This window comes from Solanum pennellii, chromosome 4, assembly GCF_001406875.1.
Source record: "Solanum pennellii chromosome 4, SPENNV200".
NCBI classification, from domain to species: Eukaryota; Viridiplantae; Streptophyta; class Magnoliopsida; order Solanales; family Solanaceae; genus Solanum; species Solanum pennellii.
Genome location: NC_028640.1, coordinates 4,433,452 through 4,505,540, shown reverse-complemented (window position 1 = coordinate 4,505,540; position 72,089 = coordinate 4,433,452). Strand labels below are relative to the sequence as shown.

Below are 72,089 nucleotides of genomic sequence, written 5' to 3'. Positions count from 1 at the left end.
AGAAGACAGCGTCAACGAGGATTTGTTTATCTGTTGCGCGGAGAGCAATGTGGATTCCTGGGTCATGGATTCTGGTGCTTCTTTTCACGCTACCCACAGCAGTGAAGCATTGCAGAATCTGGTTATTGGAGACTTTGGAAAGGTAAGGCTTGCAGACGATAGAGCTCTTGATGTTACGGGCATGGGTGACATGGTGCTGAAGACGCCAGTCGGTTTCTGGACCTTGAAGGATGTCAGAGTTGTTCCAAGCTTGACGAAAAGTTTGATTTCTGTTAGGCAGTTGGATGAACAGGGACATCATGTGAAGTTCGGAAATGGGCAGTGGAAGGTCGTGAGGGGCAATCTTGTCATGGCTCGTGGAACAAAAAGAGGATCGTTGTATATTGTCGGATTACCGTCTGAGGGAGTGACCGTCCCAGTTCAGAAGAAAAACAAAGTCCGGTTCACAGAATCTCGTGGGCAGAAGAAGGTTGTCTTTGCAAGAAAGAAACCCAGAGCTACAGGTGTTTTATCGAAAAAGTCGATTTCGAAAAGAGTTTGTTTTATTTTAAGACATTTTCGACTTTTTAGGAGTCGCCACTTAATTTTTAAGAAAAATCAAGAAAACTTTGTTTCTAAACAACCTAAACAGAAAAAATTGTTTTGAAAACATTTTTTAGGGTTCGGGATTCTTATTAGCGTCTTAGGAAGGTGTTTAAGGCACCTAAGACACTCCGCTTAATACGGTTTTCCGACGATTAACTTATTTGACTATTTTGTTTTAAAGACTTGCGAAATTTTTATTATTGAACTTGTTAGAAAATTACTTAGGCGAATTTACAAGTTTTAAAATATTTATTGTTTATCTTGCAATTTTGCGAATCAGTTTCGACGTTAAAATTTTCTTAAGGTTCTTATCTAAACAACTTTACGAATTCGAAGCATTATCGTTTTAAGGCTTAGTTTTAGCTTGATAAAATAGAAAGGCGCTTCGAAGGGGGTTTGGAGTTTTCTGATCCTAAGCTAACGGCATTCAAAATAAAACGTAAACAAGTAGCAAAGAGAGATAGAGGGAGAGGGAGAGAGAGAGAGAGATTTGGGTCCAAGTTTTCGGGTTCTGTTCGCCTTGACCGAAACTTGGACCCACCTGCTTTTGGGTTTTTAACCCATTTTCCACCTGTCCTAGTCTAAACATACAAAATAAAATATAAAGAAATGGAAACGACGAGGGCTTATGCCCATTACAAATGGAAATATAAAGAAAATAAACATGAGGAAAAGTCTTCTAAGTTCGCCTTTGGGTTTCTTCAATCTTCAGTCCTTGGAATTTCGAATCTATACTCCGGATTTGGGTGGGAGGCTCGATGAAAGGAAAATGTGAGTCTTTGCGACTCTCTCGAAATGCGAGGAGGGAGAGTTCATAGAGAACTCGAGCAGATTTTACTTCTTTGGAGCAGCGGAACAGGGACGATACGAGCGAGGGAGGGTGCTTCCACCGTGAACTTAGTGTCTCAAACGCAAGCTTGAAGGGACTGGTGTCACCGGAACGAGAAGACGATATTGTGATCGAAATTTTGACTCCGAGACTCTCAAAAAAACGGGAACGTTAGTGACCCTTTAGTAGTTTCACTCTCTTTTACATTCCTATCTCTCTTTTCTTCTCGTCTTCTGAAACAAACAGAAGAGAACCAAAGGCTCCTCCCAACCAAATTTTCCAACCTAAAATTTGCTAACCCAACTGAAAATTTTCAACCCAGAAATTGCCAACCCCTGAATTTCCTTCTGTTCTTCTACAACAGACAGAAAAAACCAGAATGCTATTTCTTCTTGAAAATTTTTTTTTCAACCAAAAAAAATCCAACCCCTTTTCTGAAGAAGAAAGGGGTTTATATAGGAGTAAAAAAGCTAGGGTTTTCGGATTAGGAGGGCGGGGGGATTTCAGCCCATTTCAAATTTGAAATTCGAAATCTTATCCAAATGTTGAAGAATATGCTCCGAGGATGCTCCGAATTGTCGCATCCCAACAGATTGAGGGCGTGGTGGATGGCCGAGATCAATCTCTCGTCCTTGGCAAACGACGTGGCTCGATCCTACGTTGCCAAGGACGAGCTCGTGTCGCCTAGTGCGTTGCAGGGCTGGCCTAGTGCGTTGCAGGGCTGTGCGAGCTAAGGCTGCAGGGATCCGTTGCGTTGTCTCGTTCACGCGCAATGGAGAGAGAGGGGGAGAGAGAGGAGGAGAGCGTGGGGGTAGAGACGCGGGTTCGCGTCTGGATGCTGATTTCTGGGAATTTCGCGTGAGGGAGGTTCTGAAATTTTCTTTTTCTTTTTCGCGTCTGGGAATTTTGTGGGTTTCTGTTGGGGGTTACGCGCTTGGGGAAGAAGAAGGGAGAGGGGAAACGGGTCGGGGCCGGGTCGACTGAAGGGAAAAAGGGGATGGGCTGGATTTAGGAAAGAAGTGGGCTGGGATTAAAGGTGTTGGGTTGGAATGGGAGAATTGGGCCTCAGAATTGGGTTGGTTTCGAATATACACAGGATATACCGGCTATATACACAACTATGTAAACATTATATCGTTATATTTTCGCAAAATTATAAAACTAATTAATTTAAATTATTTGGAAAATTTAGGAAGCTCGATAATTAATTTATACCGACGTGGGTCAAAATTGGGTGTCAACAACTGTCCCTCATTTTACTTGAGTTGAAGCAAGCAGCTCGAGGAAAATGAAATTGACCAGACCAATTTTGACCGACTCCATTCATTTTAAAGGAAGGATTCGACAAAGGGTCTAGGAATTATGGCCGAACCCCTGCGAACTGGTTTCCTACATATCTCAGGCTATATGAGAATTCAGGCCACTTGTAGTTCGATAAGCTTGATTTATCGCACGATTTTGAAAAAATCAAAAGCCATCTCGATACCGAATTATGAAGGTATCGAAATGCTCGAGAATAGAATTCGCGAGCGAATGTTGGAATACAGCCGAGTTTTCAACATCAAAATCCGCCTACATATCCTTAAACCTTCGGAATCAGGCTGTGTGTAGATCGACTCAATCGGTGGAAAAGGAAATCTATTACGCTAGATAACCTTTGGTTTTGGACAAGTGACAAATTAACGAGTATGAAAAGAGGCTTGTAACCTCTTAGCCATGAATGTGGCGCGCTTCACACCCATAATTAAGAACTTACACGGACATAACTTCCAAAGCTCTTGACGCATTGTCACTCAGATTGGAAACTTGCTTCCGATAAAACTAAACTTTCGGATGCGAGACAGAAACTGACGGAACTAAGGAAAAACCCGCGTGCTTCGAGAGGGGTGGTTCGATGGTGGTGGAAGTCGCTCCTCTGCTCGCGTCCTAAGAGTTTGACATTCCTCTTTAGACTGTGTCCCAGTTCGCTGCTAAGAAAAAGTTCCACGTTGTGCTGCATCCTTTTTGATGTCGTCCGCACCTGTGGTTTTTTGGGAGAATTCATCCTTTTGGATGCTCTCGACAAAGACTGAGATAAAACTCGTCAGCTTAAAAAATGCAATTAGGATGGGAGACAGTGTCTTTTACCATGTTGACACTTCATTGTTCTCCTCCATATTTGATGTCGACTCAATCGGTCTGGCGTCCAGCAAATAAAGCTTATGCCTGGCATTCGCAATATAATCTTCAATGTACTCTTCATTTGATGTTAAAATAAATAAATAAATGTTGATGCGATATTGATGTCTCTTTTGTCGTTATCTTCGATGCTCTTCTTGATGTTTGCTTTTATCAAAAATAAAAGAATGCAGTTGAGGCCGATGGATAAATATTGCTCTCGGGATGCACGATTTTCCTTTCTTTATCCAGGTATGTCCTCTTGCGGGGCATGAATATCTTCCCGTGATACATAAATTCCTGCGAGGTATGAAATCTTCTCGCAATGCATAACTTTCACGAGGCATGGAGTCTTCTCGCGATGTGCAAATCTCAACGAGGCATGGATTCTTCTCGTGATGCATAAATTTCTGCGAGGTATGAAGTCTTCTCGCGATGTATAAATTTCTGCGAGGTATGAAGTCTTCTTGCGATGTATAAATTTCAGCGAGGTATAAATTCTTCTCGCGATGCATAAATTCAAACGAGGTATAAAGCCTTCTCGCGATATATAAATTTGACGAGGCATGAAGTCTTCTCGTCGAGCAACGTTGGAGCAGGAATCAGGTCAAACGTAGTTCGTTACAAGAAATGTGCGATACATTTTCAAAAAAAAAGGTAACAAAACTTCATATGCACAATTTGGCCAATGTTGGGCATTCTTCTTCTCGAACTTTGATGATGAATATCTTCAAATGACTCAGTTCAGAAATGTCTTGTACTCACTCTTGAGCGTCCAATATGTTATCCATTCAGGTGGTTTCCTCAATATTGATCAAGTTGTTGTTGATCATGTTTTGTATCTTGTGCTTCAGAGTTGAACAATTCTCTGTGTCGTGTCCAACGGCTCCTGAATGATAAGCACATCTGTGGTCAGCTCTGTAAAATTTCCCCAAAGGATTGGCTGGTCTTCCTTCTATAGGATAGAGCATACCCATTGCGTTCAACCTTTCATAAAGTTGAGTTTGGGATTCCCTTAATGGTGTAAATACTTTAGGAGCCTTCCTAAATTTTGGGCGAGGAAATTTTTCCTGATTGACATTATGGTTTTGATATTTCCTTCGAGAAGCTGACCTCATATGAGTAGCCGTGATCATACTTACCTCCTCCACTTTTCCTTTCGATTTATCCATATCACTGATTCTAGCAGATTTTCCATTAGATCGCAATGCGGTAAGTTTGGTGAGCTTTCCAGTCTTGAAACCATCTTCCAAAGCTTCTCCCACTTTGACAATCTCGACAAACTTCTGTCCCATCATACACAACATTCTTTCATAGTACTCAGGCTCTTGAGTACGAATGAACATTTCAGTGATCTCACGTTCTGACAGGGGAGGCTGAACCCTTGCGGCCTCTTTTCTCCAACGAAGAGCGTACTCTCGATAATTTTCTGTAGACTTCTGTTTGATCTTCTCCAAGTAGTAGCGATCTGGGGCATCTTCTATGTTATGTCCAAATCTTTCCGTGAAATCCTTTGCGAGTGCATTCCAACTTTTCCCTTGTTTCAGCTCTTGTGATGTAAGCCACTCCAAAGCTTCTCCACTTAGACTTTGACTGAAGAGACGCATCAATAATGCTTCATTTTTGCCAACTCCCACGAGTTGATCACAATAAACTTTCAGATGTGCTAGAGGATTTCCCGTTCCATTAAAGGTGACAAACTTTGGCACTTTGAACCCTTCCGGGAGGTCGAGATTCGGATGGATGCATAAATCCTTATAGCTCAATCCATCGACTTCGGAAATGCAGTGCAACTCCTTCATGGCTTTCCTGATCTCTTTTTTCATATTTACCTTGACTACCTCTTCTTTTGACCTCCACTCTCTCTCCTGTTCCTTATAGTGATCAAGCTCGGAACAGTTGGCATAAGGTTCATTTGAAGTTGGGATTTGGAAAGTAGTCTTTTGAGGTATAGGTGGAACAATGGAGGGACTCTGGGTATTTTGAATGGCTTGATAATTTTGGGGGAAAGTTTAAGGATCGGCATTTTGGTTTTGAAGATGGAGGAAGGTTTGAGCATTGTTCGTATTTTGGTTTTGAGGGAGATGGAGGATTTGAAGGTTAGTATTTTGAGGACGTTGTGGTGCTTGACACGATGTGGCGTGACGGGGATTGGGGGTAGTTAAGTCAATGGTTGGAGGATTTTGAGTGGAGTTAGAGAGAAAGTTCTGAACCTGTTCCGTTCTTGGTGGAGGAAAGTGGAGTGGAGGTCTTCCATCTCTTGGAGGGTTGAAGGATGAAATTGGATTAGGCAAATCTTGCATTCTTTGCATTTCGACCCTCATTTCGGCAATATGTTGCATCAACTTTGTGAAATACAGATGATCAACTAACTTATCAACACAGATCAGTTCAAAATACCTGAGAAGTAAAACAACTCAAAGGCAAATTTGTTAGTGCATATTCGGAGTACAAAATACATAATATCGCACAGAAAGCAGATAAACACATAAGTCGCTTCGTTTGAGGATATTTTAACCCACGAATGAGGACGGAAATATATTTTGAACAAACAGGAATTTGTTTGTTTAACGCTATCTCGGGAAGGATGAATCACGTTGAGCTATGGTCTTCTTGCAGCTGCTTTTCGATGCCCGTTGATCTTATCTTCATATCTTCATATCGCGGAGGACAATGAATATTTTCAGCTATAGGGGCCGAGCCGGGAAAGGCTGCCTACGTATCTCACGAGGAGAATTTAGGCCCAACGTAGTTCGGATTTAGGATGAAATATTTTCATTCATTATTTCATTGCGATTACAAGGGAATTGAAAAACAACATTGAAATTCCGAGAAGACAACATTTCGGTGATTTCTCGTCTTGTGGCCGCGTCATTCTTTTCCTTTCAAACAGTCGGAGACGGAGGTTTGTAGATGATTTCCTCCTCATCGTCCTCCTCGGTCAATTCGTTGTCGTGGCCACTGTCGTCTGCACCCTGTTCACAGGCGAGGCATTTCCTGCCCTTCAAGTTGCCACGGGTCGTCAATTCCTTATTGAGCGACGCACTTTTAGCCAACAGTACGGCAGTCTCAATATCCATCTTCGCCTCTCTTGCCTTTCCTTCGTGCACCTTTAAATGGAGCAAGTTCAACCTTCTCCTCAAGCTTTCGGTTTCTATCTCAACCTCCTTTCTTTTATCTGCGACGCCAGATCCTCATCCAGTGTCACGGCTGCGGCTTTGTAGATTGCCGTGGTCATGTCTACTTTGAGTCCTTCCTCCTTAACCTTCTGAATTTCTCGAGTGACTCGCTCGATTTTTCTTCGCAATTCCTCTTCAGTGAGCTCGGTCTGGACGTTCTTGCCTTCGTCCATAGCGGTGATTCACCTTTCTGAGACGATAGAGCGATATTTAGGATTTGTGGTATGGGAGATGGGTCTTTGAGTGAGAAACTTGAGACTCGGGAATTTTGGTCGGACATTTGTAATAGTGGCTTCCGTATATTTTGGAATTTCTGGCTAGGAGTGGGTTTACGACATCCTCATTCAAAGCAACCTCACACGTAAGCATTTAAACATATATATATCGCGTCCTAAAACATACATGGGGACCCTTTTGTGCCAAGGGTAGGCCTAGCGCATTCGAATGATGTACGTGTGAATTTAAACCAAATAAACGATTCCCCCCAAGTTGGTTTTCACACATACATTTATTCGAATGTCAAACAACATGATGCGTCGTGAGGTCGAAGACCTTAGATGCGTTTTGGTGGTTTTCTACTAAAATGGACTTAATACGCCTTGGGTATTAAGTCGTCCTAGGCTGATGCCTAATTTCGGTTTTGGTTTCGCTCTATCTTAGGCTTTCTAGAGTTGTTTTCAAATAGACGGTTACCCGAGTCGGACAAACATCGGGGTGGAGCTATCGAATAACGCCGGATGACCGCATTCCGACTATTTATTCGATACTCCCAAATGAGTTCTTGGGGTATTTCTGAGAGAAGTCGCGGTAAGCCGCGTAACTTCCGTTTCCTAATGCAACTAGTTGCCGTTTGGCGGAGTTTATGCCATGAAAATGCAGTTTCTAGAAAATTAGAACTTAAACAAATAAATAGTAAATACAAATAGTCAAATAAGGTTAGTCTTTAAGGTTAGAATCCTCCAATTCCCCAGCGGAGTCGCCATTTCTGTTTTATCGAAAAAATCGATTTCGAAAAGAGTTTGTTTTATTTTAAGACATTTTCGACTTTTTAGGAGTCGCCACTTAATTTTTAAGAAAAATCAAGAAAACTTTGTTTCTAAACAACCTAAACAGAAAAAATTGTTTTGAAAACATTTTTTAGGGTTCGGGATTCTTATTAGCGTCTTAGGAAGGTGTTTAAGGCACCTAAAACACTCCGCTTAATACGGTTTTCCGACGATTAACTTATTTGACTATTTTGTTTTAAAGACTTGCGAAATTTTTATTATTGAACTTGTTAGAAAATTACTTAGGCGAATTTACAAGTTTTAAAATATTTATTGTTTATCTTGCAATTTTGCGAATCAGTTTCGACGTTAAAATTTTCTTAAGGTTCTTATCTAAACAACTTTACGAATTCGAAACATTATCGTTTTAAGGCTTAGTTTTAGCTTGATAAAATAGAAAGGCGCTTCGAAGGGGGTTTGGAGTTTTCTGATCCTAAGCTAACGGCATTCAAAATAAAACGTAAACAAGTAGCAAAGAGAGATAGAGGGAGAGGGAGAGAGAGAGAGAGATTTGGGTCCAAGTTTTCGGGTTCTGTTCGCCTTGACCGAAACTTGGACCCACCTGCTTTTGGGTTTTTAACCCATTTTCCACCTGTCCTAGTCTAAACATACAAAATAAAATATAAAGAAATGGAAACGACGAGGGCTTATGCCCATTACAAATGGAAATATAAAGAAAATAAACATGAGGAAAAGTCTTCTAAGTTCGCCTTTGGGTTTCTTCAATCTTCAGTCCTTGGAATTTCGAATCTATACTCCGGATTTGGGTGGGAGGCTCGATGAAAGGAAAATGTGAGTCTTTGCGACTCTCTCGAAATGCGAGGAGGGAGAGTTCATAGAGAACTCGAGCAGATTTTACTTCTTTGGAGCAGCGGAACAGGGACGATACGAGCGAGGGAGGGTGCTTCCACCGTGAACTTAGTGTCTCAAACGCAAGCTTGAAGGGACTGGTGTCACCGGAACGAGAAGACGATATTGTGATCGAAATTTTGACTCCGAGACTCTCAAAAAAACGGGAACGTTAGTGACCCTTTAGTAGTTTCACTCTCTTTTACATTCCTATCTCTCTTTTCTTCTCGTCTTCTGAAACAAACAGAAGAGAACCAAAGGCTCCTCCCAACCAAATTTTCCAACCTAAAATTTGCTAACCCAACTGAAAATTTTCAACCCAGAAATTGCCAACCCCTGAATTTCCTTCTGTTCTTCTACAACAGACAGAAAAAACCAGAATGCTATTTCTTCTTGAAAATTTTTTTTTCAACCAAAAAAAATCCAACCCCTTTTCTGAAGAAGAAAGGGGTTTATATAGGAGTAAAAAAGCTAGGGTTTTCGGATTAGGAGGGCGGGGGGATTTCAGCCCATTTCAAATTTGAAATTCGAAATCTTATCCAAATGTTGAAGAATATGCTCCGAGGATGCTCCGAATTGTCGCATCCCAACAGATTGAGGGCGTGGTGGATGGCCGAGATCAATCTCTCGTCCTTGGCAAACGACGTGGCTCGATCCTACGTTGCCAAGGACGAGCTCGTGTCGCCTAGTGCGTTGCAGGGCTGGCCTAGTGCGTTGCAGGGCTGTGCGAGCTAAGGCTGCAGGGATCCGTTGCGTTGTCTCGTTCACGCGCAATGGAGAGAGAGGGGGAGAGAGAGGAGGAGAGCGTGGGGGTAGAGACGCGGGTTCGCGTCTGGATGCTGATTTCTGGGAATTTCGCGTGAGGGAGGTTCTGAATTTTTCTTTTTCTTTTTCGCGTCTGGGAATTTTGTGGGTTTCTGTTGGGGGTTACGCGCTTGGGGAAGAAGAAGGGAGAGGGGAAACGGGTCGGGGCCGGGTCGACTGAAGGGAAAAAGGGGATGGGCTGGATTTAGGAAAGAAGTGGGCTGGGATTAAAGGTGTTGGGTTGGAATGGGAGAATTGGGCCTCATAATTGGGTTGGTTTCGAATATACACAGGATATACCGGCTATATACACAACTATGTAAACATTATATCGTTATATTTTCGCAAAATTATAAAACTAATTAATTTAAATTATTTGGAAAATTTAGGAAGCTCGATAATTAATTTATACCGACGTGGGTCGAAATTGGGTGTCAACAACAGGTCAGATTCAGGATGAACGAGCAAGGAAAGGTTCAGGAAGACCAGTCAGAGGCGTTTGTGGCAGTGGGAGCACCGGCCGTGCTTCAGCCAAGGCTCCTAGAAGACAGTGGGTCAAGAGAACCAGTATTCCAGCTGTTGATACGTCTCCAGAAAATTTCTTGCTGAGTATGGAGAGTGTTTGTTCTCAGGGAGTTCTAGGATCCGGCAGTTCGTGTCTCAAGTGGGAGCCGGTAGAGACCGAGGACGAGTCAAGGGCAGTTTCAGCCGTGACTGATGTGTTGAAGCTTCGGGGAGCTTCAACGGGCCTTTCAGTTGACTGATGAGAAGGCCGCTGTAGCAGGAGAGAGTTGAAAAAGATTACTAGACATACAAGTGTTCTAAGTGGATGACAGTTGAAATTCTTCAAGCCTCCAAGTGGGAGATTGTTGGGCTTTGTGGAGGCTTGTGAGCCGGCCCGACCCATTACTGAAACCCTAGGTTAACCATTTGGCTTTCCTATAAATATGATCCTTGTATTTGTAATTCTAGAGTAGCACAAGTGAAATAAAATCCTCCTGTTACAGTCGTGGAGTAGGGAAACCGAACCACGTTAAATTCTTGTGTGTCCCGTTTGTGTTCCGTTTCTCTTTTCTCTAGATTATTTGTGTGTGTTGTGTGTTTAATTCCCAACAGTTTGTCCCAATATATATGTTATGCTCTACATGAAACATGGCATTAAAGTTAGGATTAAGAGGAGGTGAAAATAGTAATTTATATGTGGAAGTATGTAGTCCACTCCATCTGTTTTATTTGTTCATCTTAGTTTCATTTTTAGTACGTTATACAAAAAGTGTCTCTTTCCTTTTTTTGATAACTCACATTGCCAAGCGTTAAGTAAAGTTATAACCTTAATAAATTCAAACTTCAAATATATTTTACTTTTTTTTTGTTATAGGTAAAATATAGGCAAGATATATTGTATAGTCAATATATAACTTTCTATGACTTTTGGCAAGCTATATTGTATAATTAGTGTATAGCTAGCTAATGTAGGTGTTTTTTTTTTTTTAATGATTTTCTTAGCTATTTTTTATATAATAAATATAACTATATTTATAATAAACTAATTACCTTATTGCATATATTTAAACTTAGTGGTTTGTAAAAGTAAATGCCAATCTTGTCCTCAATTATCATGGCAAACTATTTGTGTCCCTTACGCAACGGCGTCATGAGATAACAAGTGGCCAATTAAACTATTTCGATAGCTTAGCCATTTAACAAAGGCAAATGCGAAGACTTTTTAATGACGACTAATGGATAATATCGTGTTCAACTTATCTGATATAACTAGTAATAAAAAAAATAATATATAAACCAAATATGAGTACTATATTGTTACTTTAACTTTAATTTTGTTGAAATAATTACAACTTCTGTAATCTTAAAAATAAGAACATGCTAGCTAGCTATAATCCATTATACAAATACAATAGTGAAGAGTGTATATATGAACTTTAACTCACATATAATTAATTATAGGTAATCTTGTGATACAAATATTTTTACATTATCGGTATGTATAACTTAAAGCTTCAATCATATTCCCATCATGACTCTATAAAATATTAGAGAGTTTATCCATAAAGAATGAAGTAAATCCCCAAAGTAGAGTAAACATTGAAATGGCTTTCAATTTTCTAGTATTAGCCTCAATAGGTTATATTGAAATATTTGTAGCAATTTTTTTCTTTTTTGTGTTGGCTTTTGGAGGAAAAGGTGATTTTGGGTGGAAATGGCCATTTTTTGGAGAGTTCCCAAGCCTTTTTTACCATATAAACACAATCCACCAAAGCCTTACAATATTATTTTCAAGAATTGGAGCTACTGCCTTTGTAAAAGGTCCATGTTTTGCAAATATGGACATTTTAGGGACAGTGGATCCTAAAAATGTACATTATATTATGAGTGCAAATTTTCAAAATTTTCAAAAAGGGCCAGAATTTAAGAAGATTTTTGATGTTTTAGGTGATGGAATTTTCAATGCTGACTTTGATTTGTGGAAGGATCAAAGGAAAATTGCTAAAACATTGATCACACATCATACATTTCACAAATTTTTAGTGAAAACTAGTTGTGACATGGTGAAAAATGGACTTGTCCCGGTCCTCGAATTCATGGCTAAAGAAGGTATAGTTTTCGATTTACAAGATGTTTTTCAAAGATTCACGTTTGATACGACTTGTATATTAGTGACAGGGTTCGATCCTGGCTCCCTCTCTGTCGATCTTAACAACATTGCTTTCATGAAAGCAATGAATGACGTGGGAGAGGTCATGGTCATACGTAATTTGTTGCCACAATGTGTTTGGAAGTTGCAAAGATGGCTTGGAATTGGGCCTGAAAAGAAATTACGGGATGCTAGGGAAGTCATTGACCGAGTTATAGGTAAGTATATAACAATGAAACGCGATGAATTGAGAGCTAAAGGAGAAAAATTGAACGAAAATGAAGAGGAGGAGGGTGTTGATTTATTAGCATCATACATAGCTAATGATGATGGAGAAACAAAAACAGGGCTAATGTTTGATGACAAATTCTTGAGGGATACCATATTGAACTTTATGATCGCGGGGCGTGACACAACTAGCTCAGGGCTTACATGGTTCATCTGGTTAGTTGTGACACACCCCGAGATTGAGAAGAAAATAAGGGAAGAACTCAAGTCAATCATCTCATTGGGAGAAGAAGGCGAAAAACAAAGACTTTTTAAGGGGGGCGAATTCAAAAATGCAATATATTTGCACGCGGCATTGTGTGAGTCGTTAAGGCTATATCCCCCCGTTCCGTTTCAACTAAAGACTCCACAAGAACCCGATGTTCTCCCGAGTGGACACTGTGTACATCCCAAGATGAGAGTGATGGTTATCTTGTACGCGATGGGGAGGATGGAATCGGTATGGGGAAAAGATGCATTGGAGTTCAAGCCAGAGAGATGGATTTCAGAACGAGGAACGGTGAAACATGAGCCATCTTACAAGTTCTTTTCTTTCAATGCAGGGCCAAGGGTTTGTTTAGGGAAAGAAGTGGCTTTCACACAAATGAAAGCTGTGGCTGCTTCTATTATACATAATTATCATGTTGAAATGGTGAAAGGCCATGAGGTTTGTCCTAATGTATCTATTATCCTCTACATGAAAAATGGATTTAAAGTTAGGATTAGGAATAGGTGGACATAAACATTTATGTTTCTCCCTCTTTTCATTTTCTTTTGAACGGACGGTCAAAAAGGCATCTAAAGTATTTTATTTTTTTGAGTTTCATATCTGAACTTTTATCAAATATTTATCAAATTACACCAATTATTAATTGTTCACTTTTCCTACTTGAACGATTATGTTAGTTCAGGTAGGAAAAGAGAGCAACGGATAGTTAAGGTGTGTTTTGATGTTATGTTAAATTATATAACTATTTCACTATAACAAAATAGAGTGGAGAAATCTTGAATAATTTCACCACCATTTATTTCAATCTGAATTAACTTTTTTAGTTGGAGCTATATAAGAGTTTTTTTATTTGGGAAAATGCATAAGTACCCTCAATCTATAATCGAAATTTTAGAGACACTTATACTATACTAAGGTCCTATTACTCCCAAACTTATTTTATAAATAATTTATAACCCCTTTTCGGCCTACGTGGCACTATCTTATGGGCCTCGTGCGTGTTGACAATTTTTTCAATGACAGTGTCACGTAGGCCGAAAAGGGGTAGAAATAAAATAAATTCAGGGGTAATAAATAGGGGTGGGCATAAACACCGAAAAACCGAAATAAATTCGGTATTTCGGTTTTCGGTTCGGTATTCGATTTAATTTTTTGTATTTTCGGTATTTCGGTTCGGTTTTGGTACATATTAATTTGGAATTCGGTATTTCGGTTTAAACTGAAATATTATATTATAATTTATTAATTATATTATATTTAATAATTATTAATATTAAATAAATTTTTTAAAAAAAATAAGAAACCCTAATACAAGAAGTTCAAAATACATTGTTTGTTGCTTATTATTGTTTATTATGAGTTCATGAAAGACTTTATTGTTACTTGTTAGATTGTTATTATGTTGTATTGTGAAGACATTAACTACAAATCTACAATGCAACTTTTGTTTTAGTGTCATTGTGAATTTCAAATTGTGTGTTTTAGTGATATTGTGAATTTAAAATTTGCGGTGTTAATGCCTAATGACATATTGAAGATTTGAATAATTGATATATTGAAATTTGGTAGTAAATTAGTAATGCACTTCATTGATTTATTGTCTATTTTACTTTTTAGCCCATTAAGTTGAAAAATCAAACAAAAAATTGAAAAAATTATAAAGTTTAAAATTTTAAAAAGCCCACTAAACAGGCCCATTAAAAAACCGAATTAAAAAACCGAACCGAATTAATAAAAACCGAACCGAATTAACAAAAATCAAACCGAACCGAAATATTTCGGTTCGGTATTCGGTACGCAATTTACAAAAATCGAAAACCGAAAAAACCGAAAAAAAAACTGAACCGAACCGAAATACCCCCTAGTAATAAAACCTTAGTAAAGTATAAGTGACTCTGAAATTTCGGGCATCTATTTGGAGGATACTTGTGCATTTTTTCTTTTTTTTTTCTTACATAAAAAATAAAAATCAGTCTATTAGTTTCCTTATATCTTCGCATTCCCCATCCAAGAGAAAAATAAAATAAAATGGGATATGACACAAGTGCTTTTTAGAGTATGATCAAAATTTTAGACATATTTAATTACACTAGGTCTTACTACCTTTCAAATACATTTGTTGTAATTTTATACATTGTTTTGATTTATGGAGTATCCAAATATCTCCCACGCGTCTCAATTGTGTGGAGTTACGGAGTGTGTAGTGCCACGTAAGATAAAAAAATGTATAAAATTACAAACAAATAAATAAATTCAAGAGCATAAGACCTAATTTATTTAAGATGTGTCTCTGGCTATTTGTACCTTGTCCCAAAAAAAAATATGAATTAAACAATTATTCTTCTTACTCGTCACTAGTTTATTTCATGTATAAAAATAAAAATAAAATAATCACTACGTGCCGTATTTATCAGTACAGTGTTCATTAATTAATTATTATAAAAATAATTTGTGATAATGTCACATTTGTTGGGAATAAATCCGTAACAGAAATAATATTTGCAGTAATAAAGGCAACAAATGCGGAACACAACAATACGGTTAATCAACGAGAATAAAAGAGAAATAATGACACCAAGATTTTACGTGGAAACCCTCCTAAATAAGGGAAAAACCACGACCCGAGAGGAGCAACGAATATCACTATAGTAAGGATTTTACACTTGTGTGTCTGAGTAAAACTCCAAAGACCACTACACATTCAAAAGAAATAACACTCTTTTGATTTTTTCACCTCACTACAATATCGCTCACACTCTCTATTTTTCCTCACAGATTATTTTCCTCTGTGATGCCTCACTCTTCTTTCTCTCCTTTTGTAATTCTTTTTTGGTGTACTTAGAATGAAGAATTCTCCTCCCTTTTATAGAGAACAAATACACTACCCTCCAAATGTGCTATAGAAGAAAAATATTTTTTTTCTTCTTCATAGCTTACCTACTCTACCAAACTTTGAAATTGGCACAAAACAAGTTTTTCTTCTTTATAGATTACCAACTCTACCAAACTTTGAAATTGGCACAAAGTTATTCAAAGTTTGGTAAATGGGGATGGACCTCACAATCTCCCCCTCCAGACCCATTCACCCTGAAGGAGGTAGCTATAGGTTTCTAGCTTGAGTACATGCCGACAAGTTCTTTGCATAGCTCAAACTTGTCCCTTGATACCACCTTGGTCAGCATATCTGAAGGGTTTTCAGTAGTAGGGATCTTCATGACCTGCATAGATCCGTCCTCTATCTTTTCACGAATCCAGTGATATCTCACGTCGATATGCTTCGTCCTTGCATGATACATGGTGTTCTTACTCAAGTCTATTGCACTCTGACTGTCACAATAGACGACATACTCCTTCTGATGCAATCCAAGTTCTTGAAGAAATCGTTTCAGCCATACCATCTCTTTGCCAGCTTCAGTAGCTGCAATATATTCTGCCTCAGTTGTAGAGAGTGCGACACACTTCTGCAACTTTGACTGCCATGATATAGCTCCCCCTGAAAATGTAAACAAATATCCAGTAGTGGATTTTCTATTATCGAGGTCACCTGCCATATCAGCATCAGTATAGCCCTTCAAGATTGGATCAGATCCTTTAAAACACAAGCAATCTCTTGTGGTACCTCTTAGATACCTGAGTATCCACTTAACTGCCTCCCAGTGTTCTTTTCCAGGATTTTCAAGGAATCTGCTAACAACACCAACTGCATGAGCAATATCAGGTCTTGTACACACCATCGCATACATCAAACTCCCCACTGCTGAAGAATAAGGAACTTTAGCCATTCCCTCTTTCTCCTCTTTTGTTGTAGGACACATCTGTTTGCTCAACTTCAGATGACTCGCAAGAGGCGTGCTAACAGGTTTAGCACTCTTCATGTTGAAGCGTTCTAGTACACGTTCAATGTACTTCTCTTGAGATAGCCACAACTTTCTTTTTGTTCGTTCTCGAACAATCTTCATCCCTAGAATTTGTTGTGCTGGGCCCAAGTCTTTCATGTCAAATGACTTGGACAAATCTTTCTTCAACTTTGCAATCAGCTCTTTGTCTTGTCCTACAATTAACATGTCATCCACATATAACAACAAAATAATAAAATTGTTGTCAGAAAATCTTTTGAAGTATACACATGGATCAGAATAGGTCTTTGTGTACGTTTGACTTTTCATGAAAGAGTCAAACTTTTTGTACCATTGCCTTGGGGCCTGTTTCAACCCATAAAGACTCTTATTCAATTTGCACACCATGTGTTTCTTTCCAGATACTTCAAATCCCTCTGGTTGCTCCATATAAATCTCTTCTTCCAAATCTCCGTGAAGAAATGTTGTTTTCACGTCCAATTGCTCCACTTCAAGATCTAGACTAGCTGCTATGCTCAAAATAGTTCGAATAGAAGTCATTTTGACAACAGGTGAAAAAATTTCATCAAAATCAATACCTTTCTTTTGTTCGAAGCCTTTTACAACCAATCGAGCTTTGTACCTCACCAACTTGCCATTTCCATCTTTCTTGAGTTTAAAGACCCACTTGCACTTAAGTGGTCTTTTTCCTTTTGGAAGTTCAACTAGCTGGTATGTGCCATTTTTCTGTAGAGATCCCATCTCTTCGTGCATGGCTTTCATCCATTGGCTCTTTTCTGGATGAGACAACACCTCCTTAAGACTTTCTGGCTCACCTTCATCATTGATAAGGACATACTCTGAGGAAGGGTATTTGGTTGATTCTACCCTTTGTCTTTCTGATCTCCTCAGAGGTTGAGATTGTTCTTCTTCTGGGTACTCCATTTGCTCGGTATTATCACCAAGTTGCTCCCCCTGCTCAACAATCTCATCAGGTTGCTCTTCATGCTCAGCAACTTCATCAATCATACTTTCTGCACTTATGGGATGGTTAGAAGAAGAAGGAATGGTAACAAGATTAGGAACTATACCATTCTTTTTCTTGGCCTTCTCGGATAGATCATCAGCAGTTCCAACTTCACTTTCTCGAAAGATTACATCTCTACTTCTGATGACCTTCTTCTTTACAAGATCCCATAGTCTGTACCCGAACTCTTCATCTCCATATCCGATGAATATGCAAGGAACTGATTTATCATCTAGCTTGGTTCTTTGCTCCTTCGGTACATGTGCAAAAGCTTTGCAACCGAACACCTTTAGGTGCGAGTAAGACAACTCTTTGTTGGTCCAAACTCTCTCCGGAATGTCAAACTCCAACGGAACTGATGGACTACGATTGATAAGATAACACGCTGTCCGAACTGCTTCACCCCAGAATGTCTTGGGTAATTTAGCCATTCTGAGCATGCTTCTCACCTTCTCAACAATGGTGCGATTCATTCTCTCAGCTACACCATTGTGTTGTGGGGTTCCAGGAACTGTCTTTTCATGTCTGATTCCATGGTTTGAACAGTACTCTTCAAATTCTCTTGAAGTGTACTCACCTCCATTGTCGGTTCGGAGACGTTTTAGCTTTCGACCTGTCTCTCTTTCTATCAGAGCATGAAACTTTTGAAATACTTGAAACACCTGATCTTTGGTTCTCAAGATATAAACCCACAATTTTCGAGAAGCGTCATCAATAAAGGTAACAAAGTATTTATTACCTCCTATCGATTCTATCTCCATTGGACCACAAACATCAGAATATACCAAATCAAGTATATTCGACTTTCTTTCAGATGATGTCTTAAATGAGACTCTATGTTGTTTACCAAATAAGCAGTAGTTACACGATTTTATCGTTGTACCTTTGGCAAAAGAGATGAGTGACTTTTTGGAAAGGATTTGCAATCCTTTCTCGCTCATATGACCCATTCTTTTATGCCATAAATCTGCAGAATTTTCTTCGTGAGCCGCATTTAATTCACCTTGGCATATTTCTGCATTTGTCCTGTATAACGTGCCACGAGCAACTCCTTTTGCAATCACCAATGCCCCTTTGGTGAGTCTCCATTTTTTATTTGCAAAGTAGTTCTCATATCCATCTTGGTCCAAAGCAATTCCCGAGATCAAGTTCATCCGCAAATCAGGTACGTGGCGCACATCTTTCAACACTAATGTGCATCCAACATTTGTTTTTAAGCAAATGTCTCCGATCCCCGCAATCTTTGAGTAACTTGTGTTACCCATTTTCACATTGCCATAATCACCGGCTACATATCTGCAAAAAAGATCTCTTACCGGTGTGGCATGATAAGATGCTGCTGTGTCGACCACCCATTCCGACTCTATACCTGCCAAGTGCATGCATTCTTCTTCCTCATTTATGAGGAGAACAACATCGTCATTATTTTGCACCATGGCAGCTGTGTTGTCATCATTCTTCTGGCCGCTGCTTTCCCCTTTGCCCCTTTTTAGATTTGGACAATCTCTTTTGAAGTGTCCTGGTTGATCGCAATTGTAGCAATTTCTGGCCTTCGATTTTGATCGGACCTTGGACTTTCCACGAGCTCCGGATCTACCATAGTTACTTGAGCTCCTTTGGTAACTTCTGCCTCTACTTTCCGTGATGAGAGCCTGTCCGTGATTTTCAGGCCTTTTTCTCATCTTCTCATTAAGCAAAAGGGCTGATGTGACATCCTTCAACTCAATAGAGTCCTTACCATGTAAAATGGTTGTTGCTAAAGTATCGTAGGAAGATGGCAACGAGTTTAGGAGCACTATGGCTTTATCTTCATCCTCGATCTTTACTCCGAGGTTTGCTAGCTGCGTGATTAGTCCATTAAGTACATTTAAATGAGACAAAAAATTTGTACCTTCACCCATATGTAGCGCATATAACTGCTTCTTTAGGTACAATTTATTTGTCAGCGTTTTGGACATGTATAGATTTTCTAACTTTGTCCAAATGCCACATGCACTCTCTTCATCGATGATGTTATTAACTACATCATCTGTTAAGTGCAATCTGATTGCACTAGCAGCCTTTTCATCCATTTCTTCCCAATCCTCAAGTTTCATGGATTCGGGCTTTTTGGATTTGCCGCCTAGTGCCTTGTGCAAACCCTGTTGGATGAGCAAGTCTTTCATCCTTCTCTGCCACGTTGAGAAACCGCTATCACCGTTGAATTTTGCTACCTCGTACTTTACTCCAGACATTTTTTTATTGAGTATAGTACAATAAGCTGCAAAAAATATTTCTGTAAATGAGCAGAACCTGTGCTCTGATACCAATTGTTGGGAATAAATCCGTAACAGAAATAATATTTGCGGTAATAAAGGCAACAAATGCGGAACACAACAATACGGTTAATCAACGAGAATAAAAGAGAAATAATGACACCAAGATTTTACGTGGAAACCCTCCTAAATAAGGGAAAAACCACGACCCGAGAGGAGCAACGAATATCACTATAGTAAGGATTTTACACTTGTATGTCTGAGTAAAACTCCAAAGACCACTACACATTCAAAAGAAATAACACTCTTTTGATTTTTCCACCTCACTACAATATCGCTCACACTCTCTATTTTTCCTCACAGATTATTTTCCTCTGTGATGCCTCACTCTTCTTTCTCTCCTTTTGTAATTCTTTTTTGGTGTGCTTAGAATGAAGAATTGTCCTCCCTTTTATAGAGAACAAATACACTACCCTCCAAATGTGCTATAGAAGAAAAACATTTTTTTTCTTCTTCATAGCTTACCAACTCTACCAAACTTTGAAATTGGCACAAAACAAGTTTTTCTTCTTTATAGATTACCAACTCTACCAAACTTTGAAATTGGCACAAAGTTATTCAAAATTTGGTAAATGGGGATGGACCTCACAACATTGCCATACAAAATAAAAGATGGAGAGAAATTTATTCTAACAACCACAGAGTCAAACTCTTTATTTCTTATTGCTTAGACCGAACATAAAATTAGATAATTAAAATAAATAATTATTTTACCTAACAAAAGAATATACGCTTTTAATATTCCATTCTGAAATCTTAGTAACTCAGTTAATTCGCTATTATTATTGTGGGTTCGAATCCCCCTCTTTGTGTTCTTCATATTGTTTCCAAAAAAACATGGTTCACATTTTGTGATACCCGACATCGGTGCTAGAACCAATATAACCGTCTATTGATATCAACTTCTTTATTTTCTATCTTTTTCATTATAATATTTTGAAAGTGTTTTAACTAAATCGCTAGATTTATTAGAAAATAAATAAGATTTTTCAAATAAAAGGAAGGTAATTTGTTAATGAAATTACTCGAAAAATGGATTTGAAGAGATCTCATTTATATTCAACAATTGTCATGAATATAAATGTCTTTGAATCATGTTTAGGATAACATTTTATCGTGTATATATATGCCAACACATCAAAGGGATCACATTCCAATGGTATTATTAAATTTTAAAATAAAATATCTTTCTGATCTGATAGACGTTTATCATATTGATCGACTAATATAACTAATTATTTATCAATTACATTTTGTTTGACAACTCAAAATTTTGAATATAATAAGGAATGACATGAGTTATGTACCAAAATATTTAAAAATTAGGACCGCCAAGATCATTGTTGAAATACATTATGGTATTTTTGTTATCATTACATGATTTTTAGTTAATATGTAGTGCATAATTATGATAATATCCTGATATAGTAACAACGCAATTTTTTTTTTAAAAAATACTGATGTTTAACTTAGTCATCAAATCAAAGAAATTGATATTTGAGTGAAATACTTTTTATAGTCATATGATATTTTTAAAAGTAAAAATAATAGTGTTACAATTTTTTAACAATTCATTCAATTAACAACAAAGAATAAACAGATATTTATTAGAATATGAGGATATATAAACACTATTCGATAACCAATAACCTTTGATGGTATATTTATGGAAAAATCCTTCTCGTTAGAAAATTTTATCAGAATGATAAAATAACATATTTCACCCTATGTTATTTTATCTTTTGAACATTTCTATTTTTTTTAACTTTAATATATTTTAATTAAAAAATAGAAAAAAATTAGTTTATTTTAAAATAAAAAGAACATTATAGACTTTTCAAATTTCTAGTCAAATTTTGACCAAATTTTCTGGCCATTTAGCATTATCGCTCCTATATTACGCGGTTAAGTAAATTTATACTACTTAGTTAATTACTCATCATAGCTATAGTTAGCTATAATTACTACTCGCAACTAACATTATACATTAATTATGCAGGCTGGCTTCGAGCTTGTAATTAAATAAAAAAACTGAATGTATATGGTGAGAAACTGAAAAATCAAAGGAAATCATCGTCATATAAAAATATAAATCATCGTATACAAATACAAATCAAAAGAAGAATAACTAGTTGCGAATTATACAAATGTGCTAAATTATACAATTCGAAGTTAATCCATGTAACTAATGGTTAATATTAATCACAAATAGTAATTATAGCAAACTATAGTTATAATGAATAATTAAGTAATATAAATTTGTTTAACAACTTTAAAGAATATTGCAAAGTTGATGAGTATAGTTGTCCATTTTCCCTTTATAATAACTAACCAAAAAATCATTATGATGTATAAGCAAATATTATTTTGAAAATATCTTCTGAATAAATAAATTTAATATCCAAACGGCTCTTACTACAAATTTATTAATCTAAAAAAGCTATATATGTAGATAATGCGTGGAAGTAATATTTTAAAAAATTCCACAGCTAGCATTGAGCCTTGTAAATGTCATCATAGCCAGTGAAGCAAGAAAAGAAAAACCAATTAAAAGGGCAAAAAGACATAGTAATATGATGTGCACTCATCTTTTTTATAATCAAATCTTCCTTGGTGGCAACAACACATCCAATTTGTCTCAACATTCCATATAACTTATTTTTTCGATGTATGTTATTTATATTAAAGCTCAATAAATTAGAATTTATATATTATATAACTTTGATAGAATTTTTTTCATCGTCAAAAATTAAAATCTAAAATTTTTAAGAATCGAGGCTAAGAATCACAAAAAGAGTGAATATATTTATATATATAATAATAATATTATATGTTGATATCTATGCTACGATAATACCCAAATTGTCCACTTATATGAATGTTGATGGTGCCCACTCTATCTTTTCCTATTCCAATCTTTCTTGGTGGCAACATACAATTTGTCTACATTCATTACTTCTTCTTTTTTTTTTCGTTCGATATTTATATTAAAATCTAATTAAATTTAAATTTATCTATTTTAAGCTTCATTTTAATGGCGCGCTTTGAATAATATACTCTAATATATTAAGGGGAGATCTCAATCTTCCCATTCAATACAAAATACAGCAAGCAAAGGCACTTCTCTCCTAATTATTCTATAAAAACATAATCCCAAACAACACAACTTCCCTCCATCAAAAAAATAAATAATCTCCTCTGTCTCCTTATAAAATAGTTTATTTATATTTATTTTCCTTGTTCATACTCTTACAATGGAATATCACAAAGAGGTAATTAAGAGGCTATCTTTGTTAATTAATCCACATATTGTTGGCTGTCTTCTTGTTAATTTTGTTGCTAATTTTTTGATAATCACATGATTTCCTTCTTTATTCCTTCTTAAAAAATAAGATAAACATTAGGTTTCCATCTTTATTTTCTTGTTCTTAATCTTTCTTGTTTTCCTAGTATATATGTCTTTATTTGCGGCTTATAACTGCTCTGTTTCGTCAAACTTCTAAAATTTATTTATTTTAATTGGCCAGGTCTGTTTTTTAAAAGTACTTTTAATAAGTAGCATTTTATGTTATCATTTGACTAATATTAGAATAACAAATTGTGTTTGATAGCTTTTGCTACTTTTTAAAAGTATTTTTTTCTTCTAAAAACTTTGACAAACACATCAATTCTATAAAATATACTGTATATATTTTTTATTTTTTATTTTATATTTTTATAATTTTTAACTTCTCAGAAATTTGGCCAAATAAACTATTAGTCTAGCTACTAGCACTATTAAAAAACACCGGAATTAGCTATGAATTTTATGTTGATCCGCCGCTATTTTACTCGTAGTTAACGAGTTCAATAGGATTAGCGATGGATTGCGTTGTTTATATATAGTTATAAAATTTATCCATTGCTGAATTCATTTTTTTTTAAAAGTAGTGTAGGAAATTTATTGGTGGTTCAACTTTTTAAAGAAGTTATTCAATCTTTTTAATTAATATTGGTTGTAGATTAATCAATTTATAACATATTTGATATTTCTAAAAATATAAAAAAATGTACATATTAATTTATTGATGGTAAGTTTCTCTCTTTTTGTGCAGAAGAAGAATGGACCATGGCTATCTGTGCCACAATTTGGACATTGGGATCAAAAGGGTGTCTACCCTGACTACTCAATGGATTTTTCTAAAATAAGAGAAAATAGGAAACAAAACAAAAAGGACTTATCAAGAGCCAGTTTTGGAAATGAGAATGACCTCATTTTCTCTACCAAAAGTGATGCAAATGAGAATGATCATCATTACCATCAAAACCAATCTACAACTGTAAGATTTATAACTATTTTTTTTTTGCGTAAGTGCGATCTATAGGTCATGCATTTGAGCTGTGACATCACAACTTACATTGTGTTAGGATAAGTAGTCTACAACTCACCTCCTTGGATTATGCCTTGTGTAAATGCAGAATGCATTGTGCACTAGATTATCGTCATTTAATTTGAAGAGGACAACCTCATAGCAATAATAAAATTGTCTCTATGTGACTTTAGGTCATGAGTTCAAATCACGAAACGTGCACTCGTTTAACTTTTAGTTTGTTAGTGTTTTTACCATCTTTAGATAATATCATTACTTATAGGGTTTTTAATTAATATTCCAAGATGTATATGGTATATAATATATGAATAAGATAAATAGTTAGACATAATTTTTGGAAAAGATATAGTGGGGTACACGTTGTTAGGACCATTGTTGAGGACAATGCTTAGTTGTCCATGTATAAATGTTGACCTTGTTGATCATTAGATGGCAATGAACCAAATAGTCTTTTTTAATTTGTTTGACTTAGTTCTAATTATGAAATATAACAATTGGTTTACTAATTAAACAAAATGAATAATTATTTTCTTAGGAGTGTGGCTTAACGATCAATAATATGAAAATTATATATTTTTGAGTGATTTGACGCTATTTTTGAAAAATCTAAACAATACTGAATATGAACGTACATACTCTTCTTTGCATGTTTTAGCATAGTGAACTATAAAAGTAATTGTTAATTTAATTTATATTTTCTTTTGACAGAGGATGAGAAGGATCTTTCGATATTTCAATTGCTGTGGAAAACCTTGAAGTTCATGGAATTGATTCCTTCCAATTTCCTTGTAATGAAAATATAGCAATTTGTGATTTCTACCTAAGTTTTGAGTGACTTTTATAAGAAACAGGAAAATGTTATGAATTTTGGAAATTGTAGTGATTGCTTCTTACCACCCTTTGCTTCTCTTGGGTAAATTTGAGATTGATCTATATGTAATTTGATCGAGTATATTTAACCTTCAAACTAATATAGACGTACAATTTTGGTGTCAGCCGATAGATGTTAAGCAATTAACGGAATCAATAAAATTTGTAGATGTAAAAATCAATTTATTTATACTAAATTATTTTTAGCCAACACAATGAAAATTCACATTGTGTATCTCTTATATATAAATAATTTGTACTACATAATTTTAGATGTAATGGTACTTGTGTTAGTTGTGCCTTTTTTTTTGCCAAATTTGTAACAGATTTAACTAAAATTTGATCATTTTTACCAAATAAGAAAAACAAAGAAAGATGCCCAGATATTGGAGTTCTAAAAGTTCTCTTTAACTAAAATTTTACTTGTAAAAGACTGAATTCTAAATAGGGAAAAGGGTCAAAACATTCCACAAGTAAATATATCCTCGTTAAAAAAGTGACACATTTTTAAAAAAACTAGGATGGTAAAGCAGAAATGGTTTAGGAAATTACAATGTGAGGAATCAGCTCTCGTCACAAAGTGAGAGTTCAGATAACTAATCAACTAAACTACATATATATCTTCATTGTCTAACAAATACTTCCTAAATTTTAATTTGTTTGTCGTACTTTTCTTTTTAGTTTATTCAAAAAGACGTGTTTTTTCTTTTTAATAATTCTTTAATTTCAATTTTACATGTGACATGTTTAATACTATAAAATTAAAAAATATTTTAATATATATATTTAATTTCAAACCAAAAATTAATAAATTTCTTTATTTTATATTGAGTCAAAAATTAAACAAACAAACTAAGAGAAAATAAAAGTATTACTCCAGAATTTCTGTGTGGTGGTTTAAACCAACACGCCAAGCCTTATCAACAGAGCTTTTAGTTATCCCAAAAAATTCCCCCAAAAAATTTTTGAGGAAAAAAAAATGTCAAATTCTACATCATCTCTCTTCACTACGCCTTCTCAATTTTTAGTACAATGTAATAATCCATTAATTATTTCTGGAAAATTGAGCTTCAAAATTCGAGCTTCAGCAGCTTCTTCTTCTCCTTCATCAACTGGTGTTGATCTGTCAAACCTCCAAAGCGCCATTTCTAAGGTACATTCCCTGTTTTTTAATCGAAAATTTTAATCTTATCTCCATTTTGGGCGTATTATAATTGTCTTGTCATTTTTGATAAATAATTGAGAAATGTGAACATGACCTTTAACTTTGACACAAGTTATTTAAATTTGTATAAAATTGAACAAATAGAAACACACGTGACAATTTTTTGTTGACCTATGCGGTATAATATGCCACGTAAAATATATGTATCTACTTATTCAATTATATGCTAGTTTAAGTGTGTATTAGTGTACCCAGGGACGGACCCACATGTAAAGGTTATATATATATTGATATATATTGAGAAACGGATAGAAAAATGAATATAATAAAATGTGCACCCATAATGAACATTCATTTGCTCCTGGTCTGCTGGTAGAAGTGAAGAAATACATCCTTGCTCTTCAAATTCTGGGTTAAATCCTGGTCAACAACTCTTTTTCATTGAAAATTTTACTTGCTCATGCTTAAATATTATTGGTGCACCCAGAAGTCAAATTAAGAGTCATGTTTATGTATTATGCTAATAATTAATGTGCTCCCTAATTTAGATATGAAACTCGCAAAAAAGTAATGCTTAAAGTGTTTTTTTTGGCAATTACTCTTTAACTGTTTTATGTGCATATTCTCTTGATTGTAGAAAGATAGTAATGCCGTAAAAGGGGCGCTTGATCAGCTAGTTGAAATCGGTTGGTCCAAAAAGTGGGGTTCTCAACCATATGTGTCACGTCGAACGGTCAGTTTTCATTTAAAATGTGAAGGCTTTGGAAAGACCAATATGCATCGATCTGTTATCTCATTTATTTGATTAGCACACATTGTGTCAATAATTCTCTGTAATGGTCTTAAAATTTTCTGTTGCAGACATCTCTTAGAGAGCTGACAACTCTCGGAATAAAGAACGCAGAGAACCTTGCAATCCCAAGTGTCAGAAATGATGTAAGTTTCTTGATGAAATTTGTATTGTTATTACGTTGATGACAGTAGCTCTCAATTCGGATATTGTTCTGTATTCTGATTGAAGAGAACTGTATGTTCACATGGGTGCGATAACTAAGGGGAATATTTGAGCTAACGTCGTGTTTTTGGCACATGTATTGTTCATCTGTTTCATACAGTAAAACATTGGTATCTGTCCGATCATGAAATGAATATCTGACTACACATTTATTACATTTCTTTCGTGTCCCTACAAATGATTTCATGGTTCCAATTGTTGTTACTTGAAACATCAAAAGTTGTTTGACAAACGGATGATTAACGTGGTTATGTCTTTTTCATTTGACTGTTATGGACTTCGTTATTAAATCTGTTTGATACTGATTTCCTTCAGTGATGCAGGCAGCTTTTCTGTTTACGGTGGTAGGCACAACTGGGTTTTTGGGAGTTCTTGCAGGGCAACTTCCTGGTGTAAGTTCTCTTACTATCCTACTTTTCTGCTGTTCATTGTCCTTTTTGTTTAACTCTGAAGTTTCGTATTACATCTAAACTGTGGTTTATAAGCCTCATTCTCCCTGTTAAGTATGCAAATAACGCACTGGATATGGGGCCTGAGTCTTTCATTTGGTTCTATTGTTATAGTCAATCTAGATAACTATATCTAGTTTGGTTTCGTGGGATTACAATCTCTTGATTTATTATCTGGACGTAAACCAAGTTGACAATCCTAAGAGGTGTTGGGGTGGGATTGTAGTTCAACACCCCACGTCTTTCTAACTACTGACCACTTGTTTAATAGTGTGAATCACCTCATCGAAAAGGTTAATTTGTTAAATAGACAAAAGTTTTGTTTGTTCTTACAAATTAAGATGTCTCACACCCAAGGGTGTGACTAAGTGGTCAATGAAGTGAGTTGCACGGAGGCAAAAAGCACTAGGTGGTTCTTTCTATTTTGTCACCAAGCCTTGGTGGGTAGAATACCCTCTATGCTTGTAGCAGGAACCCCATGAAATTAGTCGAGAAGAGTAATGACATGTTCCCATATGTCTGCACCAGAACATTTTTATTCGGAACCTATATAAAGATATCACCGATGTATTTTGAGTCGACATAGAAGTACTAGTGCGGGTTATTCGTGAAAGTGTAACAATGTACACAATTCTCAGATAATTTTGTTCGCCTTGGTGTTACTCCAAAACCAAGATGGGCTGTGAAGTACAGTGATGTTACTGTGTATCTGTATAGAACATATACATGCAGGTGACATTGTTGATTCTTTCTTTATGTTTTCAGGATTGGGGTTTCTTCGTTCCATACTTGATCGGGAGCATATCTTTAGTAGTTTTGGGAATCGGAAGTACTTCCCCAGCGTAAGTGAAGATTTTAGGTGTTCTTCTGATTCTAATAATGCATTATACTATATATTCAGTTGAGCTTTTTCTACTGCATGCAGGTTGTTATGGCTCATTCTTTTATTCATTATGTAGGCTCCTTCAAGCTGCCATTGATGGATTTTCATCCTTTTTTCCTGATTACCAGGAGAGAATCGCCAGACATGAAGCAGCTCATTTCTTAGGTGACATCCTGTTTTAGTTTTCAATATTTTATACTTTTATTTTTATTTGGCTATGATAATGACATGAGTTGAGCTTAAATGAAACATTGAAGATTCATATAAGACGAACCTCGACCAGTTATTGTTGTTATTTTGGTTATGATAATGACATCGAGGCATAGTTGTTATTGTTGTTGTGCTTCTGCGGTTCCATTAACTTTCCTCTATTAAGCCGTACAATCTCAATTTCAGTTTCCTACCTAATCGGTGTTCCGATACTTGGATATTCACTGGATATTGGGAAAGAGCATGTCAATTTAATTGATGAAAGGTTGGAAAAACTTATCTACAGTGGCCAGCTTGACTCAAAAGAACTTGACAGGTATCGACTTCGAGAGAATCTCTTCTACAATCAATTAATTACTCCTTCTGTCTCAGTTTATGCGACAACATTTGACTTTGCACAAAGTTTAAGTAAAACGGGAAGACTTTTGAATCTTGTCGTCTATACCAAACCTTAGGTATTTGTGTGGTTGTAAATCATTTCATTAAGCGTAAAAAAATATTAACGTTAAGTTGTTTTTAGTTATTAAAAAAATGACATTCTTTTTGGGAAAGACTAAGACTAAAAAAGAATGTGTGTCATATAAATTGGGACACAGGGAGTTCTTGCTTTGAAAGGCGAGAATGTAATGCTTTAGCTACGGGTCTGGTCCTTCAGAACCCTATAAAATGTCACTAATAAGTACAAATAACTGATTTTGAAGTCAGTAAATCAAATAATTTGTGGTAAAATTTCTACCACGAACCATAATGTTCAAATCCTGTATCTACCTCTGCTTGCTATATGTAGGTACTTTGTCAGACATCTGCAGCTATTTATATTTTCACATGAAGTAACATTGCTTCTTAAATTTTCACCGGGAAAAAGATTTATTTACGAGTAGTTGCATTTCTCAGGTTGGCAGTGGTAGCGATGGCCGGGCTAGCAGCAGAAGGGCTGAAGTATGATAAAGTTGTCGGTCAATCAGCTGACCTATTCACTCTTCAGGTTTAGTGTACACTATCTTGGAGTTAAATTGCCCTTTTTCTGGAGCCATTAATAAAAAGAAACTGTTGCTCTTTGTCTTCACAGAGATTTCTAAACAGGAGCAAGCCGTCGCTTAGCAAAGACCAGCAGCAGAACCTTACAAGATGGGCGGTGAGTCTAAAACCGAACACATACTGTGATAAATATACACAAACTATTGAAATATATAACATAATTAAGTAAATTAAAAGTGTCTTAGTCTCTAGTAGTTTAAGCTTTCATATCAAATCATCACACACTTCAACATGGTATCAGAGCACGTCACAGGACGTGGTGAGACATAATATAACTACGTAATTAAAAGTATGTGATGAGATGATCACATATTTCAACATACAAACATATACAAAATTCAAGATGCATACACACACGTAGATTGTTTGCTTTTGCCACTTCTAAGCTAAACGAAGACATTGATTATAATGTTGCAAGTAAATCCAAGCAAGACCATTAGTTTGTCTGATTCAATTTTTGCAGGTTTTATTTGCTGCTTCACTACTGAAAAATAATAGCAAGCTTCATGAAGCCCTAATAGCGGCAATGACAAACAAGGCATCGGTCGTAGAATGCATAGAAGCAATTGAGAAAGCAGCTTGATCTTACTCCAGAAATGTGACTTAACACTTGTACATGAAAAACATGTGATTTTTTCTCATAAATTTGAAAATATATCGAAGAACAGAAAGAAGTATATATACAAATATGCTTAATAGAGAATGTATTTTTTTTTTTTTTTGACATTGATGTTGAACATATGAAATGTCACCAGAAATGTGAAATATTACATGTACGAGATTTGAGTTTCCTGAACTATCACCAACTATTTATTTATGTGAGGATAGAATAACTAAGTGATCTATAATATGACATGAACCAAACATATTTAACTTGTACATACCCACATAGACACTGCATAATAGAAACCTAAATCATTTCGAATTATCACATAAAACAAAATAAATACTCCTGTATATTACAGTACATCAATATAGTTATCGTTTACAAAATACTAAATCACCAATGGTCAAAACATGCTTATTCCTAAAGCATATTATTTAAACAACTGATTATAAGAGCATAAAAGAAATACTTAATAACTTTTCAAAGTATAGGTTAATAAGTTTCTGATTTTAGCACAAAAAAAAACAAAAAAAATCTTTGGCTTGTCAAAGAACATCTTAAGAAAGTAGTATTATCATATTTCTTCTCTTTTGAGTGAAATTTAATATCTTCAATCAAATTCTATCCACTCCTTACATATCCATTTGTTTTCTTGTTCATCATTTTTGAGTATGGCAGCTTATAGTGCTGTAATTTCTCTTCTTCAAACTCTTGTTGATCAACGAAATATTCGAGAACTCTTTCATGATCACACAGCCAAAACGCTCGATTCTCTTCATGCTACTACTCAAAAATTTTCAACATGTCCTTGAAAATATTAGCAAGAACAGAAGATTTGACCATGAAAAGATCAAATCTTTTGAGGAAAAAATCAGAGTTGCTGCTTGTGAGGCAGAAGATGTTGTTGAGCTGAAAACTCATCAAATCATCAAAGGATTTGCTACCAGTTGTTGAAAAAATGGATACAACAAAGAAACAAGTGAGGGACATTCTTTCTCATGATGATGCTGATTAACTTCTTCTACAAGTTATCCAATGATGAAAGATGATAATGTGCAGGGACTTGATGATGACTTGGAGATCATAATTAATAGGTTGACAGGACGAATACGGGATCTAGACGTTGTCACAATATCAGGCATTGGTAAAACAACACTAGCTAAAACAGCTTATGATCATCTTACAATCAGGTATCACTTTGACATTCTTGCTTGGGTTACAATATCTCAAGAATTTTGCCGTAGAAGTGTATTGTTAGAAGCTTTACATTGCATAGTGTTCGTCGCTTCAGTTTTCAAACCGAATCTTATTCAGTCGATGACTACTATAAAAGCTATTACCCCCTGATGCCAGATTTATCTACTTATTTTCTCGATTGAATCTACCTCTTGAACCCCGTATTAAGTTTTTCAGGAGATTGCCTGTCTACCATTCTGATCCTATAATACATGAATTTTTCTCTAGTTTCAAACTTATCAGGGTATTTGCCCCAGCTTCAATGAAGATATAATGTTCAAGTCATTTCCACTTGTGATTAAAAAGTTGTTTCATTTGAGATATCTCCAAGTTCGATTTCATGGAGATATTCCTGAATCAATCTCAAAGCTTCAGAATTTGCAAACTCTAATTTGTGGTAGTTATCCTTACAACAATATAACTTTACCGTGGAAGATTTGGATGATGAAGAATTTGAGATGTGTGCGTCTGGATTCGTGGCAGGGTTGCCAAATCTAGAGGAATTTTCTATTCTTTGTTACAACAGTTGTACAGATGAAGTCTTTTCTGGCATTCCCAATTTAAAGAGATTGATCATTCAAGCACCTTTTAACGTAGAAGAGATTACCCACCAGCTATTAGATATGTCCACATTGACAAAGCTCGAAGCATTTAAGTTGTACCAGTCACCTCTCCATCAAGAGATTTGGTTTTCCAACATCACTTAGGAGGTTATCTTTAACTCGGTGTTGTTATTTTTATTGGGCAGACATAACATCAACTCTTATCATGTTGCCAAATCTTGAAGAGTTCAAACTTAAACGTTCTCGATGCTTGAGTCTTGAATGGATACTGAGTGATAAAGACGAAATCAAAAGCTTGAAGTTATTGTTACTGAGTGGTGGAGGACTTTTGTGTTGGGGAAATTTGTAGTTTGGAGTCAATTGAGTTACATGATTGCAGCACTACTGCTGAGTATTCTGCAAGAGAGATTTTACACGAACAAGAGGAAATGGGAAATAATATCCTTAATGTCTACATCCATAACAGTCGTAGTAAGTGTTAATTCTCTCATAAATGGTTTCGGTTCTTCACACTCATATTTATAACTTTTCCTCTTCGAAATTAAGATGATGACTTCTATTTGTGTCTTTAATATGCAGGGACATGATTCTTGTTTCGAGGGATCATCCAAATGCAGAACCTTTTAGTTTATATTTTCAGAAGTGAAATCATAACTCGGTTTTATGTTTGAAATGAATAAGGTTTTGATCTATTTTATGCCTTGCCTATGGAGTATTACACGAATCGAAGGTTTCACACTTTGAATCTGTTTCCTCTGTGCAACTATAATACATGTTTTAAATAATAACAGTAAGCAAATCGCTCAAAGATCCATTATTTTGTTGGAGTTAAGCATTGGTGTGAATGAAAAATGGAAAAATTGAAGTTTTGTTCTTTTTTAAAGGAACTTTTCTTCCACATTTGATGGTGGAAAGGAAGATTAGTGTGCTTATATATTAGACTTGTGTGTGATTAGAGACTGTCTTTAAGTTTGACGAAGTTGTAGGCGTTTGAGGTACTAATACTCTTGCAATATGTATATCCGTTTTTATCATGAGAGGAAGTAATCCATCACCCCGTGTACACTAAGTGGATTAATTTTCTTAAGGACACACAATGATTCTATTGACGTATTAATATAATTGTCTGTTATGCGGAATTTGAGATAATACGAGAAAATATAAATGCGAAAAACAAGACAACAGATTTACGTGGTTCACCAATAAATTGGCTACGTCCACAGGGAAGAGGGAGAGCAGTTTTATTATGGAGAGGCAAGAACAGAATTACAGAATAGGGTTTGCCATAGCGTCTATATATAGTGCTAAGCTACGCCCTAACAGGCTTGGGCCCAACATACAGAATTAACAGATAATTAAGGGCCCAATACAACAACATTGTATACCGTCGGGCCGGGGGCGTCTCCGCCCCCCCGGACCCCCAGGCCCCGTCCTTTCTGTTTGTAACGGGTCCGATTCAAGGCATTCAACATTGTCAGCGGTATAGATGCTTTAAATTGAGTTAGAAAGCTGTCAATCAGAAGAAAGAAAACATTAATCAAATGATAGTTATTATTATAACTTGACACAGATGTGCTTTCACACACCCAACTGTCATTGACTTTAGTTATTTTTAGTAAGTCAAATTATTTTATTGATAAGATAATCACCAAAAATTATTAATTATAAGAGTGTTTGATATATTGAATTACATCCTCTTTACTCCTTGAAAAATAATTTTGTTTCTCCATATTGACTTAATGGCAGCTTATAGTGCTGTAATTTCTCTTCTTCAAACTCTTGATCAACGAAATGCACAACTCTTTCATGGTCACACTGTACAAATGCTCGATTTTATTCATAAAACTGGTGAATATTTTCAACAAGTCCTTGAAAAAATAATTAAAAGATTGACAGGACCACCATCGGATCTAGACATTGTTACAATAACAGTCATGGGTGGAATTGGCAAAACAACACTCGCTAGAAAAGCTTACGATCAACTTCAAATCAGGTATCATCACTTTGATATTCTTCCTTGGGTTACAATATCGCAAGAATTTAAAGGTAGAAATGTATTGTTAGAAGCTTTACGTTGCATATCAAAGCTAACAGATTTTAACGCAAAAGATTATGATAAGATGGATGACAATGAGTTAGCTGACCTAGTATAGAAAAAGCTTAAGGGTCCATGATACCTTGTTATCATTGATGATATTTAGAGTAGGGATGATTGGCTTATGGATATATCCAGCTTCAAAAAACTCGAAGCAATCAAGTGTTATGTGATTCTTTGAAATGATAAAGGTTTCAATCTACTCTGCATTGCCTATGGATCACACGTCGATTCTGTTTTCCTCTGTTCAACTATAATAAGTGTTTTTTTGTCGATGGGTTGTGCTTTTACACACTGTATATCAAATGAAAACCTCACAAATCCATGAAGTTCTCTTACATAGGTAGTGGCGGAGCCACTATCATCAAAAGGATGGTCAGTTGAACACCCTTCACCTGAAAATTATGGATTATACATAATTTTATCATACGTGTAGTATACATATATTATACATCTGCCGACTAGTATATTAAGTTTAATCAGTTGGATGGGCGGATCTTTAGGTTAGCCTGATGCATACTGTCTCTACTCTCTACTGAGCTGTTGAGAATCAGTTAGAGGTTCATTTCATTGCCTTTTACATATTTCATTGCAGCAACCAAATCTGTCAAATAATTAATCCATTTGTTCTATTTTATGTGACGATGTTTGACGACTATAACATCATATAACCAAAAAAAATAGAAAGATTTTGATTTGACTAAAGTTCTTTGCAATTGACCTAAGTACATTGGTTCAAGATTAGATTTTGACTTAATTAATTAGCATATGGGTAACAAATCCATGCAATTAACTTTTCTTTAGCATAATACCAATAATAGGTTGTGGTGGGACGATTGGATACATGCGACCTTAGTTAGAAGTCTCAGATTCAACCATCTAAGAATGAAAAAAAATTCAGTTGAAAGTGTCCCCTCTAGAAATGAATCTTGCAATGCGTAAATCAAAATTTAGTCAGGTCCAACACATTGTATCGGGCTCCGGAGCGATAAAAAAAAAGAAGAGACTTTTCTTTAGCATCATATTTTATTCATGTTCTCTTTTGGAAAGTAGTAATAGAAAAATGCAACTTGTAAAGGATCACACCTTTTTAAGAGCATAAAGGCATATAGCTTTTGAGACGCCATGACTCCACGTTACATTGTCAAAATTTCCATCACACATGCATATAAACGAATGTCATCGTTTCAAATTATGTGACATAGCTCGTATCAATATGAAATTTAAAAAATATTACTTGATTCTGATTTGTAAATAAGAACAAATTTTTAGCATAGTTTAATAGCTAACAATAATATATAAGATCTCAAGACTACAAACAAATAATAAATATGTACATATTTAATCCTTTTGCTCATTAAAAACGATGTTACATAAAATGAAACAAAGGAACAAGTAATATTTGGCCTTTCGAGGTAGCATATAACTTTTTTTTTTCTTATATAAATTTTTTTTCTGAGTGAGAATCACTTTATGATAAGGATGTCCTAGTATATATACTGTACCCTCTTTCTTAATTTGTCCTATATATTATTTCACCTTTTGTACTTTGTAATAAAGTACGATTTGCATGGACCTTATTGCAACATGTCCACAAAGAACTATTAGGTATCTAGAACCAACTGTACGGCTTATTAAGATTTGCATCACAAAAAAAAAAGGAATATATCGTCTTTACTGTCAAAGCTCAAATTTAAAATTTTTAATTAAAGAAGATGAAAGTTTGCGTTCATATACTTTTAGTGATTGGAAGGATATAACTTTTTTGTACTTGGGAGGCTAGATCGGGCCGGTCTGAAAGGAGTTTGTTAAGTAAATATTCGAGTTCATAAATGTCCTTGCATATTCCTTTCTTCATGCACGGTGTTTAGTGTAGGTGTCTGATTCGACTTCAAAAGTTATTTCATGATATAATACTCACCCCGCCCCACCCCACACTTTGCCCACATAAGAAATTGGGCCTGGATCTATCATCCTTGTCACCCCCAAAAAGCATATGGCCTTTGGAACTTGGAAGTACCAATCGACCCTCTCTTTCTTGCTTGAGATCCTTTTGTATTTGATGCACTATATATTTGGAATATTTCAAAAGCATTAGATCCAAACCATTTCCTTCAACTTCGTGTATCCAATTAAATTATGACACATAAAATAAAACGGAGTGAGCATATATATTAATATTGCCTATATATAAAGACTGTTGTTGGTTATTGTTGCTGATCTGCGTGAGGAGAAAAAAAAACTGGATCGTACTCTTTAGAGCGTGAAGAGCTCTGATACCATATAAAGACTGAATGTTCATTTATTAATGAAGGCAGCAAGTTATTAAATAGAGTTACAAGGAAAGTAATAAGACTCCTAAACGAACTGAACTAAAGTAATCTAATTAAATAATAACTGCTGAACTAGTAAGACAATCCTAATATGACTAAACTACTAACTGGCGTCCTAAGACCAGATGTTCTAATACTATATCCGTGTTGTATTGTACATATTTAGTTGTTAATGAATATTAATATGGGGTGTAAATCTAATTTTCTACACTTAATTTCTAATGTATGTAAAATTAAATGGTAAAGCAATGATTCTTTTGATGGTTTATGACTTAGGTTACGATGTTGGACTATATATAGCTCAATAAAAAAAATTAGCTAACAGACAAATTTTATCTCTAAATAATTAAATCATTAATTAATGGATTATAGATAAATTATGAGAAAACTCTTATCAGCTATGAGCTATTTAACCAAGAATTTGATAGTATTTTTGGAATGTTAGTCATTTTATCTACGTTACACATAAAGTGCTCAAAGATCATAAGGAGGATATTTAAAAGGTAGTTATATTCCATTCTGATTTTCAAGATTGTAGAATGTGATGCAGTTTCATTTATCGTACAAATGATAAAAAGTATATCTTTTTTTTTTTATCTTTTTTTTTTGCTCTTTTATTTATATATAGGAATATTTTCATCTTTTAATTTAACCCTTATATATAGCTCCCTCCAATTGAAATAACCATATCAAATCAACAAACTCAATACACAAAAAGCCTTTTCTCTTCTAGTTTCCTTCACATATTTTTCTTCCAATAAAAATATATCTTTCACAAAAGACTTAAAAACATTATGGAAATGGTGATGAAGTTGGGAGCACAAAGTCCAGTGGTGATTTTCAGTAGAAGCACTTGTTGCATTTCTCATACCATCGAAACCCTAATTCGCAATTTTGGAGCAAACCCTATTGTTTATGAGCTTGATAGACTTCAAAATGGGAAGGAATTAGAGAGGGCATTGGTTGAATTAGGGTGTCAACAAATTGTGCCTGTTGTGTTCATTGGAAATGAGTTAGTTGGAGGTTCTAATGAAATTATGAGTCTCAATATTAGAGGCAAGCTCAAGCAATTGCTCATAAAGGCTAATGCAATTTGGGTATAAAAGATATTTGCTTGTAATCTTTTTTAAAATAACCACGGGTCAGGACAACTTATGCACACCTCGACTATAGATTTTGTGCTACCTACATCAACAGAGGTACTGGATAACTCTGTCCACTAAGACTTGGACTGATGGAAAAAAATCAGGCTCGAGAGAGATTTACAAGATTGAAATTTGATAAGCTAAATTAATTTCTAGGTCATGATGTCATTTTTGGGCAGTGAAAGACTTAGATATGTGAGGTTTTCTTTTATTCACCTTTTTATCTCCATTTTTTGTTGTTAATGTATTTTTTTGATATAATAATTAATGGTATGTTTTGTCCATACCATTTTATGCATTATTAATTCATATCACATTCCTAAGGTTGTTCTTGCACACACAACCTAGTAGGCTTGTATATTGAAGTAACTTTTTTTTTTCAAACCCTGTATATGCATTAAAATTTTACTAAATATGTATTTAAAAAAAAAACTCAACGCCCAATTATTAACACTTGATGAGGTCATTATCTTAGAATCAAGAACTCAGTAAATTTAAATTTTAAATTTGTTTTCTGTTCGCGTTATTTCTAGAGTTATAAGCAAACACGAGATATATAATGCTATATATTTAGCCAGTAGATCCGCTACTATATTTTGCTTCCTAAATGAATTTTTTCATCATATTAATATGCAAAAAATTGTAACTTATAGTACTTTTCATATAGTTTTAGAATATCTAATTTTTTAATTATAATATCGAATAAATGTGATTTAATTTACCTTTGAGAATTAGACAAATTGACTTTCGATAAGCGCAATATGACAAACAATTCTGGATGGGGAGAGTGTTATTTAGAAAATTTAATTCCTCTATGGAGTCGATTGCAACTCTAGATCTATTGTTTTAGGTTGTCTCAAAGAACATCCATTAATTCTTGACATGTTTAAAATTACAGATTTCAAAAGTTTTTTTTATTTTTTTTAAAAAAATCATACAACACAAATACGGCCGTAGCATAAAATGAACTAGAGGAATAACTTGATGTAATAAAAAATTGTGACCTTTCGAATTTGTAAAGGAGTTTTTATTATAATGGGTGAGAATATATTGTGATGATAAAATTGGCATAGTACTTTATATATTCCCTTTCTTGATCAAGTAATTTACTTTATTCCTGAATATATTAAAGGATATTTGAACCAAGTTAGTCATTATTTATCAACCAAACTAGCTTGAAGAAGCATCGAAATTTTTGTGGTACTTTTTTTCTATACTTTTGGTACGGATAATTATGTGAACTTGATTTCAACAGCATATGTATATACGTCTATAAGTATTTATTCCCAAAAAAAGAAAAAAAAGGATATTTTTGCATCATCGGATTATTGTTATATGTGTAGTAATTTTAGTATATATCTATGACTTGTCTTATTTTTTGCAAATTCCATATTTTAAAAGATTTATATGTAAATATATTTTGAGTCTCGATACTATATAACAAAAAATCTTTGTACCTACGATGTGCATAATTTAAACTCAATCACAAAATATATTAACTTCATTTAAAATTTTGTAATTAATATTGGCACAAGCTACACATAAACATGATGTCAGTACAACAAAAAAGAACTTTTAGCGGCATTAAGTATTGACATTAATAAAGAGTGTTAAAGTTTTTATCGACATTACTTAAGTGTCATTAGAACCAATGTGGCTAAAGTCTTTAAAGACATATACAAAGAGTGAAATACATATTTAGCGGCAATTAAGTATTAATTGCCGCTAATGATATTTTCAACGTAGTGTCTTCATGCATGTTATAAGCTGTGGATAAAGAAAAATTGCCTAGATTTCCAAAAGAAAAGACTAGGTATGACCAAATTATAACTTTATTTATACATCAAGATTAATCATTATTCACAATGTGAAGGAAATTACAAAGATCAAAGCTAAAAGTCTCACTATATGAAAACTCCTAGACCTAGTACACTTGCTACATATATATAATCTTTATTAATTCCTATATCCAAATGGCATTAGCCCTAATTAGCAATTGTTTAAGCTTTCCCCTCACATTAAGGCTCATTATCTCATTTGCACCACCAACTAACTCTTTCCCTATAAATATTGCTGGTACACTTGGATGACACCCTAGTTCCATCAATGCCTTCTCCATTTGCTTCCCATTTGGATGTGTATCAAGCTCGTAAACTATAGGGTTTGCTCCAAAACTGCGGATTAGGGTTTCAATGCTGTGAGAAATGCAACAACTACTCTTGGTGAAAATCACCACCGCGCTAGATGCTCCCAACTTCATCACCATATCCATGTTTGAAGTAGAAACTTAAATGATTAGAGTTTGGCCAAATGCCAAGATTTATAGGTTTTAGTGAAGAGGAAAATAGAAATTGTGATGGATACAAGAAATGGTATATATGAAAGTTTGTGAAGTGAATTTGAGACTTGATTTGTTGTTGAAAAAATTGAACCTAACGTGAAGCTATATATAGAGGCATTATGTTTACTAAAAAAGAGAGATAAAAGGTGAAAATTGTTGTGGATATGGATTTATTTAGATTGTTCTTGATCACTTGTATGATAAGGACATAACAAAACTAAATTGAAGATAAAAAGAATATAATCTATCACATCTTTAAAATATTCCAAGAACATTGTAAGGCCACTAAAGTCCTTTTAGATTTTCATTTTTCACATATATATATTTTAAAAGAATTCGCTTGCTTGGTGTGGTTTGTGTTTTTAATGCAATTTTCTCTTTTCGAAAACAACATTCTCGTATCAACATGTTAAAGTATGTAACTATTTCATTTTTAACTTAAATCGTTAGAGATCAATCTAATTGAAAGCTAGACTGACACGTCTGCTTATGAAGATATGGCTTCCTCACTTGTTTGATTTGAAATGGCACGATGCTTCACACATGTAATTGGAGTCTGTTTTGGGGCTTACAGAAGCTCGTGCAAAGAAGATTTATAGGAGAGAAGTTCCCCATCTCTCTTAGGCCTTCTGTCTCTTAAAAAATATTGTATTCTTATGTTTGAGATTGCCTCTGTGTGATTCATCCTAAGTAGCTAACCGAAAAGGAACTGACTAAGCACACCCTTATTTATTTAACAACAAATCTAAATTTCCTAATTAATACTAAATATTTTTCAATAATTCATATAATGTTGACCTGTATGTTTCGATAATTTATGTAATCATGAAATTTAAGTGTATATAATATAATCAAGAATCAAGATCGACGTTACAAGAATTATAAATGTTGCATTTTCCATTAAGTTCCGATAAGAACAAAATGTAATGCACTCTTGAAAACAATGCAAGGAAAAAATAAATCTATATGTCCAGCTGGAATTAAATTTTACAATAGAATATTACTTTTAATTTGGGAAAAAAAAAGAAAAAGAAATCTTTTAAAAGAATATATATCCTCATATAGACGTGTTGTTGAAATCACGTCCACATTAATTATACGATCTGTACCATACACAAATTTAATTAAAATTCCCATTAGTATAAAGTAAATATCAAAAAAAAAAAAAGAAGGAATCTAGTACAATTACTAATGTATGAAAAAAAAATGCTCAATCCCTTACAACCTCGAAGGGCCACATATTTAACGTATTACTCTTAAGGTATCAAAATGTAACCTTTAATTGCATGTGTACTTTCAAAGGTGTGTCTTGAAAAGGCGTTATTTCATATAGTTTCTTCAACGAAAAAATTACTGAAATACACGTGTTATCTTTCCCTTATTTTCAATATCTCTTTCTATTTTTAAAAATTTTAAAATCTCTTATTTCTTTAATATATCCGAGCTACCTATTAATATGTCCGAGCCATCATTTAGTGTATCCGATCTGCATATTATGTATTCAGTTTATTTTATAATATATCCGAGCTAGTTTTTATGTATCCAGTTTACATTATAATGTTTGTGAGATATTCTTTAATGTACTCGAGCTACATATTAATGTATTCGGTTTGTGTTACTTTTTAAGAAATTAATATAATTACAAGGCATAAATTGTAATTTCATATTAAAACCATGTGATTTACGTAAAATCTACTTTTTTTAATGAAGTTATAATATATATCCTTGGCAAGATCCAACTTTAGACATTTTTCGTAGCTATGACAAATATATTTATATATGCCTCGATTTCAGATATGTTAATTTAAATGAAGAAAGGCTGTTTTTTTTATTTTTTATTTATCTTTATAATTATCTTTACGTATTTTTTTCCCACCAAATTTGAATAGTGCATATTGAGAGAGTACGATATGAGAGAAGAAGATACGCAAGCAAACCTATGTCAAATTTGTGAAAGAAATAATTATACGACTGGAGCAGTTAGAGATTTTGAATTTAAGCCCTAAATATATATAAATTATGAAATAGTATTTCGTAGGGAATGTTTGCTCTCAAAATAAAACATTCCGATGCAGATTCAAATTAATCCTTCCCCAAGTACGTAATACCGGATACCGAATTGAAAAAAAAAAGTTTCCCCATGCCATTGCATGCAAAAGATGGAAGTGAGGAATTTATTATTGATGGCAAGAAGATTTCATTCATGTATGTCACCAAAAGTCAAAACTTTTAATATAAGAATATTTGCAATATGTGTGTCATGTGGTCTTTAGCCTGTTAGAACAAGTTGTACCTTTTGTATGTAAAGAATGTCATTCCAACAAATCAACAAGTTCCATAACGATACATAAAGATGCTAATTTCTCTATTAAATTCTTCTAATGTCTTAACAAAATTAATTAAATCGAAATCTCCACTTCATTATACATAGATTATTAAATAAAGGCCAAATGACAGAAATCTCACATATTTTTAAGGCAAAATTATCATTTGTTCCTCATAAGTTTATAATTACAGAAATTCCTTAAACTGATACAATAATACAAGCGTTGATATATTAATCTGATACGCGAGATACATTAATCGTTAAGTAAGATACATTACATTTTATATTTGATACACTAATATGATGTACAATTTACACATGATACACTAATTTGATGGTTGAGATACATTAATCTGATGCGCTGATACATTAATCTTGCGAGATACATTAATCTGATGCAAAAAAGAAGAAGAGGAATTTTGGAAATTTGTAAAATTAATAGGGAATAATGGTAATAAGAGAACTTAAAGGTGAAATTTTTGTCAGTTTCCTCAAATGTGAATAATATAAGTTGTTACCCATGAAGGTTCCTGTGGAGGTTTCGACTTGACCCATATCATCACTAGATTGCAAAAAGAAAAGACTTGCTATGACCAAAGTATTAGTAGTTTTTATTTATACATCAAGAAGCAAATTATGAGAGAAAACAAAAAGAGTATCTGTATTACTTGGTAAATTTACCATCAAAACATTTAGACCAATTGCTATATACATAGCTAGTCAATTTATTAATTAATTAATTTCCTATACCCAAATGGCATTAGCCCTAATGAGCAATTGTTTAAGCTTGCCCCTCACATTAAAGCTCATTATCTCATTTGCACCACCAACTAACTCTTTCCCTATAAATATTGCTGGCACACTTGGTTGACACCCTAGCTCCATCAATGCCTTCTCCATTTGCTTCCCATTTGGATGTGTATCGAGCTCGTAAATTATAGGGTTTGCTCCAAAACTACGAATTAGGGTTTCAATGCTGTGAGAAATGCAACAACTACTCTTGGTGAAAATCACCACCCCACTTGTTGCTCCCAACTTCATCACCATATCCATATTTAAACAACTTCAAGAAATAATTAATTAGTAGTTTGGCTCAAATGCCAAGATATATATGTATATAGCTTTTAGTAAAGACTAAAGAGGAAAGAAGTTGTGAAGTGAATTTGAGGGTTGATTTGTTGTTGAGAAAATTGAACCTAACATGAAGCTATATATAGAGACATTATGCTAACTAAAAGAGAAAAAAAAAAGAAGATGAAAATTGGTACAAGTTGATGATGTGATATATCTAGATTGTTCTTTTGATTACACTTGTATGATAAGGGCATATTGTATGCCTTATCTGGATTTTATAGTAGCATAACATACTCAATCAGAAAATGAAAAGAATATAATCTATCACTTTTAAAATATCCCAAGAACATTATATTACAATGTCACTATGATCTCTATCTTGGTTTGATTTGTATATTTAAGGCAGTTTTCTCTTTGAGAAAATAAACAATTTCGTTTGAACAGGTTGAATTGTACGACCACTTCATCTTTAAATTAAATCATTAGAGATCAAACATTTTTATCAATCTCTTTGTTATTGCTTTTAACCAAATTTATAAAACGTTGACTTATATATGTATCAATAATTATAGATGTTGCTTTTTTAGTTTGTACCCAAATCGATTAATTAGCAACACTATAAGAACAAAATATATTTTGTGAATGCCCCCTTGAAAACAAAGTATCTACAAAAAGAAAAATAAATCTATATTATATCCAGCTGGAATGATATTTTCCAATAGAATCTTACTTTTGTTTGGAGAAAAAAAATGATTTTTTTTTCAGAATATATCCTCATAGGACATACTGTTAAAATCAAAGTTTGATTGCTATGTGATAAACTTGGTTAATATTAATTCCCTTTGGTATAGAATAAAATCATTCGATAAAGAAAGGGAATGTACGTAGTACGAGTTGTTCTATATTCTCATTCAAATAAATTCTCCCTTACTACATCGAAAGGTCACATATTATCTTAGTACTCTATTTTACCTCATTAAGGTCACTATATATACGATAAATGTGTGAGACTTCTTTTTATTTCATAATTAAATAATATTCAAAGTACGTGGACCTAAAAATCACGGCCGCCTAGGTGGTCAAACCACTAAAGCAAAGGCTTTAGGCTCTAAAATTTTGAGGGCCTAAAGCAAAGGATTTAGGCTCTAAAATATAACGTGTAATATTATTTTGTGCAAATGGGAAAATAATATTCCTCTGCGATTGCAAAAAAGGGAAAAATAACAAATCTTCCTATTAAAGGCTAGAAGATTTCATTCATATGTCACCTCAAAATTCAAAACTTTTATAGGTAGGTAAGAATATTGAGTACGGAGCCTAAAGGGTACAAAATATTAACAAAAATTTCAAAACGGTATATAAAATTTTATATTAACCAAAACGGCAAAATCGCTGCATCAACAGCGATTTACTTCCCCGGAAAAAGCAAAAACGCTGCCGAGGCAGCGATTTTGCAAAATGTGAATTTTTTTTTTAAAAAAATGAAATCGCTACCTAGGCAGCGATTTTAATTTATTTTTAAAAAAAGTCGCTGCCTAGGCAGCGATTTATAAATTTTAATTTTTTTATTTAAGGAAAATCGCTGCCTAGGCAGCGATTTTTAAAAAAAGAATTTTTTTTTTTTAAAATGCGGAAGTAAAAATTTTGAAATGTGCAAAGTCGCTGCCTGGGCAGCGACTTGTATAATTTTTTTATTTTTTTTTTAATTTTTAAATTTTTTTCTTTAAAAAAATGTGGAAACAATGTGGAAATTTAAAAAAAAAAAGATTTTTTTAAAGCAACAATTTTATAAGATAAAAAAAAGTTATAATTTTTTTTTTTATAAAATCGCTACTTTAAATTTTATTTTTTTAAAAAAATTATTTGTGGAAAATCGCAGCGATTTACATATTTTTTTTAAAAAAAATTATAAATCGCTGCGTAGGCAGCGATTTAAAAAATTTATAAATTTATAAATTGGTTAATATTTTTGGAAAATCGCAGCGATTTTCATATTTTAAAAAAAATTATAAATTTTTTAAATCGCTGCCTACGCAGCGATTTATAATTTTTTTTAAAAAATATGTAAATCGCTCAGCGAATTTATAATTTTTTTTAAAAATATGAAAATCGCTGCGATTTTCCACAAATAATTATTTTAAAAAAATAAAATTTAAAGTAGCAATTTTATAAAAAAATATTATAACTTTTTTTTTATCTTATAAAATTGCTGCTTTAAAAAAAATTTCCACATTGTTTCCACATTTATTTTAAGAAAAAAAATTAAAAATTTAAAAAAAAAAAATTATACAAGTCGCTGCCCAGGCAGCGACTTCCACATTTTTTTTAAAAAAAAATTCTTTTTTTAAAAATCGCTGCCTAGGTAGCGATTTCATTTTTTTAAAAAAAAAATTCACATTTTGCAAAATCGCTGCCTCTGCAGCGATTTTGCTTTTTCCGGGGAAGTAAATCGCTGTTGATGCAGCGATTTTGCCGTTTTGTTTAATATAAAATTTTATATACCGTTTTGAAATTTTTATTAATATTTTGTACCCTTTAGGCTCCGTACTCTAAGAATATTTGCAATATGTACCATATGGTCTCTTATTGAAACAAGTTGTTTTGATTGGATAAGAAGAAGGCACTCGAATGGGTCATTTATTAATAGTCAGGATTAATTAAGAACAACTATATATTTAATTAATTAATAATTAAATAAAAACAAAATTTATGTGGCATCTTGAAATTCATAAAGTGGAACTAGCCTACTACATATTAGGCTCTTTTGACTTTTTGGGGATATGTTTTTCGATAAGATAGTTATATATGTAGAATTTTTAAGTAAACGAATTAGTGTAATCAAAGATCGTATTGATAGATGAAATCTTCGAGTATATGTGTATGCTTCTTATATATGATGAGTTGTAACAAGAAGGTTGTGGAGTCTTAAGTTAGCTAACTTAGAGTTATACTACAATGCAAATACAATTACAAGAGTAGATGTTTGACTACTACTACGACTATAACTCGTAGCCTAGTCGATTGACCTAGTCCTAGTGTGATTTGAACTATTTAACAACTGACACAGTTGTACCACATTGTTTAATTTTTGCATTATCTTCATGTACCCCTATCTTTAACAATATACACTTCTGAAACCATAGATAAGAGTTCTGAGATTGAATCACACCACTATCCTTTATCCAAAAGAGAATTTTTATGTGTGCATGTTAAGAACATAATCAATCAAATAAAGGTGTGTTCTCTCTGAGATATGATCATACACAAACAAATTCTTCAATGCTTCTCTACATAATTTGGAGATTATTATATATGATATCTTGAATCAAGATATACTTCAAGGAAAGGTGTTAGAGGTCATTAATAAGAGATTTATATCGTTTATTTCATCATATGATGGACTTTGCTCAATCTCAAAATGTAAAAATGATAACACATAACACATGTATATAACCACATGAGGAGTATAAAATATTATTGATACTTTATTAAAATTCAATACATAAAGATATGATCATTGCTATGAACTTCTTCCATGCCATCAGCTGTGGACAAGTAAAATAGCCACTAGCTAAGACCAAAGTATAACTTCTTTTACAACATTAGAAAGCAAATTAAAATGGGGTTGATTTATTGTCAAAAACTCCTAGACTTGCTACCAAGTCATTATTATAATTTCTATACCCAAATTGCATTAGCCCTAATGAGCAATTGTTTAAGTTTGCCCCTCACATTAAGGCTCATTATCTCATTTGCACCACCAACTAACTCTTTCCCTATAAATATTGCTGGCACACTTGGATGACACCCTAGTTCCATCAATGCCTTCTCCATTTGCTTCCCATTTGGATGTGTATCGAGCTCGTAAACTGTAGGGTTTGCTCCAAAACTACGGATTAGGGTTTCAATGCTGTGAGAAATGCAACAACTACTCTTGGTGAAAATTACCACCGCGCTTGATGATCCCAACTTCATCACCATATCCATGTTTTATATGAGTTCAAGAAATGACCAGTATAGTTTAGTTTGGCCAAATGCCAAGATATGTATATAACTTTTAGTGAAGAGGAAATTTGAAGTTGTGAAGGCTAAAGGTTTTGTGAAGTGAATTTGATGCTTGATTTGTTGTTGAGAAAATTGAACCAAACATGAAGCTATATATAGAGGTATTATGTTAACTAAAAAGGCAAAAAAAAAAAAGGTGAAAATTGCTAAGAATTACAACTTGATGATATGATATATCTAGATTGTTCTTCATTACACTTGTATGAAAATAACAGCATATTGCATGGCTTATCTAAAATCTAAAGTAGCATAACATACTCAAGCTGAAAGTAAAAAGAACAAAATCTATCACTTTTAAAATATTCCAAGAACATTGTAAGCTCACTAAATTAAAGTCCTTTTAATTTTTTATTTCAGGAGAAAAAAAGTGCAAAATATTTTTAAGAATATATATCCTCATATAGACGTGTTGTTGAAATCAAATCCACATTATATGATCCGTACCCTTAGAGAATTTTTTGAAGCTTCTCCTAGTTTGGTTGATATATTAAAAATTCGTTTTGGTATAGAATAAAATGCACCCTTGCTACCTCGAAAGGCCACATATATTATCATTTTAGCTAGTTAGTTGTGTGACACATTTTTGGATCTAAGAAAATAAAATAAAATCTATTAAGGTCTATGATCTTTGAGGAGTCCGGAGCCTAAAGGGTATAAAATGTTAAAAAAATTCTAAAACGGTATATAAATTTTTATTTTAACCAAAAGGGCAAAATCGCTAGAAGAGCAACGATTTCGCTCGCCGGAAAAAGCAATATCGCTGCAATAGCAGCGATTTGCAAAATTTGATTATTATTTTTTTAAAAAAAAATTGTAATGATTTTTTAATAAATCACTGCCTAAGCAGCTATTTCTTTAATTTTTTTTTAAAATTTTTTATTTGAAATTATAAAAAAAAAGAAGAAGAGAAATTAAGAGCAAATCGATGCAAGTGCAGCGATTTGTCTCCAATTTTTTAAATATATTTTTAAATCAATTTTTTTTTAAAAAAATTATTTTAAAAATTTTAAAATAGAATTTTAAAACTTTTTTAGAAATTTTAATTTTAAATTTTTTTACCACTTATTCCAAAATAATTTTTTTTAATGATTTTTAAAAATTAGTAATCAAAATTTTAAAAAAAATTTGATTTAAAAAAATATTTAAAAAATTTGGAGACAAATCGCTGCACTTGCAGCAATTTGCTCTTAATTTATCTTTTTTTGTTTGTTTTTAATTTCAAATAAATTTTTTTTAAAAAAAAGTTAAAGAAATCGCTGCTTAGGCAGCGATTTAATAAAAAATCATTAAAAAAAATTATTTTGGAAATCGCTACCAAGGCAGCGATTTCTTTAAAAAAAAAACTTTTAAAAAAATTCAAATTTTGTAAATTGCTGCGCAGCAATTTTGCTTTTTCGGCGGCGACGTCGCTGCTCTTTCCTTTTAGTTTAAATAAAAATTCATATACTATTTTGGAATTTTTATTAATATTTTATACCCTTTAGGCTCCGGACTCGATCTTTAAGTCTCATTATATTCATGTATGGAATATACATGCACATTGGTTATTGTCCTACATATGGGGATGTTAAGGGTTTATATAATTCATGACAAAAATACTAATTAAACAAGGAGACTAATTAATTAATCTAATGGATATATATATGTTATTGGACATATTAATATTGGAGATGTGTAATGGATTAATGTTTAATGGTATGATTACATATAAAATATAATATTTTCAAAATATTCAAAAATTTGAAGTACCAAATCTAAAAACCAAAAAAATTACAACTTAATTCTTTTTTAAAAACAAAAAACAAAAAAAGTAAAATTGGGGTTGAGGTTTGGGAAATGGGGAGGGGATTTTTTCTTTTTGTACAAAAAGTAGTAAATTATATATTAATATAATTAATTTATATTCATTAGTTACCTGAGATTCTAAAATCTTATCCACAAACCAAAAATTGAACAAATTTTGAATTTCAATTCGTGATTACCCAAACTACTCTCACCCCTACTCCCAACCTATTTACGATCTCAATCTTTCCTGGAAAGTTCCATCGATATATGGAAAAATTACTGAAATACACATTTATGTTTCCCTTATTTTCAATACTCTTTCTTTTATTTCTAAAAATCTTTAAAATTTCTTATTTCTTTAATGTATTCGAACTACATATTGATGAATCTGAGCCCGAGCTACATATTATGTGTCCGCTATATTTTATAATGTATTCAAGCTAGTTTTTAATGTATCCGAATTAGTTTTTAATACATTCTAGATACATATTATGTATCCGGTTTATGTTATAATGTATTCGAGATACTCTTTAATGTACCCGAGCTACATATTATGTATCCGATTTGTGTTACTTTTTAAGAGATCAATGTAATTACAAACTAAAGAGGAATACATTGTAATTTCATATTAAAATTACGTGATTCTTAAAATTTATGCTAAATGAAATAGAGTCAGACAAGACTGAAACATTTTTTTGTTAGGCTTACTAACTAAGCCAACGCATATGATATCGAAAGTATATTGTAAAAATGATAGTAGAACATAACAGGTGTAGCCATTATAAAGTAGTATATATATAAACTATTATTGATACTTTATTAAAATTCAATACATAAAGATATGTTTATTGTTATGAACTTTCATGTCATCAGCTGTGAACAAGTAAAATAGCCACAAGCTATGACCAAACTATGACATTTTTTAGTATAACATCAAAAAGCAAATTAAAATGGGAGAAAAACACAACCTTTGCTGCATAGAAACCTTTGCTAAAAAGCTAAAAAGAAACTCTACAAATGGGGTTGATTTATTGTCAAAACTCTTAAGACATGCTATACCAAGTCATTGTTATAATTTCTATACCCAAATGGCATTAGCCCTAATGAGCAATTGTTTAAGCTTGCCCCTTATATTAAGGCTCATTATCTCATTAGCACCACCAACTAACTCTTTCCCTATAAATATTGCTGGCACACTTGGTTGGCACCCTAGCTCCATCAATGCCTTCTCCATTTGCTTCCCATTTGGATGTGTATCGAGCTCGTAAATTGTAGGGTTTGCTCCAAAACTACGAATTAGGGTTTCGATGCTGTGAGAAATGCAACAATTACTCTTGGTAAAAATCACCACCCCACTTGTTGCTCCCAACTTCATCACCATATCCATTTTGAAACAACTTCAAGAAACAATGAATAGTTTGGCCCAAATGCCAAGAAATATGTATATGATTAGCTTTTAGTGAAGAGGAAAGAAGTTGTGATAGCTAAAGTCTTGTGAAGTGAATTTGAGGATTGATTTGTTGTTGACAAAAATTGAACCAAGCAATAAGCTATATATAGAGGCATTATGTTAACTAAAAGTATTGGAGATAATACAGGATTAAAGGAATAATTAATCTGTTGGTTAGTTAGTTAATTAGGAGTTAGTTAATTTGTTAATGAGTTAGTTGGGTTAGTTAGAAGTTAGTCAATACATTCCACATGTATATATAGTACCATACTTCATCTTTGTAAGTCAGTTTTTCATATATACAAATCAGAAAATTCCCAAACTGATTTTCTCTCTTCTACTCTGTTCATATTTGTTCATGGTATCAGAGCATTTGAATCTGAGATTCAGATTCACAATTATTCGATCTTGAGTCCTATTTTCAGAGTTTAAGCCATCATCACAGGTTGAAGAAGATGGTGGAAACAACATCAGAAGGAAGTGTAGCTGGGGTTTCAGCTGATACTATTGATGGAATTGAAAAAAATCGAAATCACCCCCTGTATCTTCATCCATCTGATACTCCAGGTAGTGTATTAACTTCTGTTCAACTCACAGGAACTGAGAACTACTCACTATGGAGCAGATCTTTGATGATTAATCTTAGGGCAAAAAGTAAGCTCGGCTTTGTTCTAGGAACATGTCGAAAAACAGATTATAATTCAGCATTAGAGGAGCAGTGGGAGAAGTGTAATGCATTTGTGTTAGCATGGATCATGAACACAGTATCCAAGGAGCTATTGAGTGGAATTGTATATGCATCAGACGCAGCTATGGTCTGGGCAGATCTGAATGAAAGATTCAACAAAGTTGATGGATCTAGAAGCTATCAACTCCATCGCGAAATCTGCACACTTAATCAAGGTAATATGACAGTTTCAGGGTATTTCACAAAATTACGCCTCTTATGGGATGAATTTGATGCGTTGGTTCCTCCACCTACTTGTAACTGTGATAAATCTAGGACGTATGTTGATCACTTACAGTTCTTACGATTGTTTGCGTTTTTGATGGGATTAAGTGAGGTATACAGTCATGCTCGTAGTCAAATTTTAATGATGAATCCCATGCCTAGTGTAAGTAAAGCTTATGCCATGATAGTAGCTGATGAAAGCCAACGAGTAACAGCAGGATCTAGAATTGGTGGTGATCTAAATGAATCAATGGCTTTGTATGCTAACAGAGGACGAGGAACTCATAATCTGAATGAATCATTGTATAATGATAGATGAAATAATCAGTTTTCGAATGATCCAATGGCTATGTACACTGGGAAAGGTGGATACACAAATAATGGATCTGGAAGTAATGGTGGATATTATGGATCTGGAAGTAATGGATCTGGAAGTAATAGTGGAAATAATGGTGGATATCCCAGGCAAAAAAAAAATTGGCATCTCTTTTGTGATTATTGCAAGTTACATGGACACACTAAGGATATATGTTTTAAGCTCATTGGATATCCAGCTGATTGGAAGTTCAAGAAAAAACTTGGATCAGGAGGATCAACAGGTGCAGGAAATAATGGGAGAGACATTGTTAATCATGCTTATGTTGACAATCCTAGAGATGCATTTGGATTTATGGATCATAGTTCAACATATCCATGCCAAGGTTCAGTTAACAAACCACCATCAACCAACACTTCTGGAGGAAATAATGATCATATTGATAAGGAGGAGCAGCATATAGCAAAATCTCCTATGGCCAATACTGCTAGTGCTCATATGGCAGGTATTTCCACTGATGTTTTTCCAACAACAAATAGTAGTAACTTGCCAATTGCTAATGTAGAATGGATAGTGGATTCTGGTGCGACTTGCCATATGACTCACAGTGTTAAAAGTTTAACAGAACTATCACAATCTAGTGCATGTACAAATAAGAAAGTGCATCTTCCAAATGGTCAATCTACCTTAGTTGCGAATACTGGTAGTTGCAGATTATCAACTGGTGATGTTTTAAAAAATGTGTTGGTTGTACCTGAATTTAAGTTTGATCTACTTTCGGTATCTCAATTGACCAGGCAACTAAATTGTTCTGTAACCTTTTTTCCTAAGCACTGTGTGTTTCAGGACCTCTTCGATGGGAAGGTGAAGGGGACTGGTGAAGAGAGGGAAGGCCTTTATTACTTTTCAAGTCATTTTTCAGCCCATGTCAGACATGGAGAGCAAGGTTTAAAGGAACAAACAGAGAAATCAGAAGGTATTATATGGCACAATAGACTTGGCCATCCTCCAATGAGAATATTGAAGCAATTTTCCTTTTTTCCCAAGTTTACTGATGAAGAAGCATGTAATAATTGTCCAGTATGTCCATTAGCTAGACAAACTAGATTGCCATTTCCTACAAGTTTGTCAAAATCATATGCTGTTTTTGATTTACTTCATGTAGATGTTTGGGGGCCATATAGAACTCCTACACATGCTGGTTTTAGGTTCTTTCTGACTATTGTTGATGACCATTCAAGAATGACTTGGGTATTTTTGATGAAATTGAAGAGTGATGTTTTTGTTACACTTAAATGTTTTCTTACTTTGGTTCATAATCAATTTAATAAGTCTGTCAAGAAGATTAGATCAGACAATGGGACTGAATTCTTCAACAAGGATTGTAGAACTTTGTTTGAATCAATGGGGATAATTCATGAGAGCAGCTGTCCACATACTCCTCAACAGAATGGGGTAGTTGAGAGGAAACATAGACACATCCTAGAGGTGGCAAGGGCCATTAGATTTACAGGATCTATACCAATCATATTCTGGGGAGAATGTGTGTTATCTGCTGTCTATTTGATAAATAGAATGCCAACAACAACATTGAAGGGTCAGTCACCATATGGTATTTTTCATGGTCATCAACCTAGTTTTACTCATATACGAACCATTGGTTGTTTATGTTATGTCACCAAGGTACTTAGAGCTGATAAATTCTCACCTAGAGCTGAGGCATGTGTGTTGTTGGGATATTCAGCAACTCAAAAAGGCTACATTGTTTACAGTTTGAAAGCAAAAAGATTATTAGTCAGTAGAGATGTTATTTTCAAAGAAGGTATATTTCCTTTTGCTACACAGAAGGAGAAATTTCATCGACCTATATTCCCTGCAAATGATCTGATTCTTGATGAAGACAGAGTTGAATTGGAGATAGATGATAATGCACATGATGATAATGATAATACAGGATTAAAGGAGGCACAAGGTGGTGCTGATGCACAGAATATCAATGATGATGTTGTTGATATAATTCCTAGTGAATTGGCAGTTGAACAAAGGTCAAGACATTCTACTAGATCCTCAAAGCCTCCTGTTTGGCTAAAGGACTTTGTGACTAACGCTATTGATTCTGATCATCCTTATTCCATAGCCAATTACATATCTTACCAGCATTTATCTTCAAAATATCAAGCATTCCTTGGTAAGTTTTCAGCAGAAGTGGAACCTAGATGTTATGAAGAAGCTGTTAAAGATCCTAGATGGGTACTGGCAATGCAACAAGAGATAAAAGCATTGGAAGAAAATGGCACTTGGGAGATAGTAAAGTTGCCAGCAATGAAGTCAGCAATAGGTTGTAAATGGGTGTTCAAAGTTAAATACAAGGAAGATGGTACTATTGATAGGTTTAAAGCAAGACTTGTGGCTAAGGGATATAGTCAGTCTAAAGGTATTGATTATCAAGAAACTTTTGCTCCGGTAGTTAAAATGGTCACTGTGAGATCAATTATTGCTTTAGCTGCAGTTGAAAACTGGAAGATATTCCAAATGGATGTATTCAATGCCTTCTTACAAGGTGATCTATTTGAAGAAGTATACATGGAACTACCTAAGGGGTTTGTCAGTACAGATAAACATCTTGTATGTAAGCTTGTAAAGTCATTGTATGGACTTAAACAAGCATCGAGGCAATGGAATGCTAAGCTTACTGAAGCCCTTTGCAAATCAGGATACACTCAAAGTCATTTAGATTACTCATTGTTCACCAAGAAGAGCACTGTTGGACAGGTTATTGTTTTAGTTTATGTCGATGATTTGTTAATCACAGGAAGTGATCCTTTACTGATTCAGGACACTAAGCAGGTACTACACAATCACTTTAAAATAAAAGATTTGGGTGAATTGAGATATTTTCTGGGCATAGAGTTTTGTAGGTCAGCATCTGGTATTGTCATGAGCCAACGAAAATATGCATTAGAGTTGATTTCGGAGGCTGGGCTAGCAGGTGCACAACCAGTATCAACACCATTAGAATGCAATCTAAAGTTAACTCCAGCTGACTATAGTGACAGCAGTGATGATCAATTATTGCATGACGTTAGTAGTTATCAAAGATTAGTTGGAAAATTACTCTACTTGACCAACACAAGACCTGACATTGCATTCACTGTTCAGACTTTAAGTCAATATATGCAACAACCTAAAATCTCACATTGGAATGCAGCTATGAGAGTGATCAGATACATTAAAGGTAATCCAGGGTTGGGTTTGTTTATGAGTTCTCATAGAGAATTTAAGTTGACTGGATTTTGTGATGCCGACTGGGCTGCTTGTCTCAGTACCAGGAAGTCAGTTAGTGGATATTTGCTCAAATTTGGTGATTCATTGATCTCTTGGAAATCCAAGAAACAGAATACTGTATCCAGGAGTTCTGCAGAGGCAGAGTATAGGAGTTTGGCTACACTCACAGCAGAGGTCGTATGGGTGGCAAATTTGTTTAAAGAACTTCAAGTACCACTGCACACTCCTTCATCAATATATTGTGACAGCAAGGCTGCAATACAAATTGCTGCAAATCCCGTTTTCCATGAAAGGACCAAACATATTGAAATCGATTGTCACTTTATACGTGAAAGAATTCAACAAGGACTCATTCAGACCATCTACATCAACACTAAGGACCAGCAGGCAGATTTACTAACAAAAGCACTTGGTCGTTCACAACATGTTTTTCTGTTATCCAAGCTTGGTGTTCTGAATATTTTCAGTACATCCAGCTTGAGGGAGGGTATTGGAGATAATACAGGATTAAAGGAATAATTAATCTGTTGGTTAGTTAGTTAATTAGGAGTTAGTTAATTTGTTAATGAGTTAGTTGGGTTAGTTAGAAGTTAGTCAATACATTCCACATGTATATATAGTACCATACTTCATCTTTGTAAGTCAGTTTTTCATATATACAAATCAGAAAATTCCCAAACTGATTTTCTCTCTTCTACTCTGTTCATATTTGTTCAAAAAGACAAAAAAAATAAAATGTGAAAATTGCTAAGAATTACAAGTTGATGATATGATATATCTAGATTGTTCTTGATTACACTTGTATGATAATAACAACATATTGTATGCCATTTATTGATTCTTGACTAGCATAACATACTCAAGCTGAAAATGAGAGGAATATAATCTATCACCTTTAAAATATTCCCACAACATTGTAATTTTTTTTTCTGTTACTTTTGATTTTAGAAATTTATTTTTTCAGAATATATATCCTTATATAGACGTGTTGTTGAAATCAAGTCCACATTATACGATCTGTACCTTAAAGAATATTTTGAAGCTTCTCCTAGTTTGGTTGTATAAAAGTATATAAAATGCACTCTTACTACCTCGAAAGGCCACATATATTATCGATAGGGATCCAAGATAGTTATGAAGAAATTATCTTATTTCATCATATTCATGTAAGGGATATAAATGTATATTGGTTATTGTCGTAAATATGGGGAAATTAAGATTACATATACGATTCATCATCATACACTTATAAGATATACAACTACATGATAATAGTCTAGAACTAGGGTACATTCTATCAAACGATCTCTAATAATACTCGTCTAACAAATTGAATGTGGATCTATCACTTTGAGTTTTTTTTTTTTTTGGCTAAAAACTTTGTATCCACTCATTATTCACGCGACTTCTTATTGAATCTATGATAGTTTTATATATACATGCAATAAAATCCTTATTAAACAAGGAGACTAATATGTATCTAATGGATATATATGTTATTGGACTTTAATAAGATATGTGTAATGGATTAATGTCCATGACTCCGTTGGTCATTTTTGGAATTTTTTTGTGAAGTTACCGTTTTGCCCTCGTGATATCGACCCCGAGTCTTTTATGCTGACATTGCTAGAGTTTGGAATGTTGTTTTTGAACTTTGAGTTAAAAGTAGAGTATTTGGTAAGTTTTGAATTTGAAAGGCTGAGTGGTTAAGAGAGTGGTTTTAGTGTCTTTTGGAGTTTTTGAATGTCCAAATGAAATTTCGTCGATTCCATCAGTCTCAAAATGTGAAATTTGATCAAAGAGAATTGTCAATTTTAGATTCTGAGTCTTTTTTGAGGATTTGAGATCCTAAATTGTGAAATTGTGGAAATTTAGCCTTTGGCCTGACTTTGATCTATCATTCGGGGTTATAGAAAGGGAGAGAGAACCATCTTAGTTGACGTTGCCATCGTCCAACCCTCACAGAGCTCACGTCTAGCGACTTGCGAGGAAACTTCCGTCATCATTTCCAACTGATAGTGAAATAACTCTTCTAGGGGTCGAGTTCCAAGATCAATGATTGTTAGCTAAGAATATGGCATTAAGAATCTTGCATCAAGTAAGAACTTGTCAAATTCCATTAGATCTATTAGTTCCTCTCTTTGCATTGATAGATAAGATCAATCTACAATCAACAACATAATTACGAATAAGTGTCTGTTTGGATTGACTTATTTCAAGTGCTTTTAAGTCAAAATAGTTTTTAAGCCGTTTTAAAGTATTTATGTAAAGTTAAAAACTATTTATAAGTACTTATTTTAAAGACAAAATAACAAATATAAGTCAAAAGTCATAAGTTATAAATCCTAACTTATGACTTTTGACTTATAAGTCGTGAGCCAAAAGCTAATCCAAACATGCCCTAAATTTCCTAAACGAAAATTTGATGGGCTGAATCTCAAAAAGAAATTAATACCACCATCTAAATTTTAGTCTAAAAAATAAATCACAATTTTAGAGGACCACCTCGAAAAAACAAGCACCCAGTATCAGTAACAATGTCTTGGTTAGGTATTCCTTGGGCACCTCAATGCTCTCAATGCTCTCACCAGGTGTGACCTATTTGATACTTGAGATTGATGAACTTGTTATGTGTGACTGAACTACTTGACTATGAGGTTGGCTTATTTGATTCGCTCAATTGTTGAATTGTGGTCCTTGAGCTGCAAATATTGAGCAACATGTGAGTCGTGTGTTGTAGGATTGATAACTAGGTTGGACTTTTCTGTGCAGGTTGTAGTTTGAGGAGGTTTGATTGGAGAGTCGAGGGTATTCAATTTCTAGCAGTTAGTTGCATTGTTTAGTAGAAAGCTTGTTGGGTATCGTGTTGTTGGTACTCACCTCTTGTTTCTACACTTTTGAAGGTTTCGAGCACGAACCTATGTGATCTCTTTCTCTTTCTTTGATCCGAAGCTTGTCAAGAACTTAGCTTGAAGAGGTAGCTAGTTATTTGTTATTCAGCAGACTCTCTTTTTCCTTTTCTTACACTTTGTTCTATTTGAGAAACAAAAAATAATACTTGTACTTATGTATTAGTGGCTTGTACAGGTGACAACCTGATTTTAGAGTTTTTAACAGAAGAATAAGTTTTCCTCTTTATCTTATTCTTATTTTTACTATTTTTCGTATTTCTTTTGTTTTCGTACGGATTGAGGCTGACTTGTCTTGGCAGGAAAAGACAAGTTTAAATCGTGAAAAATAGGTAGGATTTAATATAAAATATAATAATTTCAAAGTATTCAAAAAATTTAATCAAGTACAAAACTTATAATCCAAAAAATAGGAACTTAAATCCAAAATGCAATCTACAAACTGAAAATCCAACATAATCAAAATTATGCCCACTAACCTATTCACAACTCCTAAGTTTACAAGCTTATTAAACCTTAACCAACAAATATGTGACCTTTCAATATAGTAAGAGATCATTTTTTATTCATTGATTGAATAATTTGTACCAAATTGTCAAAGGGAATCTGTACCAAGTTTGACATAGGAAAATTTTTCTGTGGTACGGAACTTTGTTTTAACAGCATGTCTATTGAGGATATATTCCAAAAAAAAATATATTTTTTTTCTCAAATTAAAAGTAAAAATATTATTCAAAAAGATCACTCCAGCTGGATATATAGATTTCTATTTCCCTTTTAGCAGATACATTGTTTTGAGGAGGAAAATATTCACAAAATAGTTTTTATATTCTTATCTCAATTTAATGAATCAATAGTGGATAAGTGTTCCTTAGAAACATTTTACTTTTAATGTTTTTATACACTTTTCATGATTAAATGTAATTATTGGAACATGCAAATTTTTAGAAATTTACTTAAAAATAATTATCAACAACGTACTAGATCAAGTTTGCAATTGAAAGATATGTTCAAGACATAGTAGTTAAGTAAATAAAAACGTGATCTGATTTGTTACGTAACAATTTAAGTTAAAGATGAAGTGATCATACAGTTCAAACATGAATTTTTGTTTTTAAACCCAAACCAAACTAAGATAGCGAATAATGACCTTACAATATAATGTTCTTGGAATATTTTAAAGGTGATAGATTATATTCTTTTCATTTTCAATCTTGAGTATAGTATGTCCTTATCATACAATTGATCAAGAACAATTACATATATCCATCCAACAATTTTTACTTTTTCCCCCCTCTTTTAGCTAACATATATATATAATAATACCTCTATATATAGCTTCAAGATAAGTTCAATTTTCCAAACAACAAATCAACCCTCAAATTTACTTCACAAACCTTCATCTATCATTTCTTGTGTCCTTCACAACTTCTTTAATTTTCTCTTCACTAAAAGCTATATATAGGTCTTTGCATTTGGCAAAACTACTCATAATTTAATAATTTCTTGAGTTGTATAAACATATGGATATGGTGATGAAGTTGGGAACATCAAGCGCGGTGGTGATATTCACAAAGAGTAGTTGTTGCATTTCTCATAGCATTGAAACCCTAATCCGTAGTTTTGGAGCAAACCCTACCGTTTACGAGCTCGATACACATCCAAATGGGAAGCAAATGGAGAAGGCATTGATGGAGCTAGGGTGTCAACCAAGTGTGCCAGCAATATTTATAGGGAAAGAGTTAGTTGGTGGTGCAAATGAGATAATGAGCCTTAATGTGAGGGGCAAACTTAAACAATTGCTCATTAGGGCTAATGCCATTTGGGTATAAAAAGTAATTATATAATAACAAGCGTATTTGGAGGTTTTTATATAATAAATATATACAACTTATACATAGAGTCTTTTAGCTTCTTTGGATGGTTGTCTTTATCTACCTATTTGATTTAGTTCTTGATGTATGAATAAATAATATCTTATACTATAATGTATGGTTAATTACTCTTTATTTTGTTATGCTTTTCAGTTTTAAGGTTGAGCAAGGTCCATTACAATTACAAATATACATAATATACATATCAAGGCCATAAAATGATCTCTCGTACATTTAAATACTCTTGAGTTTATGATCTAGTTCATTTACGGGGGATATACTTCTTAGTTTTAAATTATTAGTTGTGATTTTTTATAAATAATTATTTTAAATTATTTATCGTTTTAGAAATTTAAGAATTTTTCCCCTTATTTACTCTTAATTATAATAGTTTTGAAGACTACAAATAACTAATCTTATGATTATTCAAATATCAATAAAGGATAATTTGAACCGTAGATCACATGTGGCAAATATTACTACTCAAGAAAAGTTTTAAGTAAAATATCATTAAGAGGATTTGACATTAATTATTTATTTTTAAGTAATGACAGGCTACAATGTATATAATAGGAGAATGACATATAAAATGTCCTTGTCGAGAATCATAAAAACATAATCCAGTTTAAAGTATTTTATAGTATTTGATTATGGGAATTAAAAATATTAGTAGAGATGACAAAAGCGCATCCAAACACTATTTTTTATACAATAATTTATTGGATTAAATAATGTATAATGATATTAGATCACAAATTTTAAAAAAATTCTGTTTTTCTTAAAATTTATATTTGATCAAAGTATATGTCACATAAATTGTGAAAAAGATCTATATGAATAAACAGTTATTGGCAGGCTAAATAAGCTCTTATACTTGCCTTTCAAAGGTTGCAAAGGACTACTATTTCTTCTTCTTAGCACTTTTTTTCTCTCTCAAAAGAATCATAGATGATAAGAGGACAATTGATTATGTGATGTATGTACTGTTTGGAATATTTATGAAAAAAAATCATTAGGAAAAAGATCTGAAAAATATTTTAATTTTGATCAAAATTGATGTTACGATATCAAAATTTAGAAATGACCTTTTAACCTTGCACTGTTTAATAGTGTATTTTAAAGGTATATACACTACAACAAAAGAGACTTATAGTGGCATTTAAGTTTCTTTTTAGCGGCAATTTTTATTGCCACAAAAACCTTTAGCGGCATTTAATCTAATGTCATTGCATCCAGTGTCGCTAAAGGTTTTTGCGGCATTTATTTAGAGTGCCAGTAAAGACCTGTAAATTGCCGCTAAAAGTAAATACTTTTTGCGGAATTTATTTAGCGGCAATAACTATGCAATAAAGCTTCCATATTTACAAAATTGTAATTGTTGATAAACGAGACCTATCTTAGAGGGAATTATAATTAACCTTAATTCATACGTATAACCAGAGAAATCAATACCGATATAGTAATAGAAGAATTACCAAATTCAAACCATGTCATTCATTTAAACAAAAGAACAATCAAACTTAATACATCCACTTTCTTGTCTTCTCATGGTAAAAAAAAATATGAATTGTCTATAAGATTGTGGTCAAGTTGTCAAAACAAATTTAAAAAATGTGTTATAGCAATGAAAAAACAAGAAAATTGAGTCACTGAAAGTATGATAACTTGGATCACGATCATATATAATATCCATATGCTCTTTAGTTGAACCAACTTATATTGATATCCAAGGAGAACCTTGTTGTGCTGCCAGAAACAAAGGAGAAAAATAAGTCAATCATTTTAGAAATCTACTAAAATAAACAATATGAATAAAATACAGAGAGCGTGAATGGTGAAGTTCTAAAGAGCAATGAGAGAAGTCTATGAAGAAGTTGAATTCTTCCTCAGATTTTAAAGTAATTGTTCATTTATATTTCCAGCCAACGAAGAATCCGAATAAAAAATATAATCAAAGAAAGAACAATGAAGGAGGATTTACCAAAAGATAAAATAGTTGATATGCACTCTTGTATGGTAAAAGAAATTACCCTACGAAAAGAAACTTATCTAAAGTGTTAGTCAGAATAATCACTTTGGTAAGTAATCTCTTTCATATCGCATATCTGAATGACAAGTAAAAAGTTCGAGTTGTGTGATCCCAATAAAATGAATAACAAAGCATAACGAGTTCTATCAGTAAAGTCTCGATTTAGAGTGATCTTCTGGACAACCAGAGCTAGGTGTTTACTGCTACATTTTCTTTTGGAAGGAATTGTTGTTTTCACTAGCATCAGCTATAAAAAAAAAACCAATTCACCTTGATAATTCAAATATTAATAAGATAAGATCGAGTTGTGCGAGTGTGAAAATTCAGGTAGACTTACTGGGTGAGCTACCTAGATTTGTGGAATGAGAAGTTATTGATCCAGTAAAGAACTCGTTCAAAGTAGAGAAGATTAAAACAAACTAGAATAAGATACAAAAACTGAAGAGGAATCTCTAGATGAAAGGATTTACCAAAAGAAAATATAATTGATACGATCATGTATAGTAAAATAGATTACAATGCGCTTGTTGCAACTTGACGACTTGAGTTGTGCTTATATTGCTTGTTGATTGCCACTATTAGAATCAAAAACCCAGTAAACATCAACACACTATATGAAAAAATTATCTTGTAAAGCTAAATTTTAAGAAAAGAAGTTTAAAGACTTTGAAATCGGATAACCTGTCTAGTAGTACTTTCATTGTTTTGAGGCTTGCTTAATTCAGTAGGAACATATTTTCACATGACTTGTCTCATCCATGATAATTCTAAAACTAACATTTTCTTGATTTTTTCTCATCAAAACCATTTCTTCGTCCTGTTTTTTGTTAAATTCCTTCAACTCATTTATTTCTTGTTCTAACTTTTTTCGAGCCTCATTACACGAACCATCAACAAAAACATTTCGTAAGAAAGATTTACTGCCCCAATAACAGAGAAGGGGTAGGACCAAGTCCTAAACCACGCACATAACTACTTTTTTTCTTTTCCCAACACTTGAGAATATACATCTCCTTCCCAAGCAACATTGTCATTAGATTGTTCCTCAAGTATCTCGCCATTACTCAACTTCTCTTTCATCAAGTCCTGATAGTAATTAAGTTTATGATTTTTAATCATGTGAAAAAGTAAAAAATCAGTGTAATGAAACTTAAAAGCTTCAACAGATTAGTTACAATTCACCAATTCATCATATTTTAACTTTGGAAGCATTTTGTCCTAATCAATTTCCAAGTTAATATTTTCACAATTGAAAGATACAAATGTATAAGAGATCTTACAACGGCATTTGAAGACTCCTCATCCAATGGTCTACCATCTTTACGCTTTGTATAAGTTAATATATAGATTTTTGCACGTGTGGGCTCTATTCCATCTATAGCCTATAAAGTTAAATTGATGCAAATAAATTAGGCATGACCCAAATGAATTGTAATATCTTATAGTAAGTAACGTATGTACTTATACCTGTTCATTCATCAAGGTTGCTATGCTTTTGGATCCACCCGTGTGAGCCATTTTTTGGTTAGCTCTACTGATTCTATTTGTTTGACTACGCTTCTTCATCATGACGTCATTCATGTTAGGATCGAATCCACACACACACTTGATGAATAAAGAACACAAGAATTTTAGAGAGAAAGAGATGAGAGATCTAGAGAGAGAAAGAGAAAACCCAATATTTCGTGGTAACACCCCGTGAGTAAACTTCCACGGCGGTGGGGTATATCTATATTAATAAATCAGAGTATTTTTTGTTACAGAGAATAAATGGAGAATAAATAGTAAAACCTAAAATTTAGTTATATATATTAATCAGGCTCCACAACCTAACAGTTCAGTTACCAATCGACTACTAACTCTATTTCTCATTTTCGTTCTTCAAACTTAACTACTTATATATAGTTTCTTCAAACCTATAGGTGAACTAACTCATAGTTGGTCAGAAAGAGGGAGTGAGATTTCATCAGTTTATTTATTGGTGAAGCAAAGCAGTGAGAAGCACTTGGCAAAATGTTATAGGCAGTAGCTAAATATAGACCAAGATAGAAACTACTGAAAAATAACTTGAAATTCACTATCAAAATCAACAGATTCAGAGATATAAACAGAAGTTAATCCATTACAGTTGGAGAACAAATTTTAAGCAAAAGTCAAAAGACTCCTACTAGTTTTACTTCTTAAAATTAAAACCAAAGTGGTCCATTAGAAAACAAAGAGATGCTTATTGTTTGGACATGAAAACAGCCTCCGAACAGTGCATGATTTACCTTTTCAAACATATTCGAGTTGAAACGAAAAATAACTAATGGTAACAAACGCCTGAATTCTCTCAAGTCTGTGGAAAATAAAGCCAGCAAACCTTCAAATTAAGCTAGTTCGTTCCATGATACCAATATTTTATTCTATACAACTAAACATATCAACAAACTTAAACATTAAGGAAAGTAGTGCTTAGCTACACGGGATTCACCTTAAGGAACAAACAACATGCAGGTTTCAGTGTAAAGTAGCCTGAATTAATTACATATATCTAGCTATAAGGTAGCTCTTTATATATAGAGAGAGAGAAGGGATGACATAACACTAGTCATAATTAATTACTAGCTACATACTACTAGCACTAGAGATGCAGAGGCCAAGACCCTGCAACAATTTCGATTTCAACATTGTCTCATTTTACTTAGAAGTGCGAATTTGTTGACAAATCACGACGCTATTGAATAAAACTACCTAAAGCAAACTAATCATTAAAAGATTGAAAAACTAGATATAAGTGGAGTGATAGAACCCATAATTCTACTTTAAAAAATAGAGTTAATCGAAATCGATGTTTTGATGATAGAGCAAAATAATTAATGCAGCAAAGCAGCAGCCAAAGCGATACAAAATAAAGTAGCAAAATGATGCAGACACGTAGTCAATAAATAGAGTTATGTGTCAAAGCCAAAAATAATATATTGAAGGTATAAGTTGATACAAATAAGGAAACCTTAAATATATTATTAAGGAAGGAAGTTGTATATAATAAGGATTGTACTATAAAAGGTAATCCTTGTTTAACTATAATTTCCTTACCTTATCTGATAAGGATTCAAGGCAAAAGAAAACTCTATAACAAGAGGACAATCGCAGATGAAGAAGATCACGACTTCACATAGAGAGAAAAGTGAGATTTATTCATCGAGTAGAAGTCTTCAAGATCGATAGGTTTGCTAAGTTTAAAAAGTTCTTGAGTGAGAAAGTTTTTTAAACGTGTAAGACTATCTTCTTGTTTCGTTCTTGATTGTAAGTTACGAGTTATTGTACAAGGAGTGGGTTTGACTTCTTGTAGGGTTGAGTTTCTGTGAGGGTTGTAACAAAAGGTGGGTTTGACCTTTTGAGAGTAGAAGTCGATTGTAGTCAATCGAGAGAGTTAGTAGTTGTAAGGCTTTTTGATTATTGAGTTGTAATCACAAAATCTTATAGTTGAATTAATAAAACGAGGTTTTTCCTTCCTTGAGTGAGGAAGGTTTTTAATTTAATAAGTGTTTGTGTCTTTACTTAAAAGCAACTTACAAGAACCTGGTTCTTGTTCTAGGGGATAGGTTTCTTCATGGAGGAAATGACAATGGGTGTATGCAAGGATGTGGTAAATTTTCTTCTTGCTGGAGGTGTTGTGTTATCAAAGATAAGTGTTAAGAAAACCATTGTTACAACATTCAGAATGATAGTTAAATTTATAGCATGTTATGAGAGCCGAACTAAGCACATTAACATACAATACTATTTGATAGTTAGAGACTATGTTAAGAAGAAAGATGTGAGTTTTTAAACATATTAGTACTACACTATGATGATAGCTGATCCTATGACTAAAAGTTAACAAGCTAATGTTTTCAAGGACCATGTAATTTGTATGGGGCTTAGTAGTTCATAGAGAAAATTTGTTAAATGTGTATTTTATGTCTACTTGTATCAGTAAAGTAACAAACTTCCTTCAGGTAATGCCTAAGAGACAGCAGTGTGGAAAGCAAACAAGAACAGTCCTGTTGTCCCGAGCAACGTTGTCTTTTGCTCTTAACTAGTGATGGAAGGCTCAATATGCTAGTAGGAAGCCAGAAAATCTATGTCATAAATCCATCTCGAGCCATTGCTTCAGCTTCCATGATGGACATGAAAATTTTTGTGCTCTATGATTTAGATTGCAATCTCATTTAGCGAAGTTTTGACCATCCAACAAACACACTTTTACCTGGTCAGCATATATCAGCTGAAAAAGATTGTTCCCTGAGTGGCTCGGAAGTATATAATTTATTCGAGATTTTCTGCCTCAAAATGCAAAATGATTATAAAAAGTAATGTGTCCACGTGGATATATATATACATTTAAACACTACTTATAAATAGTATAGGAGGTAAAAGGTCCTTTATAAAGTTTGATATCATACTAGCAATTTCGATCAAAATTGAAGTATTTTTCAGACTCTTTTCCAAATCTTTTACTTACATAAATTCACCGACTGTATCAAGCCAAAATAACACGAATAAATTGAAACGGAAGTATCAGAATACAATAATGTGTATGTGACCTTTGGAGGTAGTTATAAGGGAGGAATTTCCATAGAACATCAATTCATGTACTACATTCTCTCTGTGGTACGGATAGTATAATGGGGACTTCATTTCAACATGTCAATGAAGATATATACTTCACAGATTTCATATATATTTTCCTTTTAAATTAAAAGTAAGATTCTATTGAAAAGAAGATCACTCCAACTTGATATATTTAAAAATAATAATTCCTTAATTAGAAGATACATTATTTTCAAGAGTGCATATATACTAGCTAGTGGAAATGCAACATTAATGTTCTGAGAATATTTTAAAGGTAGATAAGGATATTATACCCTTATATCTAATTAGAACAATTACTTGTTCTAATTAGAATTAGATATTTTCACCTTTTTTTTTCTATTTTATCTAAAATAATGCCTCTATATCTAGCTAGCTTAATCATAGGTTCAATTTTCTCAACAACAAATCAACCCTCAAATTCACTTCATCACTTCTTTTCTCTTCACTAAAATCTACATATCTTTGGTATTTTAGCCAAACTACTTATTTCTTGAAGTTGTTTAATCATAGATATGGTGATGAAGTTGAGAACAACAAACTCAGTAGTGATTTTCACCAAGAGTAGTTGTTGCATTTCTCACAGCATTGAAACCCTAATTCGTAGTTTTGGAGCAAACCCTATAATTTACGAGCTCGATACACATCCAAATGGGAAGCAAATGGAGAAGCCATTGATGGAACTAGGATGTCAACCAAGTGTTCCAACACTATTTATAGGGAAAGAGTTAGTTGGTGGTGCTAATGAGATAATGAGCCTTAATCTGAGGGGCAAGTTTAAACAATTATTGGGCTAATGTCATTTTTTTTATAATAAATTTACAACTTATATGTATAGTCTTTTAGCTTCTTCGGATAGTTGTTTTTTCCCCCTAATATATTTGATAGTGTTGTTGATGTTAAAAAATAAATAATCGTATCTTATATACAATATAATAATATGTGGTGATGATATGATTTTTAATGTTCGTCGCTTATTATATTCTCATTTTTTTTCTCAATTTTTTCAGTTTAATATATGGTGATGATATGATTTATTAATTCTGACTGTTGAAAAAAAATCTATTTTGAAAAAGTAATGGTGCAATGAACAACCAGACGTTTTTCTAGCTAGATTTTGTTTTTGCTTTAACCAAAAAAAGCATATTTACGAGTCATATATGTTAGGATCGAATCCACACACACTTGATGAATAAAGAACACAAGAACTTTAGAGAGAATGAGATGAGAGGTCTAGAGAGAGAAAGAGAGAAATCAATATTTTGTGGTAACACCCCGTGAGTAAACTTTCACGGCGGTGGGGTATATATATTGATAAATCAGAGTATTTTTTGTTACAGAGAATAAATGGAGAATAAATAGTACAACCTAAAATATATATTAAACAATTATATATATTAATCGGGTTTCACAACTTAACAATATATGCCATATTTCTCTTTCTTCAGAATCGATTTAATTAATTTAAATAGTATTTTGAGATCGATAGTAATTTGGACACTAGATCACATGGAACATATGGCAAATATTCCTACTCACCAAAGTTCTTAGTGACATAAAGACTATAAGCCTATAACAATATGAAAGATTTGACATATTCTCTTTTTAGTAATGGCAGGGGAATGTGTTCCAATTTTCACAAGCCATATATTATAAAAATAGGATACTAGAACCTTTTTTTTTTTTTTTGAAAAATTGGGGGTGGAAAAGGAAAAAAGAGGGAGGAGATTATGATGTGGAGAATTGAATTTGTACTAATAAGACGAGAGTTAAAATAATTAACGGACTAATTAAGCTATCGAAACTCCTTGGGATGCTAGAACTCGAACTTGTAAACAATAATAATTCTCATGTATCTTATAGATATCCTTGTCTCGAGAATCATAAAAATATGAGAAAATAATTTAAAATATCCTTATATTTTAATTTATTAGTTAAATTTTTCCTAAGTTACATATAATAGAACTAAATATGACTTTTTCATTATTAATTATGCAAAAATAAAATAAAATACTCTTTTTTGAATAGAATCACCCAAATCAAATAAGATTGAACTTTTTCCTAGATGTGGATTGAGGTGTTTATAATTTGATATGATTTATTTTGTTTGGTGGCTTGTGTCAAATCATATTAAAAGAGGGGAGTGAGTTATTTATTTATTTTTTGTTTGATTTGGAAGATCTCATTCAAAATAGAGACATTTTTGCATACTTTAGTAACAACAGACGTATATTTGAACTATAATATTATTAGAGACAAACTGCTTCATTATATAATGTCACACATTCATATTTGAGTGATAAACCTATAAAAAAATTATCGTACCGCCGGGTAATAGTATTAAAGGTAGCGTAAAAGATAAAATAGAATTTATGAAATAATAAATAAAAATAAAATAAGAAGGAAATATTATGATAATGACACACGATCACATAAAAACGGTCATTACACAAAATAATTTTTTATTATTATTTTCTAACAATGAATTTAAACGGATATAATCAAATTTAAATAACAATCAAAATAAAATTATACTTCTAACTAACAGTAGAATACAATGAGTAACAAACATCAACAAGTTAGGATCAAAGATGTAAAGGACAGGAATTCATGTTATGTACTAACAAATATACTATCCTCTTCTAAATGATCTTGTATATAGTTTGAGATGTCAAACTCGATTTGTAACTTTTTGCACTCTAAGCTATATAAGATCAATTTGGAGACGAAGTTTTAATTTTAAAAAATATTAATAATTTCTTTTAGGGAAAAGGAATAAATATACCCGTCATTTCTTTTCCTCTTCCAATTTCAATAATAATAACTAAAGAGTGTTACATAAATTGAGACACGAAAGTGTCTAAATATTTGGCAGGGCAAATATGCATAAACCTAGCCTTTCAAAGGTAGCAAAGGACAATTTCTTCTTCTTAGCACTTCTCTTTTTTTTTTTTTTCTCAGAAAGAATCAATAGATGATAAGAGGACAGTTGATCATGTGATGTATGTACTGTACTTTGGAATATTTTTGAAAAATTATTTTCATCTGAGTTAGTCATGATCATCAAAGTAAAAGAATATTGTAATTCGATTTTTTTTTTCTTTTTCTTGTACCACACATCTTTTGAAGATTTTATTTTATCCTCAGATCCCCCAAAAAAATGTGTCATATATATCTTTTTAGAAGCTAAAATGATACCCCTTCGATTTAATTTCAACTTTTTATCAGATATGTTTAAGATCATAAAATTAAAGAACATTTTTATAGAGTCTACATATCTTTAGCCACTATTTCCCATTGAAATTTCCAAGTAAACAATGTATGAAGTGGCTACTCTCACAGATATTTTGATTGAATCGATAAGAAATAAAATAATTATGTTTTAACAGAAAATTAGGGAATTTCCCATTATTTTTGTTTTTCACTATGCATTTTTTCAATATGAGCTGATTCAGTGGAAAATGAGTGGAAAAATGTAATCATATTTTGTAACAGAAATAATTTGCAGTTGAAAATTAAAATATTTATCTGTCAAGTCAAAATCATATAAACAAATTGAAAACTGGAAAGTACACTAGTGTATGTGACCTTTGGAGATACTAAGGGAGCAATTTTCATAGAACAACAATTGATGTACTATATTCCCTTCCAAAGGGAATTTTAACAAAGTTTATCTCTGTGGTACGGATAGTATAATGTGGACTTGATATATCAACAACATGTCAATGCATGTGGATATATTCTTTAAAAATTTCAAAAAATATAATCTCAAATTAAAAAATATTCTCAGAACCTTTTTTTTCCTTTAGATGATGATATATATTATTTTCAAGAGGGCATACTATGTACACTGAAAATACAACAATATCAATGTTATGAGAATATTTTAAAGGTAGATAAGGCATGCATGCCCTTATCATGAAAAATCTAGATATATCCAACTTGTTCTAATTAGATATATCTTCACTTTTTTTTTCTCTTTTAGCTAACATATAGTGCCTCTATATATAGCTTCATGTTAGGTTCAATTTTCTCAACAACAAATCAACCCTCAAATTCACTTCACTAAAAACTATATACATATCTTGGCATTTTTGACAAACTAATTATTTCTTGAAGTTGTTTAAACATGGACATGGTGATGAAGTTGGGAACATCAAGCTCGGTAGTGATTTTCACCAAGAGTAGTTGTTGCATTTCTCACAGCATCGAAACCCTAATTCGTAATTTTGGAGCAAACCCTATAATTTACGAGCTCGATACACATCCAAATGGGAAGAAAATGGAGAAGGCATTGATGGAACTAGGGTGTCAGCCAAGTGTTCCAGCAATATTTATAGGGAAAGAGTTAGTTGGTGGTGCAAATGAGATAATGAGCCTTAATGTGAGGGGCAAGCTTAAACAATTGCTCATTAGGGCTAATGCCATTTGGGTATAGAAATTAATTATATTTAGATAACAACTAACAAGTGTATTTGGATGGTTGTTTTGTTCTACCTATTTGATTTGGTTCTTGGTGTAAAAATAAATAAATAGATTATAAATATGCTCATATCTTATACTACAATGTGTTGTTACATTGACATTTTTATTTTTAAAGAATCTATCACTAATTACTTGCTCCTTTTTCTCGTTTAAGATTGAGCAAGGTCCATTACGTATGTACATGACGTACATAACAATGATAATATATATCAATCATAAATATGATCTCTAGTACATTTAAATAATATTTTTTATGTTTATTGTATTGTAGTACATTTGTGGGAATCTAATATGTAAGATGATATTTTATGTTACCTTTTCGATCTTACTTCACTTTTTGACTTGTATTAATTTTAGACGTTTTCTAGCTACATTTTGTTTTCTTTAACCAAACAAAAAGGCATATTACTTATATTCTGCCTCTCTAAAGTAAATTTTTATTGATTTCATTTGTAATTTAAAATTATAAATTGCAATTTTTTTCATATCACTTGATTTGGAGATGGGGTAATTAAATCACTATGAAGAAAACCTTACCCTGATACAAGAACCAGGTTCTTGTAATTCTTTCACAACACAATAAAACAAAGATTTATCGTGGAAACCTTTCTAACTCAAGGAAGGGAAAAACCACGTCGAAATTTTATATTAATTCAAGATTTACAACTCAGTTAATCAATGAATCTAACTCTAAACTTCTACCCTTTTCGATTAACTATAATCGAAAACTCTCCATTCAACAAGAAGTCAAACTCGCTTCTTGTTTACAAAGACTCTCAACTCTTCTTAGCTCTAACCACCCAAGAAGTCAAACTCACTTCTTGTT

General features: G+C 33.2%; 10 protein-coding genes and 2 pseudogenes across 10 annotated transcripts; 8 read left to right on the top strand and 4 right to left on the bottom strand.

Annotated features, from left to right (window-relative positions):
* LOC107016440 overlaps positions 1-10,633 on the top strand; it is a 14,131-nt pseudogene extending 3,498 nt beyond the window's left edge.
* A 924-nt stretch (positions 10,634-11,557) lies between these two features.
* Positions 11,558-13,161, top strand: LOC107017459 (alkane hydroxylase MAH1-like). The gene has a single exon (XM_015217680.2). It carries the CDS (start codon positions 11,558-11,560, stop codon positions 13,109-13,111), a length of 1,554 nt encoding a protein of 517 aa, XP_015073166.1. The 3' UTR covers positions 13,112-13,161.
* Positions 13,162-22,782: 9,621 nt separating this feature from the next.
* LOC114076798 lies at positions 22,783-25,141 on the top strand. The gene is made up of 3 exons (XM_027916313.1): positions 22,783-23,048; positions 23,871-24,095; positions 24,855-25,141. Exons 1-3 carry the CDS (start codon positions 23,031-23,033, stop codon positions 24,900-24,902), a joined length of 291 nt encoding a protein of 96 aa, XP_027772114.1. The 5' UTR covers positions 22,783-23,030; the 3' UTR covers positions 24,903-25,141.
* Positions 25,142-25,887: 746 nt separating this feature from the next.
* Positions 25,888-30,566, top strand: LOC107015747. The gene is made up of 10 exons (XM_015216145.2): positions 25,888-26,169; positions 26,819-26,914; positions 27,043-27,117; positions 27,520-27,588; positions 28,411-28,487; positions 28,605-28,693; positions 28,925-29,054; positions 29,633-29,723; positions 29,808-29,873; positions 30,240-30,566. The coding sequence occupies exons 1-10, from the start codon at positions 25,996-25,998 to the stop codon at positions 30,357-30,359; spliced, it is 987 nt and encodes a 328-aa protein (XP_015071631.1). The 5' UTR covers positions 25,888-25,995; the 3' UTR covers positions 30,360-30,566.
* A 252-nt stretch (positions 30,567-30,818) lies between these two features.
* On the top strand, positions 30,819-32,927 carry LOC107016338 (annotated as a pseudogene).
* A 4,483-nt stretch (positions 32,928-37,410) lies between these two features.
* LOC107016439 (monothiol glutaredoxin-S2-like) lies at positions 37,411-37,713 on the top strand. The gene has a single exon (XM_015216911.1). It carries the CDS (start codon positions 37,411-37,413, stop codon positions 37,711-37,713), a length of 303 nt encoding a protein of 100 aa, XP_015072397.1.
* Positions 37,714-39,569: 1,856 nt separating this feature from the next.
* LOC107017177 (monothiol glutaredoxin-S1-like) lies at positions 39,570-40,197 on the bottom strand. Its single transcript, XM_015217449.2, has one exon. The coding sequence runs from the start codon at positions 40,025-40,027 to the stop codon at positions 39,719-39,721; it is 309 nt and encodes a 102-aa protein (XP_015072935.1). The 5' UTR covers positions 40,028-40,197; the 3' UTR covers positions 39,570-39,718.
* Positions 40,198-43,166: 2,969 nt separating this feature from the next.
* Positions 43,167-43,475, bottom strand: LOC107017158 (monothiol glutaredoxin-S1-like). Its single transcript, XM_015217434.2, has one exon. It carries the CDS (start codon positions 43,473-43,475, stop codon positions 43,167-43,169), a length of 309 nt encoding a protein of 102 aa, XP_015072920.1.
* A 3,467-nt stretch (positions 43,476-46,942) lies between these two features.
* Positions 46,943-47,661, bottom strand: LOC107017121 (monothiol glutaredoxin-S1-like). The gene has a single exon (XM_015217395.2). The coding sequence runs from the start codon at positions 47,481-47,483 to the stop codon at positions 47,175-47,177; it is 309 nt and encodes a 102-aa protein (XP_015072881.1). The 5' UTR covers positions 47,484-47,661; the 3' UTR covers positions 46,943-47,174.
* A 2,763-nt stretch (positions 47,662-50,424) lies between these two features.
* On the bottom strand, positions 50,425-50,733 carry LOC107016438 (monothiol glutaredoxin-S1-like). Its single transcript, XM_015216908.1, has one exon. It carries the CDS (start codon positions 50,731-50,733, stop codon positions 50,425-50,427), a length of 309 nt encoding a protein of 102 aa, XP_015072394.1.
* Positions 50,734-59,591: 8,858 nt separating this feature from the next.
* On the top strand, positions 59,592-60,271 carry LOC107017152 (monothiol glutaredoxin-S1-like). Its single transcript, XM_015217426.2, has one exon. The coding sequence runs from the start codon at positions 59,782-59,784 to the stop codon at positions 60,088-60,090; it is 309 nt and encodes a 102-aa protein (XP_015072912.1). The 5' UTR covers positions 59,592-59,781; the 3' UTR covers positions 60,091-60,271.
* Positions 60,272-70,907: 10,636 nt separating this feature from the next.
* Positions 70,908-71,216, top strand: LOC107016437 (monothiol glutaredoxin-S1-like). Its single transcript, XM_015216907.1, has one exon. It carries the CDS (start codon positions 70,908-70,910, stop codon positions 71,214-71,216), a length of 309 nt encoding a protein of 102 aa, XP_015072393.1.
* Positions 71,217-72,089: the final 873 nt, after the last annotated feature.

What these genes read in the sequence shown, in the direction of transcription:
- LOC107017459 (XM_015217680.2), top strand. Translation starts at nt 11,558, where the DNA reads ATGGCTTTCAATTTTCTAGTATTAGCCTCAATAGGTTATATTGAAATA.
- LOC114076798 (XM_027916313.1), top strand. An exon ending in ATCAAAACCAATCTACAACT is followed by an intron (nt 24,096 to 24,854) that starts GTAAGATTTATA and finishes TTCTTTTGACAG; the next exon opens with AGGATGAGAAGGATCTTTCG.
- LOC107015747 (XM_015216145.2), top strand. Translation starts at nt 25,996, where the DNA reads ATGTCAAATTCTACATCATCTCTCTTCACTACGCCTTCTCAATTTTTA. An exon ending in TTGCAGGGCAACTTCCTGGT is followed by an intron (nt 27,589 to 28,410) that starts GTAAGTTCTCTT and finishes TTATGTTTTCAG; the next exon opens with GATTGGGGTTTCTTCGTTCC. An exon ending in ATCGGAAGTACTTCCCCAGC is followed by an intron (nt 28,488 to 28,604) that starts GTAAGTGAAGAT and finishes TTCATTATGTAG; the next exon opens with GCTCCTTCAAGCTGCCATTG.
- LOC107016439 (XM_015216911.1), top strand. Translation starts at nt 37,411, where the DNA reads ATGGTGATGAAGTTGGGAGCACAAAGTCCAGTGGTGATTTTCAGTAGA.
- LOC107017177 (XM_015217449.2), bottom strand. Translation starts at nt 40,027, where the DNA reads ATGGATATGGTGATGAAGTTGGGAGCATCTAGCGCGGTGGTGATTTTC.
- LOC107017158 (XM_015217434.2), bottom strand. Translation starts at nt 43,475, where the DNA reads ATGGATATGGTGATGAAGTTGGGAGCAACAAGTGGGGTGGTGATTTTC.
- LOC107017121 (XM_015217395.2), bottom strand. Translation starts at nt 47,483, where the DNA reads ATGGATATGGTGATGAAGTTGGGATCATCAAGCGCGGTGGTAATTTTC.
- LOC107016438 (XM_015216908.1), bottom strand. Translation starts at nt 50,733, where the DNA reads ATGGATATGGTGATGAAGTTGGGAGCAACAAGTGGGGTGGTGATTTTT.
- LOC107017152 (XM_015217426.2), top strand. Translation starts at nt 59,782, where the DNA reads ATGGATATGGTGATGAAGTTGGGAACATCAAGCGCGGTGGTGATATTC.
- LOC107016437 (XM_015216907.1), top strand. Translation starts at nt 70,908, where the DNA reads ATGGACATGGTGATGAAGTTGGGAACATCAAGCTCGGTAGTGATTTTC.